General features: G+C 42.7%; 5 protein-coding genes across 5 annotated transcripts; all 5 read right to left on the bottom strand.

Moving 5' to 3' along the window:
- Window positions 1-9,339: 9,339 nt before the first annotated feature.
- Window positions 9,340-10,101, bottom strand: LOC119809456 (proline-rich protein 23A3-like). The gene has a single exon (XM_038322261.1). The coding sequence runs from the start codon at window positions 10,099-10,101 to the stop codon at window positions 9,340-9,342; it is 762 nt and encodes a 253-aa protein (XP_038178189.1).
- Window positions 10,102-15,284: 5,183 nt separating this feature from the next.
- LOC121677137 (proline-rich protein 23A3-like) lies at window positions 15,285-16,046 on the bottom strand. The gene has a single exon (XM_042054739.1). The coding sequence runs from the start codon at window positions 16,044-16,046 to the stop codon at window positions 15,285-15,287; it is 762 nt and encodes a 253-aa protein (XP_041910673.1).
- Window positions 16,047-21,223: 5,177 nt separating this feature from the next.
- LOC121677136 (proline-rich protein 23A3-like) lies at window positions 21,224-21,985 on the bottom strand. Its single transcript, XM_042054738.1, has one exon. The coding sequence runs from the start codon at window positions 21,983-21,985 to the stop codon at window positions 21,224-21,226; it is 762 nt and encodes a 253-aa protein (XP_041910672.1).
- A 5,161-nt stretch (window positions 21,986-27,146) lies between these two features.
- On the bottom strand, window positions 27,147-27,908 carry LOC119809455 (proline-rich protein 23A3-like). Its single transcript, XM_038322260.1, has one exon. It carries the CDS (start codon window positions 27,906-27,908, stop codon window positions 27,147-27,149), a length of 762 nt encoding a protein of 253 aa, XP_038178188.1.
- Window positions 27,909-33,457: 5,549 nt separating this feature from the next.
- Window positions 33,458-34,219, bottom strand: LOC119809454 (proline-rich protein 23A3-like). The gene has a single exon (XM_038322259.1). The coding sequence runs from the start codon at window positions 34,217-34,219 to the stop codon at window positions 33,458-33,460; it is 762 nt and encodes a 253-aa protein (XP_038178187.1).
- Between the last annotated feature and the right edge of the window lie 37,227 nt (window positions 34,220-71,446).

Raw genomic sequence — 71,446 nt, 5'->3', positions numbered from 1 at the left:
TTTTTGTCATATGGAACATAATATCTCATAGCAGATGTCCAGGTTCTCTGGCTTTTATTTTCTTTCTTTTTATTTATTTATTTTTTTTTGAGAGAGTGTTTCACCATATATCACTGGATGGCCTAGAACTTATTATGTGATTATGTCACAGAGATCTTGAATCTTGAGTGCTGGGATGAAAGGCATGGACCACCATGTTCACCTGGTTCTCAGTATCTTTCTGCTCCCTCTTCCATGATGTTCCCTGAGCTTTTGTTGTAGAAGTTGTATTGTAGATCAATACAACTAGTATCAATTGGAATTGAACACTATCTGTTGCAAAAGAAGCTTCTTTGATATGGAGTAAGAGCTACATTTATCCATGGATATGAGGGTAAATATTTAGAATGCAGCCAGAAGTTATACTGTTAGGAAAGTAACTGTCGTTAGGGTCCATTAGCCATGATTAGGTTTACAATACTGTGTACGAATGGCCTCATACTGAGCAGGCTTTAAGTGCAATTGCACAGTTGTTGGTAGCTGCCAAGTGGCAAATGTGATTATTGTACCCTTTGGGGATATCTCTCCATATTGGTCTCTGTTGTGGTTCCTAGGCTTACTTACATCTGATTAGAGCTATTGTTTGCTTTCTCCAGTGGGTAGCTTACAAGGCATTTCTGGATGCAATGAGCACTAGTCATTAAAGGGGAGGCTTCCAAGTCAGTTCCTGCTCAGTTCCTGTGTCTAGAGTCTAGATCATGTTTAGCAATTGCATTTACCTTTGAGTTCTGGGAGGCTTTGAGGACAGTGGCAATAACCTATGTTATTAGAATCTCTTGCATTCCCTCACCAAAAACTTGGAGAGAGGTTTCTTATTCTTATGCTTGGCACTGGGGGGGAGGGTTATTGTTAGGAAGTCTATGCCTATCTGTAAGTATTTTCCTGGGATAGTTTATTTAAATTTTGATATCTATAATTTAGGATATTGTGATCAATATGTGTATGAGATTGATCATTTTTACCCAAAGAAATGTAAGTCCTTAGCCAACTATGGTATTACACACCTATAATATGAATACTTGGAAGGCTGGGGACATCCTAATAGTTCTTAGAATGTCACCTTCAAGGTCAGCCTAGGGCCAAGAGAATTCAATGAGTATTAATTGGTCTTGTCTGTGGTTAGGGAAAAATTAGGTTTTCATTTAGTTTACATCAAAAGATTAAATTCCGCCAGGCGGTGGTGGTGCACGCCTTTAATCCCAGCACTCGGGAGGCAGAGGCAGGCGGATCTCTGTGAGTTCAAGACCAGCCTGGTCTACAAGAGCTAGCTCCAGGACAGGCTCTAAAGCTGCAGAGAAACCCTGTCTTGAAAAACCAAAAATAAAATAAAATAAAATAAAAGATTAAATTCCACAGTTTCCTTAATACCTAAACCTAATGGCCTCAGGGAATCTTCAGAGACAATTGGTGCATGAGCTGACATACATATATGTTTACACATACATATAATATATAATGTTTTAACTGTATGAGTGTTACTGTACCATATAAGTGACTGGTGCCCAAGGAGGCCAGAAGAAAACTTTGGATCCCCTGGAATTGCAGTTAGAGATAGTGAGATGTCATGTGGGTGCTGGGAATTGGACCTGAGTCCTCTGGAAGAGCAGCCAGTGCCCTGAAGCCCTAAACCATCTCTCCAGTCCCAGAGCAATTGAGTTTAAAGAACATTTAGTTAGATGTTTTTAAATGAACAAGGCACCAGTAAAGGGAATACTGTCTTATAAGAAAAACAAGCAGAATTTTGAAAAGGATGAGGCACCAGCTAACGGTAAGAGAAAAACACGTTACAATCAAGGCTATGGCAATATAGACAGAGACATGGGGAACACATCATGGAACAGGACACCATTTCCTTCCTGAAGAGACTGGAGAGAGGTTTGGAGGCCTAAAAGAGCAATTTCTATTCTTCTCTTTTGTATAGAGACTTGGGATTCATACTCCTGAGCTACATCCCTAGGCCAGTGAGGCATTTAATATATTGAGACTTGAAGCAGGAATTAACCCGAAGATGCAGTTCACTGAGTCCCAAATGACTAACCTCATCAATGTGAAAGTGATGGGAGGCTCAGCCAATCACCTTGTGTGTGGGGTGTGTGTCCCCCCTCCGCCCCGGGGCCACAAATAGTCTATAAAACATCTGTGTGCGTTTGTTTTTCCTGTGCTCCTCGCTGGAACCCAGGCTTTGTAAGTCCCCCTTTCTTTCCTTTATTAAAGCTGAATATTTTATATTAAAGCTAGTCTGGTTAATTCTATTGACCACTCGCCAACATGAAAGTGAGCAGATTAATTACAAAGCCACAGCAGTATGAACAGAGAGACTTTATTCAAGTTGATAAAATTCATATTTTATTTGTATAATTTTAAACTTTTTACTTATTTTACATACCACCCACAGTTTCCCTTCCTTCCTCTTGCCCCTGTGCCTACCCCACCCACTTCTCAGAAAGGGTAAGGCCTCCTATGGGGTAATCAAAAAGCCCTGCCATATCAGCTGGAGGCAGGACCAAGCTCTTCCCCACTGCTTCAAGACTGAGTAAGGCACCCACATTAGAGAATGGGTTCTAAAAAGTCAGCAAATGAACCAAGGACAGATTGCTTGGGACCACACAAAAAGAACCTATACAACTGTGACCCACATGTAGAAAACCTAGGTCAGTCCCATGCAGACACCCTAGTTCTTATTCTAGAGTCCATAAGCTCCCAAAGGCTAAGGACGTCAGTCTCTGGGGATTTGCCCATCATGATCTTGACTCTGCTTGCCTATATCATCATCTTCTTTTCTGTTCAACCCAAGCTGTGCTACAGATCTTTACATCTGCTTCCATCAGTTACTGGTGAAAGCTCTACGGTGGCAATTAGGGTAGTCACCAATCTGATTACAGAAGTGCAGGGACCATAGCCATTGTTGCTAGGAGTATTAACTGAAGATATCTTTGTGGGTTCCTGGAGGTTTCCCTGGCACCAGGTTTCTCACTAACTCCATAATGGCCCCTTCTATCAGGATATGTCTTTCATTGCTCTCCCTCTCCATAGTTCCCCTAACTGTACCATCCCTACCCCTAATGTTCCATTCCCCATTACTCCCATTTACACCCTTCCCTGTTTACCCAGGAGACTTCTTACATACATCAAAGAACAGCAAGAAAGAATAATAGTATCTTGAAGTAATGAGAGAAAATAGATGTGATTTTAGAATTCCAAACGCAGTGAAAATAGCACAAGTTAGTAAGTGTCAATGAAACATTTCCAGACATAAACAGACTTACCACATAGGCCATGGAAGAAAGATTTCCTGAGGATGTTTTGTAGGCTGCTCAGAGGTGGCCACCAGGACGCAGGGTCGGCGCCAGGGTTCAGCATGTTGATAGCTCCTTGAGATTATCAAGGAACGAGGTGCAGCGAGGACCTTGGCTCTGGTGCTGGAGGAGCGACTGCAGTCACCGGCCCTGGAGTCCTGAGCTTTATTCACGTCCCACCGGATACACCCTGGACGTCAATTAAATCCCCAGTGTTGGACCGGAAAGTGAAGTCGTGAAATGTCACGCTAGGCTCCGCCCCCAGACACTCCATTTCAGAGGCTCCGCCCAGGAGTGTGGGCTGGGCTTTCCAGTAGCCTAGGCTGCACTTGAGAAATGCTTTTGGCCAAATGCAGCCAGAATATACCTCGTATCTTTTATTTTTTATATTTTCGTGTTTCGAGACAGGTTTTCTCTGTGTAACAGCCTTAGCTGACCTGAAACTATCTCAGTATTCCAGGGTGGCCTCGCACTCCCAGAGATCTGCCTGCCTCTGCCTCCCGAGTGCTGAGATTAAAGGCATGTACCAACACCGCTTGGTTTTTATTTTTAATGTTTTTGGTGTTTCGAGACTGGGTTTGTCTGTAGCTTTGGAGCCCATTCTGGAGACCAGGCCTGCCTCGGACTCACAGAGAACTGCCTGCCTCTGCCTCTGGAGTGCTGGGGTTAAAGAGGTGTGCCAGCAGCGCCTGGCCGGCTTTTTTTTTTTTTTTTTTTTTTTTTTTGACAGATTCGGAATAGGACTCTAATATGGCTGATGTTTAAAATTCCTGTTTGCGAGTGGTTCTGAAATTTCAAAGACCACCTACAATTTGCCAGGCTGATCTACAAAGCTCTAGGAACTTGGAGACTATAAAGAGAGGTCCTGTCTCTTCCCTCTTAAAATAATGACCACTGAAAAGGATGCTTCCTCCACTTCCCCAAATATTCAGTTCTCTTAACCTCGGTGTTTATCAAATTATTTATTTGGTTTTCATATTTCGAAGAAAATGTCACTGTGTACATGAGTCCTGTGATTGATAGATTGTGATTTCAGCATTATGAGAGGGAGAATCTCAAGTTTGAGTCCAGTCTGGGTCACATATTGGGACACCATTTTCAAAACCAAAAAAGCAGCCGGGTGGTGGTGGCACACACCTTTAATCCCAGCACTTGGGAGTCAGAGACAGGTGGATCTCAGTGAGTCTGAGGCCTGCCTGTTGTCAGAAGGGAGTTCTAGGCCAACCAGGTCTGCTACACAGAGAAACCCTGTTTGGAGAAACCTGACTCAAAATCAATTCAAGCCAAAATAAATAAGTAAATAAGCCAAAAAGCAAAATAACAAAAGAAAACAAAAACAAAAACCACCAAGCATGGGTGGATAGATGGCTCAGTGGTTAAGAGCATGTGGTTTTCTTCCACAAAACCTGGGTTCAATTCCCAGCACCCACATAGCTGCTCACAGTCATATTTAACTCCAGTTCCAGGGGATCTGATACCTTCTCTTGTCTTACACTGGCAACATGCAAAGACACGTTGTACAGACAAACATGCAGGCAAAACATTTATATACACTAAAATAAAAATAAATACATTCTTTTTTAAAAAACAGAAATAACATATGTGGCGAAAAATTTACTGAATGCTTGAGTTTCACGAGGGTACCACCACACTCGAGTTACAGCCTGCTGTGGATCGAAGCCGGGACTCTGTGCAAGCATCCTAAGGATATCTGGGAACACCTCTCCTGCCCCGTGGTTTGTGAACTGCACAGGTGTTTCTCCATCTCTGTGCAAAGGGCCTTTAAAATACTAACGTGAAAGCCGGGCGGTGGTGGCGCACGCCTTTAATCCCAGCACTCGGGAGGCAGAGGCAGGCGGATCTCTGTGAGTTCGAGACCAGCCTGGTCTACAAGAGCTAGTTCCAGGACAGGCTCCAAAGCTGCAGAGAAACCCTGTCACGAAAAAGCCAAAAAAAAAAAAAAAAAAATACTAACGCGAAACATTCAGGTAGAGATTTCCTCAAGATTAAGGGCTGTCATAAAATTGTCAAAGATAGGCCCAGTGTGTTGGATGGTCACCTAGAACCTGCCCCCATGGAGGAAGAAGCAGTAATTCCACCCTAGAGGTCAGTCTCACTTGAATGAGCCTCTGTAAATCGAAAAAAGGAGAAAGAAAAGAAAAAGGAAAGACAAAGAGAGCTGGAGAGATAAATAAATTTAACCCATTCCCCCCCCCCCCCCACTTATAAAGTCTGGAAATGTTGGCATCTTCCCCTGTTTTCTCAGGAGACTTCTTACATACATCAAAGAACAGCAGGACAGAACAATATCTTGAAGGAATGAGAGAAAATAGATGTGATTTAGAATCCCAAACCCAGTGAAAATAGCACGTTAGTAAGTGTCAATGAAACATTTCCAGACATAAGCTAAGCCTTACCACATAGGCCATGGAAGAAAGATTTCCTGAGGATGTTTTGTAGGCTGCTCAGAGGTGGTCGCTCAGGCCAATCATCTTAGCCCTTGTGAAGCTGCAGCAGAAGAATTTCAAGTCTGAGGCAAGCCTGGGCTACACAAGGAAACCCTAGGTATATAAAACTGAACATTGTAGCCTAGAAAGAGGACAAACGAAGGGCCAGTGGGATGGATCAGTGGGTAAAGACCTGACAACCTGAGTTCCAGCGTTGGGACCCAGAGGATAGATGAAGAGAACAGAGTCCTGTTAGCCTCTGACGTCCACATGGTGCCAGGACGCTAGTGTGCACACAGAGGCAAAGAAAATACATAAATGTGTTTTTTGATTAAAAAGAAGAAGGATAGAAAAAAGGACTAAGGGGAAAGAATAGAAAAATGAGTAAAAAAAACTGGTAACGAGTTTAGAATATTTAAAATCTAATTATGGATGTTCCCCAAATAACTTTATGTTGATATGTTACCAATTTAGCTTTATGTTGATATGTCTTATCAGTATTGATTTATTTCATAATAAAATATGGATCAGTTTTGGAATGGGCCAGTGGTTAAGAACACTGGTTTCTATTATAGAGGATCCTAGTTTTATTCCCTGCACCAAGATGGTAACTCAAACTGTTTTTAACTCTGATTGCAGGAAATCGAATGCCCTCTTCTGGCTAAAGAGGCATTCAGGCTTTCATGTGATATGTGTGCGTTTATGTACACACACACACATACACACACACACACATTGCTTTGTATATACATGCATACAAAATACATATATTCGTACATGTATATTTTCTTTTTTTTCTCATGGTTTATTTTTTTCTATTTAAAAATTTCCATCTCCTTCCCTCCTCCACCCCCTTCCCTCCCCTCCTCCTCCTCCTTCCCTCCCCTCCTTCTCCCCCTTCCCTCCCCTCCCCTCCACCCATACCTCCCCTCCCTCCCTCTCAAGGCCAAGGAGCCATCAGGGTTCCCTACTCTATGCTAAGACCAAGGTCCTCCCAACTCCCCCCAGGTCCAGGAAGGTGATCGACCAAGCTGAGAAGGCTCCCACAGAGCCCGTCCATGCAGAAGAGTCAGAGCCCAGCGCCATTGTCCTTTGCTTCTCAGTCAGCCCCCGCTGTTGGCCACATTCAGAGAGATGGGTTTGGTCGCATGATCCATCAGTCCCATTCCAACTGGAGTTGGTGATCTCCCATTAGTTCTGTCCCACCGTCTCCATGAGTGAACGCACCCCTCACGTTCCTGACTTTCTTTCTCATGTTATCTCTCCTTCTGCTCCTCATCAGGACCTTGGGAGCTCAGTCCAGTGCTCCAATGTGGGGCTCAGTCATTTTCTTCATCTATCGCCAGATGGAGGTTCCCTCACGGTCCTGACTTTCTTTCTCATATATTTTCTTATGTACATTTTAATATTAGTTAAGAGTGGTTTGAATAAAAAACAAACAACAAGCTAGGTAGTAGTGGCACACACCTTTAATCCCAGTACTCGGGAGGCAGAGATGGGACAGGCTGTTAACAAAACGAGTTCCAAGGATAGCTAGCGTTAATCAATAAAACCCAGTCTCAAAAATTAAAAAAAAAAAACCCAGGGCATTTTCGGCTCAAACCTTTAATTCCAGCACTTGGATTTTCAGATAGTTGTGAGCTGCCATGTGGGTGCTGGGAATTGAACCCAGGTCCTCTGGAAGAGCAGTCAGTGCTCTTGACGGCTGAGCCATTTCTCCAGCCCCTAATCCCAGCACTTGGGTAGCAGGTGGATCTCTGTGAGTTTTAGGCCAGCCTAGTCTTCAGAGTGAGTTCCAGGACAGCCAGAGACACACACAAAAACCCTATCTCAAAAAAAATTACACCAAACACATTTACAAAAGTATACAATGAAGTCAGACTTGGTGCCGTATGCCTGCAATCCCAGCACGTGGGAAGCAGAGGCAGGTATATCCCTGTGGGTTTGAGGCTGGTCTGTTCTCCCTATAAGGTGAGTTTGAAGACACTCTGGACTATATAGGGAGATCATTTCTCAAAAAACCCAACCCAGGCTAGAGTTGGCTCAGCAGTTAAGAGCATTGCTTGCTCTTCCAAAGGTCCTGAGTTCAATTCACAGCTCACAACCATCTGTAATGAGGCCTGGTGCCCTCTTCAGGCATGCACATAGACAGAGTATCGTATGCATAATGAATGAATAATAAATAAATAAATAAATAAATAAATAAATAAATAAATAAATATTTTCAAAGGATGGCTGGAGATGTAACTTAGTAGCAGGGTCAGTCTGGCATGCACAGATCCTGGGTTGCATCCTTAACACCACCAAAAAAAAAAAAATCTCCAAATCAAAAACCCCAACCCTACCTATTAGCCATTCAAACACTCTCTAATCTCACAAAGCAAAAACTTCCCAGAGTATAATGACAGTCAGAAGAAAACCTATGGACTAGCAGGGATGCAAAGGGCCTTCTGTAGTCCTCGTATGTTCTGTCAGCATGGACTGAAAAGACACCATGGAACACCATGCTCAAAACAAAAACTTCTTACATGTTACCGCGTGACACCTTAAGGCAAGTGTTCAATCATTTCTGCTTCGAACCATCTCTGTTCATGTATCTGAAAGAGGACCTAAGTTTTACAAAGTCCTCAGCCCCAGTCCCCGTCTCATGTGTTCTCTAACCCTGTTGTGTGTTTGCCAAAGACTCTGGGCTCAACATAGCTCATACATGAAGGTACTCTAACACTCAAGTTTTTAAAATACAATTTTATTAAATTATTAAATGCAACATTTTGACAAAGTCTTAGTACTTAACCAAAACCAAAACAAAAGATTCTAACATTTTTATGATCAGAAACATTATAAAGTGCCATCTTCATCACGACAAAGACTATCTAACAACTATTTACAGAAAAGCTAATATTCTATTATAAAATTTAAGTAGTTGCATTTTATATGATAGGAATGTCCCTAACAAATACACTTCAATTGAATTGAACGATTTCATAGTAAGTGTTTAGGAAAAATATGTTTTAGATATGTCAAAGGCCCCTAAATTCTTAGTAGAGATATTGTTTTATTCAAACACCCAAAAGAAGGTACATAAGATTACTAATGAAATTAATAAATTTGGTTGGATATCAAATCAACATAAGACATATCTCTACTCTAGTTACACCAAAACCCATAAATTTGAAATCTTCTAATCATTCCAACAATATAGTCTTATAGCAAATTATTGTAACATAGAATTATGACCTGAAAAGGCAGAGGCAGGCAGATCGGGATTGCACTGATGGGACTGCCCGAGGTTGACTTCTGTATAGAAAAAGTCCAAGTAAGCAGTCAATTCAAAGACCAAATGCAGGTGAGTGTCAATCAGCACGTGATCTGGTGGCGATGATCTTCTCTCCAGACTTTCCTGTCAACCATCAATGCAATATTCTGCATTCTGCCCAATTCAAAACACAAGAGTGCCCTTCTAACCCTGTAGGCTGTGCAGAAGCACTCAGGATGGCTGGCGCTGGGAAGCCAGCCAGTCTCTCACTTGAGTGGCATCCCGATTTGTGCAGGGCAGTTCATTCACAGAACAGTCTCTTCCTGGCCTTGCATGGGGACCTTGGAGAGGATGGAGGGCGCTGCTCTTGGGGACTTCGAGGAGGAGATGGAGGCAGGGGCTGCAGGGATAAGCTGGGGAAGGGTCCCAGCAGGTAGCTGTCCTGGTCCCAGATAGACCTTGGAGAACATGGCTCTGCATTAGGGGTGGGCCCCGAAAGATACGGTCCTGGGATGTGGCCCTGAGGCCAAGGACTGGGCATCCTGTTGGTGGAGGAAAAGTGTTCACTTGCCTGACCTGCTGGAGAATCCATGCAGGGTGACAGGAGGTCAGAGTCCACATCCTCATCACAGGAGTCCTCTTGGTAGGAATTTTCTAGAATGTACTCACAGGAGGCTCCTGGCTGGAGGACTAGGAGGTCACCCTCTGGCATTCCCAGGACAGCGCCCCCCTGCGGGCTGGCGGACAAGAAGCCAGGCTGTCCAAGATGGTCGGAAACCTGGAGGCCCTCGGGCACCAGGATGATGGTGTGTTCAGGGAGCGACACTTGCAGGACCGAGGTGGGATCCGGCTCCAGCAGCAGCTCGACGCCATCCAGCTGCAGTTGCATGGCACAGCCGGCTGTCAGGAACACCACGGAGGTGGGCCCATTGCTGGTCGACCCTGCGGGCTCTTCCAGGTGAGATGGCGCCTGGGGCTCATGGAAGCGGCTTTGCTCGTCAGGGCTGGGTCCTTGTGGCTGAGGTGTCCACCAGGACGCAGGGTCGGCGCCAGGGTTCAGCATGTTGATAGCTCCTTGAGGTTATCAAGGAACGAGGTGCAGCGAGGACCTTGGCTCTGGTGCTGGAGGAGCGACTGCAGTCACCGGCCCTGGAGTCCTGAGCTTTATTCACGTCCCACCGGATACACCCTGGACGTCAATTAAATCCCCAGTGTTGGACCGGAAAAGTGAAGTCGTGAAATGTCACGCTAGGCTCCGCCCCCAGACACTCCATTTCAGAGGCTCCGCCCAGGAGTGTGGGCTGGGCTTTCCAGTAGCCTAGGCTGCACTTGAGAAATGCTTTTGGCCGAATGCAGCCAGAATATACCTCGTATCTTTTATTTTTTATATTTTCGTGTTTCGAGACAGGTTTTCTCTGTGTAACAGCCTTAGCTGACCTGAAACTATCTCAGTATTCCAGGGTGGCCTCGCACTCCCAGAGATCTGCCTGCCTCTGCCTCCCGAGTGCTGAGATTAAAGGCATGTACCAACACCGCTTGGTTTTTATTTTTAATGTTTTTGGTGTTTCGAGACTGGGTTTGTCTGTAGCTTTGGAGCCCATTCTGGAGCTAGGTCTTGTAGACCAGGAGTGCTTCGGACTCACAGAGAACTGCCTGCCTCTGCCTCTGGAGTGCTGGGGTTAAAGAGGTGTGCCAGCAGCGCCTGGCCGGCTTTTTTTTTTTTTTTTTGACAGATTCGGAATAGGACTTTAATATAGCTGATGTTTAGAATTCCTGTTTTCGAGTGGTTCTGAAATTTCAAAGACCACCTACAATTTGCCAGGCTGATCTACAAAGCTCTAGGAACTTGGAGACTATAAAGAGAGGTCCTGTCTCTTCCCTCTTAAAATAATGACCACTGAAAAGGATGCTTCCTCCACTTCCCCAAATATTCAGTTCTCTTAACCTCGGTGCTGATCAAATTATTTATTTTGTTTTCATATTTCGAAGAAAATGTCACTGTGTACATGAGTCCTGTGATTGATAAATTGTGATTCCAGCATTATGAGAGGGAGAATCTCAAGTTTGAGTCCAGTCTGGGTCACATATTGGGACACCATTTTCAAAACCAAAAAAGCAGCCGGGTGGTGGTGGCACACACCTTTAATCCCAGCACTTGGGAGTCAGAGACAGGTGGATCTCAGTGAGTCTGAAACCTGCCTGTTGTCAGAAGGGAGTTCTAGGCCAACCAGGTCTGCTACACAGAGAAACCCTGTTTGGAGAAACCTGACTCAAAATCAATTCAAGCCAAAATAAATAAGTAAATAAGCCAAAAAGCAAAATAACAAAAGAAAACAAAAACAAAAACCACCAAGCATGGGTGGATAGATGGCTCAGTGGTTAAGAGCATGTGGTTTCCTTCCACAAAACCTGGGTTCAATTCCCAGCACCCACATAGCTGCTCACAGTCATATTTAACTCCAGTTCCAGGGGATCTGATACCTTCTCTTGTCTTACACTGGCAACATGCAAAGACACGTTGTACAGACAAACATGCAGGCAAAACATTTATACACACTAAAATAAAAATAAACACATTCTTTTTAAAAAAACAGAAAGAACATATGCGGCGAAAAATTTACTGAATGCTTGAGTTTCACGAGGGTCCCACCACACTCGAGTTACAGCCTGCTGTGGATCGAAGCCGGGACTCTGTGCAAGCATCCTAAGGATATCTGGGAACACCTCTCCCGCCCCGTGGTTTGTGAACTGCACAGGTGTTTCTCCATCTCTGTGCAAAGGGTCTTTAAAATACTAACGTGAAACATTCAGGTAGAGATTTCCTCAAGATTAAGGGCTGTCATAAAATTGTCAAAGATAGGCCCAGTGTGTTGGATGGTCACCTAGAACCTGCCCCCATGGAGGAAGAAGCAGTAATTCCACCCTAGAGGTCAGTCTCACTTGAATGAGCCTCTGTAAATCGAAAAAAGGAGAAAGAAAAGAAAAAGGAAAGACAAAGAGAGCTGGAGAGATAAATAAATTTAACCCATCCCCGCCCCCCCTTATAAAGTCTGGAAATGTTGGCATCTTCCCCTGTTTTCTCAGGAGACTTCTTACATACATCAAAGAACAGCAGGACAGAACAATATCTTGAAGGTATGAGAGAAAATAGATGTGATTTAGAATCCCAAACCCAGTGAAAATAGCACGTTAGTAGGTGTCAATGAAACATTTCCAGACATAAGCTAAGCCTTACCACATAGGCCATGGAAGAAAGATTTCCTGAGGATGTTTTGTAGGCTGCTCAGAGGTGGTCGCTCAGGCCAATCATCTTAGCCCTTGTGAAGCTGCAGCAGAAGAATTTCAAGTCTGAGGCAAGCCTGGGCTACACAAGGAAACCCTAGGTATATAAAACTGAACATTGTAGCCTAGAAAGAGGACAAACGAAGGGCCAGTGGGATGGATCAGTGGGTAAAGACCTGACAACCTGAGTTCCAGCGTTGGGACCCAGAGGATAGATGAAGAGAACAGAGTCCTGTTAGCCTCTGACGTCCACATGGTGCCAGGACGCTAGTGTGCACACAGAGGCAAAGAAAATACATAAATGTGTTTTTTTAATTAAAAAGAAGAAGGATAGAAAAAAGGACTAAGGGGAAATTATAGAAAAATGAGTAAAAAAACTGGTAACGAGCTTAGAATATTTAAAATCTAATTATGGATGTTCCCAAAATAACTTTATGTTGATATGTTACCAATTTAGCTTCATGTTGATATGTCTTATCAGTATTGATTTATTTCATAATAAAATATGGATCAGTTTTGGAATGGGCCAGTGGTTAAGAACACTGGTTTCTATTATAGAGGATCCTAGTTTTATTCCCTGCACCAAGATGGTAACTCAAACTGTTTTTAACTCTGATTGCAGGAAATCGAATGCCCTCTTCTGGCTAAAGAGGCATTCAGGCTTTCATGTGATATGTGTGCGTTTATGTACACACACACACACACACACACACACACACACACAGACATTGCTTTGTATATACATGCATACAAAATACATATATTCGTACATGTATATTTTCTTATGTACATTTTAATATTAGTTAAGAGTGGTTTGAATAAAAAACAAACAGCAAGCTAGGTAGTAGTGGCACACACCTTTAATCCCAGTACTTCGCGAGGCAGAGATGGGACAGGCTGTTAACAAAACGAGTTCCAAGGATAGCTAGAGTTAATCAATAAAACCCAGTCTCAAAAATTAAAAAAAAAAACCCAGGGCATTGTTGGCTCAAACCACTTGGATTTTCAGAAAGTTGTGAGCTGCCATGTGGGTGCTGGGAATTGAACCCAGGTCCTCTGGAAGAGCAGTCAGTGCTCTTGACGGCTAAGCCATTTCTCCAGCCCCTAATCGCAGCACTTGGGTAGCAGGTGGATCTCTGTGAGTTTGAGGCCAGCCTAGTCTTCAGAGTGAGTTCCAGGACAGCCAGAGACACACACAAAAACCCTATCTCAAAAAAAATTACACCAAACACATTTACAAAAGTATACAATGAAATCAGACTTGGTGCCGTATGCCTGCAATCCCAGCACGTGGGAAGCAGAGGCAGGTATATCCCTGTGGGTTTGAGGCTGGTCTGTTCTCCCTATAAGGTGAGTTTGAAGACACTCTGGACTATATAGGGAGATCATTTCTCAAAAAACCCAACCCGGGCTAGAGTTGGCTCAGCAGTTAAGAGCATTGCTTGCTCTTCCAAAGGTCCTGAGTTCAATTCACAGCAACCACATGGTGGCTCACAACCATCTGTAATGAGGCCTGGTGCCCTCTTCAGGAATGCACATAGACAGAGTATTGTATACATAATGAAGAAATAAAGAAATAAATAAATAAATATTTAAATAAATATTTAAATAAATAAATAAATAAATATTTTCAAAGGATGGCTGGAGATTTAACTTAGTAGAAGGGTCAGTCTGGCATGCACAGATCCTGGGTTGCATCCTTAACACCACCAAAAAAAAAAAAATCTCCAAATCAAAAACCCCAACCCTACCTATTAGCCATTCAAACACTCTCTAATCTCACAAAGCAAAAACTTCCCAGAGTATAATGACAGTCAGAAGAAAACCTATGGACTAGCAGGGATGCAAAGGGCCTTCTGTAGTCCTCGTATGTTCTGTCAGCATGGACTGAAAAGACACCATGGAACACCATGCTCAAAACAAAAACTTCTTACATGTTACCGCGTGACACCTTAAGGCAAGTGTTCAATCATTTCTGCTTCGAACCATCTCTGTTCATGTATCTGAAAGAGGACCTAAGTTTTACAAAGTCCTCAGCCCCAGCCCCCCGTCTCATGTGTTCTCTAACCCTGTTGTGTGTTTGCCAAAGACTCTGGGCTCAACATAGCTCATACATGAAGGTACTCTAACACTCAAGTTTTTAAAATACAATTTTATTAAATTATTAAATGCAACATTTTGACAAAGTCTTAGTACTTAACCAAAACCAAAACAAAAGATTCTAACATTTTTATGATCAGAAACATTATAAAGTGCCATATTCATCACGACAAAGACTATCTAACAACTATTTACAGAAAAGCTAATATTCTATTATAAAATTTAAGTAGTTGCATTTTATATGATAGGAATGTCCCTAACAAATACACTTCAATTGAATTGAACGATTTCATAGTAAGTGTTTAGGAAAAATATGTTTTAGATATGTCAAAGGCCCCTAAATTCTTAGTAGAGATATTGTTTTATTCAAACACCCAAAAGAAGGTACATAAGATTACTAATGAAATTAATAAATTTGGTTGGATATCAAATCAACATAAGACATATCTCTACTCTAGTTACACCAAAACCCATAAATTTGAAATCTTCTAATCATTCCAACAATATAGTCTTATAGCAAATTATTGTAACATAGAATTATGACCTGAAAAGGCAGAGGCAGGCAGATCGGGATTGCACTGATGGGACTGCCCGAGGTTGACTTCTGTATAGAAAAAGTCCAAGTAAGCAGTCAATTCAAAGACCAAATGCAGGTGAGTGTCAATCAGCACGTGATCTGGTGGCGATGATCTTCTCTCCAGACTTTCCTGTCAACCATCAATGCAATATTCTGCATTCTGCCCAATTCAAAACACAAGAGTGCCCTTCTAACCCTGTAGGCTGTGCAGAAGCACTCAGGATGGCTGGCGCTGGGAAGCCAGCCAGTCTCTCACTTGAGTGGCATCCCGATTTGTGCAGGGCAGTTCATTCACAGAACAGTCTCTTCCTGGCCTTGCATGGGGACCTTGGAGAGGATGGAGGGCGCTGCTCTTGGGGACTTCGAGGAGGAGATGGAGGCAGGGGCTGCAGGGATAAGCTGGGGAAGGGTCCCAGCAGGTAGCTGTCCTGGTCCCAGATAGACCTTGGAGAACATGGCTCTGCATTAGGGGTGGGCCCCGAAAGATACGGTCCTGGGATGTGGCCCTGAGGCCAAGGACTGGGCATCCTGTTGGTGGAGGAAAAGTGTTCACTTGCCTGACCTGCTGGAGAATCCATGCAGGGTGACAGGAGGTCAGAGTCCACATCCTCATCACAGGAGTCCTCTTGGTAGGAATTTTCTAGAATGTACTCACAGGAGGCTCCTGGCTGGAGGACTAGGAGGTCACCCTCTGGCATTCCCAGGACAGCGCCCCCCTGCGGGCTGGCGGACAAGAAGCCAGGCTGTCCAAGATGGTCGGAAACCTGGAGGCCCTCGGGCACCAGGATGATGGTGTGTTCAGGGAGCGACACTTGCAGGACCGAGGTGGGATCCGGCTCCAGCAGCAGCTCGACGCCATCCAGCTGCAGTTGCATGGCACAGCCGGCTGTCAGGAACACCACGGAGGTGGGCCCATTGCTGGTCGACCCTGCGGGCTCTTCCAGGTGAGATGGCGCCTGGGGCTCATGGAAGCGGCTTTGCTCGTCAGGGCTGGGTCCTTGTGGCTGAGGTGTCCACCAGGACGCAGGGTCGGCGCCAGGGTTCAGCATGTTGATAGCTCCTTGAGGTTATCAAGGAAAGAGGTGCAGCGAGGACCTTGGCTCTGGTGCTGGAGGAGCGACTGCAGTCACCGGCCCTGGAGTCCTGAGCTTTATTCACGTCCCACCGGATACACCCTGGACGTCAATTAAATCCCCAGTGTTGGACCGGAAAGTGAAGTCGTGAAATGTCACGCTAGGCTCCGCCCCCAGACACTCCATTTCAGAGGCTCCGCCCAGGAGTGTGGGCTGGGCTTTCCAGTAGCCTAGGCTGCACTTGAGAAATGCTTTTGGCCGAATGCAGCCAGAATATACCTCGTATCTTTTATTTTTTATATTTTTTGTGTTTCGAGACAGGTTTTCTCTGTGTAACAGCCTTAGCTGACCTGAAACTATCTCAGTATTCCAGGGTGGCCTCGCACTCCCAGAGATCTGCCTGCCTCTGCCTCCCGAGTGCTGAGATTAAAGGCATGTACCAACACCGCTTGGTTTTTATTTTTAATGTTTTTGGTGTTTCGAGACTGGGTTTGTCTGTAGCTTTGGAGCCCATTCTGGAGCTAGGTCTTGTAGACCAGGAGTGCTTCGGACTCACAGAGAACTGCCTGCCTCTGCCTCTGGAGTGCTGGGGTTAAAGAGGTGTGCCAGCAGCGCCTGGCCGGCTTTTTTTTTTTTTTTTTGACAGATTCGGAATAGGACTTTAATATAGCTGATGTTTAGAATTCCTGTTTTCGAGTGGTTCTGAAATTTCAAAGACCACCTACAATTTGCCAGGCTGATCTACAAAGCTCTAGGAACTTGGAGACTATAAAGAGAGGTCCTGTCTCTTCCCTCTTAAAATAATGACCACTGAAAAGGATGCTTCCTCCACTTCCCCAAATATTCAGTTCTCTTAACCTCGGTGCTGATCAAATTATTTATTTTGTTTTCATATTTCGAAGAAAATGTCACTGTGTACATGAGTCCTGTGATTGATAAATTGTGATTCCAGCATTATGAGAGGGAGAATCTCAAGTTTGAGTCCAGTCTGGGTCACATATTGGGACACCATTTTCAAAACCAAAAAAGCAGCCGGGTGGTGGTGGCACACACCTTTAATCCCAGCACTTGGGAGTCAGAGACAGGTGGATCTCAGTGAGTCTGAAACCTGCCTGTTGTCAGAAGGGAGTTCTAGGCCAACCAGGTCTGCTACACAGAGAAACCCTGTTTGGAGAAACCTGACTCAAAATCAATTCAAGCCAAAATAAATAAGTAAATAAGCCAAAAAGCAAAATAACAAAAGAAAACAAAAACAAAAACCACCAAGCATGGGTGGATAGATGGCTCAGTGGTTAAGAGCATGTGGTTTCCTTCCACAAAACCTGGGTTCAATTCCCAGCACCCACATAGCTGCTCACAGTCATATTTAACTCCAGTTCCAGGGGATCTGATACCTTCTCTTGTCTTACACTGGCAACATGCAAAGACACGTTGTACAGACAAACATGCAGGCAAAACATTTATACACACTAAAATAAAAATAAACACATTCTTTTTAAAAAAACAGAAAGAACATATGCGGCGAAAAATTTACTGAATGCTTGAGTTTCACGAGGGTCCCACCACACTCGAGTTACAGCCTGCTGTGGATCGAAGCCGGGACTCTGTGCAAGCATCCTAAGGATATCTGGGAACACCTCTCCCGCCCCGTGGTTTGTGAACTGCACAGGTGTTTCTCCATCTCTGTGCAAAGGGTCTTTAAAATACTAACGTGAAACATTCAGGTAGAGATTTCCTCAAGATTAAGGGCTGTCATAAAATTGTCAAAGATAGGCCCAGTGTGTTGGATGGTCACCTAGAACCTGCCCCCATGGAGGAAGAAGCAGTAATTCCACCCTAGAGGTCAGTCTCACTTGAATGAGCCTCTGTAAATCGAAAAAAGGAGAAAGAAAAGAAAAAGGAAAGACAAAGAGAGCTGGAGAGATAAATAAATTTAACCCATCCCCGCCCCCCTTATAAAGTCTGGAAATGTTGGCATCTTCCCCTGTTTTCTCAGGAGACTTCTTACATACATCAAAGAACAGCAGGACAGAACAATATCTTGAAGGTATGAGAGAAAATAGATGTGATTTAGAATCCCAAACCCAGTGAAAATAGCACGTTAGTAGGTGTCAATGAAACATTTCCAGACATAAGCTAAGCCTTACCACATAGGCCATGGAAGAAAGATTTCCTGAGGATGTTTTGTAGGCTGCTCAGAGGTGGTCGCTCAGGCCAATCATCTTAGCCCTTGTGAAGCTGCAGCAGAAGAATTTCAAGTCTGAGGCAAGCCTGGGCTACACAAGGAAACCCTAGGTATATAAAACTGAACATTGTAGCCTAGAAAGAGGACAAACGAAGGGCCAGTGGGATGGATCAGTGGGTAAAGACCTGACAACCTGAGTTCCAGCGTTGGGACCCAGAGGATAGATGAAGAGAACAGAGTCCTGTTAGCCTCTGACGTCCACATGGTGCCAGGACGCTAGTGTGCACACAGAGGCAAAGAAAATACATAAATGTGTTTTTTTTAATTAAAAAGAAGAAGGATAGAAAAAAGGACTAAGGGGAAATTATAGAAAAATGAGTAAAAAAACTGGTAACGAGCTTAGAATATTTAAAATCTAATTATGGATGTTCCCAAAATAACTTTATGTTGATATGTTACCAATTTAGCTTTATGTTGATATGTCTTATCAGTATTGATTTATTTCATAATAAAATATGGATCAGTTTTGGAATGGGCCAGTGGTTAAGAACACTGGTTTCTATTATAGAGGATCCTAGTTTTATTCCCTGCACCAAGATGGTAACTCAAACTGTTTTTAACTCTGATTGCAGGAAATCAAATGCCCTCTTCTGGCTAAAGAGGCATTCAGGCTTTCATGTGATATGTGTGCATTTATGTACACACACACACACACACACACACACACACACACACACAGACATTGCTTTGTATATACATGCATACAAAATACAAATATTCGTACATGTATATTTTCTTATGTACATTTTAATATTAGTTAAGAGTGGTTTGAATAAAAAACAAACAGCAAGCTAGGTAGTAGTGGCATACACCTTTAATCCCAGTACTCGCGAGGCAGAGATGGGTCAGGCTGTTAACCAAACGAGTTCCAAGGATAGCTAGAGTTAATCAATAAAACCCAGTCTCAAAAATTAAAAAAACAAAACCCAGGGCATTGTTGGCTCAAACCACTTGGATTTTCAGAAAGTTGTGAGCTGCCATGTGGGTGCTGGGAATTGAACCCAGGTCCTCTGGAAGAGCAGTCAGTGCTCTTGACGGCTAAGCCATTTCTCCAGCCCCTAATCGCAGCACTTGGGTAGCAGGTGGATCTCTGTGAGTTTGAGGCCAGCCTAGTCTTCAGAGTGAGTTCCAGGACAGCCAGAGACACACACAAAAACCCTATCTCAAAAAAAAATTACACCAAACACATTTACAAAAGTATACAATGAAGTCAGACTTGGTGCCGTATGCCTGCAATCCCAGCACGTGGGAAGCAGAGGCAGGTATATCCCTGTGGGTTTGAGGCTGGTCTGTTCTCCCTATAAGGTGAGTTTGAAGACACTCTGGACTATATAGGGAGATCATTTCTCAAAAAACCCAACCCGGGCTAGAGTTGGCTCAGCAGTTAAGAGCATTGCTTGCTCTTCCAAAGGTCCTGAGTTCAATTCACAGCAACCACATGGTGGCTCACAACCATCTGTAATGAGGCCTGGTGCCCTCTTCAGGAATGCACATAGACAGAGTATTGTATACATAATGAAGAAATAAAGAAATAAATAAATAAATATTTAAATAAATAAATAAATAAATATTTTCAAAGAATGGCTGGAGATGCAACTTAGTAGCAGGGTCAGTCTGGCATGCACAGATCCTGGGTTGCATCCTTAACACCACCAAAAAAAAAAAAAAATCTCCAAATCAAAAACCCCAACCCTACCTATTAGCCATCCAAACACTCTCTAATCTCACAAAGCAAAAACTTCCCAGAGTATAATGACAGTCAGAAGAAAACCTATGGACTAGCAGGGATGCAAAGGGCCTTCTGTAGTCCTCATATGTTCTGTCAGCATGGACTGAAAAGACACCATGGAACACCATGCTCAAAACAAAAACTTCTTACATGTTACCGCGTGACACCTTAAGGCAAGTGTTCAATCATTTCTGCTTCGAACCATCTCTGTTCATGTATCTGAAAGAGGACCTAAGTTTTACAAAGTCCTCAGCCCCAGTCCCCATCTCATGTGTTCTCTAACCCTGTTGTGTGTTTGCCAAAGACTCTGGGCTCAACATAGCTCATACATGAAGGTACTCTAACACTCAAGTTTTTAAAATACAATTTTATTAAATTATTAAATGCAACATTTTGACAAAGTCTTAGTACTTAACCAAAACCAAAACAAAAGATTCTAACATTTTTATGATCAGAAACATTATAAAGTGCCATCTTCATCACGACAAAGACTATCTAACAACTATTTACAGAAAAGCTAATATTCTATTATAAAATTTAAGTAGTTGCATTTTATATGATAGGAATGTCCCTAACAAATACACTTCAATTGAATTGAACGATTTCATAGTAAGTGTTTAAGAAAAATATGTTTTAGATATGTCAAAGGCCCCTAAATTCTTAGTAGAGATATTGTTTTATTCAAACACCCAAAAGAAGGTACATAAGATTACTAATGAAATTAATAAATTTGGTTGGATATCAAATCAACATAAGACATATCTCTACTCTAGTTACACCAAAACCCATAAATTTGAAATCTTCTAATCATTCCAACAATATAGTCTTATAGCAAATTATTGTAACATAGAATTATGACCTGAAAAGGCAGAGGCAGGCAGATCGGGATTGCACTGATGGGACTGCCCGAGGTTGACTTCTGTATAGAAAAAGTCCAAGTAAGCAGTCAATTCAAAGACCAAATGCAGGTGAGTGTCAATCAGCACGTGATCTGGTGGCGATGATCTTCTCTCCAGACTTTCCTGCCAACCATCAATGCAATATTCTGCATTCTGCCCAATTCAAAACACAAGAGTGCCCTTCTAACCCTGTAGGCTGTGCAGAAGCACTCAGGATGGCTGGCGCTGGGAAGCCAGCCAGTCTCTCACTTGAGTGGCATCCCGATTTGTGCAGGGCAGTTCATTCACAGAACAGTCTCTTCCTGGCCTTGCATGGGGACCTTGGAGAGGATGGAGGGCGCTGCTCTTGGGGACTTCGAGGAGGAGATGGAGGCAGGGGCTGCAGGGATAAGCTGGGGAAGGGTCCCAGCAGGTAGCTGTCCTGGTCCCAGATAGACCTTGGAGAACATGGCTCTGCATTAGGGGTGGGCCCCGAAAGATACGGTCCTGGGATGTGGCCCTGAGGCCAAGGACTGGGCATCCTGTTGGTGGAGGAAAAGTGTTCACTTGCCTGACCTGCTGGAGAATCCATGCAGGGTGACAGGAGGTCAGAGTCCACATCCTCATCACAGGAGTCCTCTTGGTAGGAATTTTCTAGAATGTACTCACAGGAGGCTCCTGGCTGGAGGACTAGGAGGTCACCCTCTGGCATTCCCAGGACAGCGCCCCCCTGCGGGCTGGCGGACAAGAAGCCAGGCTGTCCAAGATGGTCGGAAACCTGGAGGCCCTCGGGCACCAGGATGATGGTGTGTTCAGGGAGCGACACTTGCAGGACCGAGGTGGGATCCGGCTCCAGCAGCAGCTCGACGCCATCCAGCTGCAGTTGCATGGCACAGCCGGCTGTCAGGAACACCACGGAGGTGGGCCCATTGCTGGTCGACCCTGCGGGCTCTTCCAGGTGAGATGGCGCCTGGGGCTCATGGAAGCGGCTTTGCTCGTCAGGGCTGGGTCCTTGTGGCTGAGGTGTCCACCAGGACGCAGGGTCGGCGCCAGAGTTCAGCATGTTGATAGCTCCTTGAGGTTATCAAGGAACGAGGTGCAGCGAGGACCTTGGCTCTGGTGCTGGAGGAGCGACTGCAGTCACCTGGCCCTGGAGTCCTGAGCTTTATTCACGTCCCACCGGATACACCCTGGACGTCAATTAAATCCCCAGTGTTGGACCGGAAAGTGAAGTCGTGAAATGTCACGCTAGGCTCCGCCCCCAGACACTCCATTTCAGAGGCTCCGCCCAGGAGTGTGGGCTGGGCTTTCCAGTAGCCTAGGCTGCACTTGAGAAATGCTTTTGGCCGAATGCAGCCAGAATATACCTCGTATCTTTTATTTTTTATATTTTCGTGTTTCGAGACAGGTTTTCTCTGTGTAACAGCCTTAGCTGACCTGAAACTATCTCAGTATTCCAGGGTGGCCTCGCACTCCCAGAGATCTGCCTGCCTCTGCCTCCCGAGTGCTGAGATTAAAGGCATGTACCAACACCGCTTGGTTTTTATTTTTAATGTTTTTGGTGTTTCGAGACTGGGTTTGTCTGTAGCTTTGGAGCCCATTCTGGAGCTAGGTCTTGTAGACCAGGAGTGCCTCGGACTCACAGAGAACTGCCTGCCTCTGCCTCTGGAGTGCTGGGGTTAAAGAGGTGTGCCAGCAGCGCCTGGCCGGCTTTTTTTTTTTTTTTTTGACAGATTCGGAATAGGACTTTAATATAGCTGATGTTTAGAATTCCTGTTTTCGAGTGGTTCTGAAATTTCAAAGACCACCTACAATTTGCCAGGCTGATCTACAAAGCTCTAGGAACTTGGAGACTATAAAGAGAGGTCCTGTCTCTTCCCTCTTAAAATAATGACCACTGAAAAGGATGCTTCCTCCACTTCCCCAAATATTCAGTTCTCTTAACCTCGGTGCTGATCAAATTATTTATTTTGTTTTCATATTTCGAAGAAAATGTCACTGTGTACATGAGTCCTGTGATTGATAAATTGTGATTCCAGCATTATGAGAGGGAGAATCTCAAGTTTGAGTCCAGTCTGGGTCACATATTGGGACACCATTTTCAAAACCAAAAAAGCAGCCGGGTGGTGGTGGCACACACCTTTAATCCCAGCACTTGGGAGTCAGAGACAGGTGGATCTCAGTGAGTCTGAAACCTGCCTGTTGTCAGAAGGGAGTTCTAGGCCAACCAGGTCTGCTACACAGAGAAACCCTGTTTGGAGAAACCTGACTCAAAATCAATTCAAGCCAAAATAAATAAGTAAATAAGCCAAAAAGCAAAATAACAAAAGAAAACAAAAACAAAAACCACCAAGCATGGGTGGATAGATGGCTCAGTGGTTAAGAGCATGTGGTTTCCTTCCACAAAACCTGGGTTCAATTCCCAGCACCCACATAGCTGCTCACAGTCATATTTAACTCCAGTTCCAGGGGATCTGATACCTTCTCTTGTCTTACACTGGCAACATGCAAAGACACGTTGTACAGACAAACATGCAGGCAAAACATTTATACACACTAAAATAAAAATAAACACATTCTTTTTAAAAAAACAGAAAGAACATATGCGGCGAAAAATTTACTGAATGCTTGAGTTTCACGAGGGTCCCACCACACTCGAGTTACAGCCTGCTGTGGATCGAAGCCGGGACTCTGTGCAAGCATCCTAAGGATATCTGGGAACACCTTTCCCGCCCCGTGGTTTGTGAACTGCACAGGTGTTTCTCCATCTCTGTGCAAAGGGTCTTTAAAATACTAACGTGAAACATTCAGGTAGAGATTTCCTCAAGATTAAGGGCTGTCATAAAATTGTCAAAGATAGGCCCAGTGTGTTGGATGGTCACCTAGAACCTGCCCCCATGGAGGAAGAAGCAGTAATTCCACCCTAGAGGTCAGTCTCACTTGAATGAGCCTCTGTAAATCGAAAAAAGGAGAAAGAAAAGAAAAAGGAAAGACAAAGAGAGCTGGAGAGATAAATAAATTTAACCCATCCCCGCCCCCCTTATAAAGTCTGGAAATGTTGGCATCTTCCCCTGTTTTCTCAGGAGACTTCTTACATACATCAAAGAACAGCAGGACAGAACAATATCTTGAAGGTATGAGAGAAAATAGATGTGATTTAGAATCCCAAACCCAGTGAAAATAGCACGTTAGTAGGTGTCAATGAAACATTTCCAGACATAAGCTAAGCCTTACCACATAGGCCATGGAAGAAAGATTTCCTGAGGATGTTTTGTAGGCTGCTCAGAGGTGGTCGCTCAGGCCAATCATCTTAGCCCTTGTGAAGCTGCAGCAGAAGAATTTCAAGTCTGAGGCAAGCCTGGGCTACACAAGGAAACCCTAGGTATATAAAACTGAACATTGTAGCCTAGAAAGAGGACAAACGAAGGGCCAGTGGGATGGATCAGTGGGTAAAGACCTGACAACCTGAGTTCCAGCGTTGGGACCCAGAGGATAGATGAAGAGAACAGAGTCCTGTTAGCCTCTGACGTCCACATGGTGCCAGGACGCTAGTGTGCACACAGAGGCAAAGAAAATACATAAATGTGTTTTTTTAATTAAAAAGAAGAAGGATAGAAAAAAGGACTAAGGGGAAATTATAGAAAAATGAGTAAAAAAACTGGTAACGAGCTTAGAATATTTAAAATCTAATTATGGATGTTCCCAAAATAACTTTATGTTGATATGTTACCAATTTAGCTTTATGTTGATATGTCTTATCAGTATTGATTTATTTCATAATAAAATATGGATCAGTTTTGGAATGGGCCAGTGGTTAAGAACACTGGTTTCTATTATAGAGGATCCTAGTTTTATTCCCTGCACCAAGATGGTAACTCAAACTGTTTTTAACTCTGATTGCAGGAAATCAAATGCCCTCTTCTGGCTAAAGAGGCATTCAGGCTTTCATGTGATATGTGTGCGTTTATGTACACACACACACACACACACACACAGACATTGCTTTGTATATACATGCATACAAAATACAAATATTCGTACATGTATATTTTCTTATGTACATTTTAATATTAGTTAAGAGTGGTTTGAATAAAAAACAAACAGCAAGCTAGGTAGTAGTGGCACACACCTTTAATCCCAGTACTCGGGAGGCAGAGATGGGTCAGGCTGTTAACCAAACGAGTTCCAAGGATAGCTAGAGTTAATCAATAAAACCCAGTCTCAAAAATTAAAAAAACAAAACCCAGGGCATTGTTGGCTCAAACCACTTGGATTTTCAGAAAGTTGTGAGCTGCCATGTGGGTGCTGGGAATTGAACCCAGGTCCTCTGGAAGAGCAGTCAGTGCTCTTGACGGCTAAGCCATTTCTCCAGCCCCTAATCGCAGCACTTGGGTAGCAGGTGGATCTCTGTGAGTTTGAGGCCAGCCTAGTCTTCAGAGTGAGTTCCAGGACAGCCAGAGACACACACAAAAACCCTATCTCAAAAAAAAATTACACCAAACACATTTACAAAAGTATACAATGAAGTCAGACTTGGTGCCGTATGCCTGCAATCCCAGCACGTGGGAAGCAGAGGCAGGTATATCCCTGTGGGTTTGAGGCTGGTCTGTTCTCCCTATAAGGTGAGTTTGAAGACACTCTGGACTATATAGGGAGATCATTTCTCAAAAAACCCAACCCGGGCTAGAGTTGGCTCAGCAGTTAAGAGCATTGCTTGCTCTTCCAAAGGTCCTGAGTTCAATTCACAGCAACCACATGGTGGCTCACAACCATCTGTAATGAGGCCTGGTGCCCTCTTCAGGAATGCACATAGACAGAGTATTGTATACATAATGAAGAAATAAATAAATAAATAAATAAATAAATATTTAAATAAATAAATAAATAAATATTTTCAAAGGATGGCTGGAGATTTAACTTAGTAGAAGGGTCAGTCTGGCATGCACAGATCCTGGGTTGCATCCTTAACACCACCAAAAAAAAAAAATCTCCAAATCAAAAACCCCAACCCTACCTATTAGCCATTCAAACACTCTCTAATCTCACAAAGCAAAAACTTCCCAGAGTATAATGACAGTCAGAAGAAAACCTATGGACTAGCAGGGATGCAAAGGGCCTTCTGTAGTCCTCGTATGTTCTGTCAGCATGGACTGAAAAGACACCATGGAACACCATGCTCAAAACAAAAACTTCTTACGTTACCGCGTGACACCTTAAGGCAAGTGTTCAATCATTTCTGCTTCGAACCATCTCTGTTCATGTATCTGAAAGAGGACCTAAGTTTTACAAAGTCCTCAGCCCCAGCCCCCGTCTCATGTGTTCTCTAACCCTGTTGTGTGTTTGCCAAAGACTCTGGGCTCAACATAGCTCATACATGAAGGTACTCTAACACTCAAGTTTTTAAAATACAATTTTATTAAATTATTAAATGCAACATTTTGACAAAGTCTTAGTACTTAACCAAAACCAAAACAAAAGATTCTAACATTTTTATGATCAGAAACATTATAAAGTGCCATCTTCATCACGACAAAGACTATCTAACAACTATTTACAGAAAAGCTAATATTCTATTATAAAATTTAAGTAGTTGCATTTTATATGATAGGAATGTCCCTAACAAATACACTTCAATTGAATTGAACGATTTCATAGTAAGTGTTTAAGAAAAATATGTTTTAGATATGTCAAAGGCCCCTAAATTCTTAGTAGAGATATTGTTTTATTCAAACACCCAAAAGAAGGTACATAAGATTACTAATGAAATTAATAAATTTGGTTGGATATCAAATCAACATAAGACATATCTCTACTCTAGTTACACCAAAACCCATAAATTTGAAATCTTCTAATCATTCCAACAATATAGTCTTATAGCAAATTATTGTAACATAGAATTATGACCTGAAAAGGCAGAGGCAGGCAGATCGGGATTGCACTGATGGGACTGCCCGAGGTTGACTTCTGTATAGAAAAAGTCCAAGTAAGCAGTCAATTCAAAGACCAAATGCAGGTGAGTGTCAATCAGCACGTGATCTGGTGGCGATGATCTTCTCTCCAGACTTTCCTGCCAACCATCAATGCAATATTCTGCATTCTGCCCAATTCAAAACACAAGAGTGCCCTTCTAACCCTGTAGGCTGTGCAGAAGCACTCAGGATGGCTGGCGCTGGGAAGCCAGCCAGTCTCTCACTTGAGTGGCATCCCGATTTGTGCAGGGCAGTTCATTCACAGAACAGTCTCTTCCTGGCCTTGCATGGGGACCTTGGAGAGGATGGAGGGCGCTGCTCTTGGGGACTTCGAGGAGGAGATGGAGGCAGGGGCTGCAGGGATAAGCTGGGGAAGGGTCCCAGCAGGTAGCTGTCCTGGTCCCAGATAGACCTTGGAGAACATGGCTCTGCATTAGGGGTGGGCCCCGAAAGATACGGTCCTGGGATGTGGCCCTGAGGCCAAGGACTGGGCATCCTGTTGGTGGAGGAAAAGTGTTCACTTGCCTGACCTGCTGGAGAATCCATGCAGGGTGACAGGAGGTCAGAGTCCACATCCTCATCACAGGAGTCCTCTTGGTAGGAATTTTCTAGAATGTACTCACAGGAGGCTCCTGGCTGGAGGACTAGGAGGTCACCCTCTGGCATTCCCAGGACAGCGCCCCCCTGCGGGCTGGCGGACAAGAAGCCAGGCTGTCCAAGATGGTCGGAAACCTGGAGGCCCTCGGGCACCAGGATGATGGTGTGTTCAGGGAGCGACACTTGCAGGACCGAGGTGGGATCCGGCTCCAGCAGCAGCTCGACGCCATCCAGCTGCAGTTGCATGGCACAGCCGGCTGTCAGGAACACCACGGAGGTGGGCCCATTGCTGGTCGACCCTGCGGGCTCTTCCAGGTGAGATGGCGCCTGGGGCTCATGGAAGCGGCTTTGCTCGTCAGGGCTGGGTCCTTGTGGCTGAGGTGTCCACCAGGACGCAGGGTCGGCGCCAGAGTTCAGCATGTTGATAGCTCCTTGAGGTTATCAAGGAACGAGGTGCAGCGAGGACCTTGGCTCTGGTGCTGGAGGAGCGACTGCAGTCACCGGCCCTGGAGTCCTGAGCTTTATTCACGTCCCACCGGATACACCCTGGACGTCAATTAAATCCCCAGTGTTGGACCGGAAAGTGAAGTCGTGAAATGTCACGCTAGGCTCCGCCCCCAGACACTCCATTTCAGAGGCTCCGCCCAGGAGTGTGGGCTGGGCTTTCCAGTAGCCTAGGCTGCACTTGAGAAATGCTTTTGGCCGAATGCAGCCAGAATATACCTCGTATCTTTTATTTTTTATATTTTCGTGTTTCGAGACAGGTTTTCTCTGTGTAACAGCCTTAGCTGACCTGAAACTATCTCAGTATTCCAGGGTGGCCTCGCACTCCCAGAGATCTGCCTGCCTCTGCCTCCCGAGTGCTGAGATTAAAGGCATGTACCAATACCGCTTGGTTTTTATTTTTAATGTTTTTGGTGTTTCGAGACTGGGTTTGTCTGTAGCTTTGGAGCCCATTCTGGAGCTAGGTCTTGTAGACCAGGAGTGCCTCGGACTCACAGAGAACTGCCTGCCTCTGCCTCTGGAGTGCTGGGGTTAAAGAGGTGTGCCAGCAGCGCCTGGCCGGCTTTTTTTTTTTTTTTTTTTTTTGACAGATTCGGAATAGGACTTTAATATAGCTGATGTTTAGAATTCCTGTTTTCGAGTGGTTCTGAAATTTCAAAGACCACCTACAATTTGCCAGGCTGATCTACAAAGCTCTAGGAACTTGGAGACTATAAAGAGAGGTCCTGTCTCTTCCCTCTTAAAATAATGACCACTGAAAAGGATGCTTCCTCCACTTCCCCAAATATTCAGTTCTCTTAACCTCGGTGCTGATCAAATTATTTATTTTGTTTTCATATTTCGAAGAAAATGTCACTGTGTACATGAGTCCTGTGATTGATAAATTGTGATTCCAGCATTATGAGAGGGAGAATCTCAAGTTTGAGTCCAGTCTGGGTCACATATTGGGACACCATTTTCAAAACCAAAAAAGCAGCCGGATGGTGGTGGCACACACCTTTAATCCCAGCACTTGGGAGTCAGAGACAGGTGGATCTCAGTGAGTCTGAGGCCTGCCTGTTGTCAGAAGGGAGTTCTAGGCCAACCAGGTCTGCTACACAGAGAAACCCTGTTTGGAGAAACCTGACTCAAAATCAATTCAAGCCAAAATAAATAAGTAAATAAGCCAAAAAGCAAAATAACAAAAGAAAACAAAAACAAACCACCAAGCATGGGTGGATAGATGGCTCAGTGGTTAAGAGCATGTGGTTTCCTTCCACAAAACCTGGGTTCAATTCCCAGCACCCACATAGCTGCTCACAGTCATGTTTAACTCCAGTTCCAGGGGATCTGATACCTTCTCTTGTCTTACACTGGCAACATGCAAAGACACGTTGTACAGACAAACATGCAGGCAAAACATTTATACACACTAAAATAAAAATAAACACATTCTTTTTAAAAAAAACAGAAAGAACATATGCGGCGAAAAATTTACTGAATGCTTGAGTTTCACGAGGGTCCCACCACACTCGAGTTACAGCCTGCTGTGGATCGAAGCCGGGACTCTGTGCAAGCATCCTAAGGATATCTGGGAACACCTCTCCCGCCCCGTGGTTTGTGAACTGCACAGGTGTTTCTCCATCTCTGTGCAAAGGGTCTTTAAAATACTAACGTGAAACATTCAGGTAGAGATTTCCTCAAGATTAAGGGCTGTCATAAAATTGTCAAAGATAGGCCCAGTGTGTTGGATGGTCACCTAGAACCTGCCCCCAGGGTGGTAGAAGCACGAATTCGAGAGTAGAGGTAGGTCTCAGTTGAATGAGTCCCTGTAAAAAGGAAAAAAAGTGTAAGAGGAAGAAAAGGAAAGATAAAGAGGGATGAAGAGTTAAATAAATTTACCCCCCCCCCCATAAAAAGTCTGGAAGTGGTGGCACCTAATGCTTTTAATCCCAGTTCTAAAGAGGCAGAGGCAGGCAGATCTCTGTGAGTTTGAGGTTTGCCTTGGACTACATAGTTTCAGGATAGCCAGGGCCACACAGAGAATCATGTCACAACAAATAAACAAACAATAATGATATACATATATACACAAATATGGAGGGAGGGAGCTTTCTGTAGTGCTACACAAAATTAATTTTATTGGAGACAAGTATATATCTGTGAGTTTGAGATAGGGTTTTCCGACATAGTGAGTTTCAGAACTCCACAGAAAGACTGTTCTTAAAACAACAATAGGAAGAAAGGAAGCAGAAGGCATCATTGAGAACATTAAATATTGAAACAACATTAAGCTGTCCATGATGGTGCATGCCTGTAATCCTAGCACCTGAGAGACAAAGGCAGGTAGATCTGTGAGTTCAAGGCCAGACTGGTTTACAATAGCTAGCTCTAAGTCAGGCTCCAAAACTTCAGAAAAAATGGAAGCATTTAAAAAATTTAGTATTCTAAGTATTTGTTCTACATTCTATTCTTAATTAATTATTCTTTTTGAAACATAATTTAACCATGATCCAACGTGGTATGTGGAGGAGGATGACCTTGAACTTCTGATCCTCTTGCCTCTACCACCACACTGACAGGAGCACAGGGATGCCCTGCCCTGTCTGGTTTCCGTTGTGCTGGGTTTTGGACACAGTGCTTGTTGCAACCTAGGTGAGTGTTCTGCAGGTAATGTATATCTCCATCTCCAACTGTAGCAGTATTAAAAACTACACATTTCAACCCCCCAAAAACCTAGTGTTTAATTTCTAGTTTAGCTACTGTGGGAATATGATGTAGACATGTATTTCAATTTAAACCAAAGACACATCATTTCTTTTGCTTACCCCTGTGAGATGCTCTCTGGTACGTTGCCTGCCTTCTGCATTAACATGCAATGCCTCCCACCTTCTCCTTCCTTCTTTCCCCTCCCTCTCTTCTTCCTTTTCTTCCCCATTTCCTAATTTAATTCAGTATTAGAGATCAAACTCCCAGCCTTTTGCATTCTAGGCAGCTGGTTGAGCACCTAGCCCCACCTCCAAGCCCTTTGCCCCCACTTTTAATGTATCTCCCAGTTTCCATCTTTGCCAGCTCTGTTTGTCTCCATTTCCCTGCTTGAAATTGCTCAACACAACAGGTTGACCATGCACCCTTGATTCTTTGGCCTCAGCCTTTCTCCTAGCTGGTCAGAGGTACTCACAGGACTTAGCCATAAGGCTTGGCTCCTAAATCTATTCTATGCTTCCTCCTACTTCATTAGCTGTTAACTCTGTTATTATCCCCACTTGGAATTCTTCCTTAATCACAATTTCAGACAGCTTATTCTCAGAGCACTCTCTTCTAAATGCCCAACTCAGTGTCTTGAATATAAAACTTCAATGATAGGTGGGCCTTGGTGGCACACACCTTAGTCCCACCACTCAGGAGACAGACAGGCAGATCTCTGAGAGTTTGAGGACAGTCTGTTCTCTAGAGTGAGCTCCAGGCAGGCTCGAAAACTACAGAGAAATCCTGTCTTGAAAATAAAAACAAACAATCAAATAACAGGCTTCATGAAGGCTGTTTTTTTTTTTGGCGGGGGGATACATTTTCATTAACAATATCATTGGGTCCTCTCCCCTTCTTCCTTGAGAGTTCAAGTCCATGAATAGGCACTGCAATCACATGCATCCACGTGGCCACTTGGTTTCTTGTAGAAAGAATCTCAGTGAATTTGAGTGAGGACTTCATTCAGAAAAAAGCATTTTGATTGCAGAAAATGATTTGCCCTCATGGTCTGCACAATGCAGCTACTTTCTATTATCTTTAGCGAGGAATCTAGACTATTTGAGAGTGGCTTTCATGCTACAGAGCAGGAAGTATATTCTGTGGCAATGTAGGCCATACTCAAAGAAGCCCAAAAAATATAAACAAAACAAAAATACTGCAAACCCCTGCACCAAAATATACAAACAAGTCAGACATGGTGTTATATGCCTGTTATCCCCGCACATGGGAGGCAGTAGCAGCGAGATCCCTGTGGGTCTGAGCCTGGGCTGATCTCCCTACATGGTGAGTTTCAGGACAGTTATGACTGTATAGGGAGACCCTGTCTCAAAAAACACAACCCTACCAATCAGCCATTCAAACACTCTCTAACCTCCCAAAGCAAAACCATCCCAGATTATAATGTCAACCAGAGGAAATCCTATGGACTAGCAGGGGTGCAGAGGGCCTTCCTTAGTTGTCGTATGTTCTGTCTGCATGGACTGATGGAAAAGACACCATGGAACACCATGCTCAAAACAAAAGCTTCTTACATGTTACCATGTGACACCTTAAGGCAACTCTTCAATCATTTCTGCTAACCATCTCTGTTCATGTATCTGAAAGAGGACCTAAATTTTACAAAGTCCTTAGCCCCAACCCCAGTCTCATGTGTTCTCTAACCATGTTTTTGTGTGTTTGCCAAAGACTCAGGGCTCAACATAGCTCATACATGAAGGTACTCTAACACTCAAGTTTTTAAAATACAATTTTATTAAATTATTAAATCCAACACTTTGACAAAGTCTTGGTACTTAACCAAAACCAAAACAAAAGATTCTAACATTTTTATGATCAGAAACATTATAAAGTGCCATCTTCATCACGACAAAGACTATCTAACAACTATTTACAGAAAAGCTAATATTCTATTATAAAATTTAAGTAGTTGCATTTTATATGATAGAAATGTCCCTAACAAATACACTTCAATTGAATTGAACGATTTCATAGTAAGTATTTAGGAAAAACATGTTTTAGATATGTCAAAGGCCCCTAATTTCTTAGTAGAGATATTGTTTTATTCAAACACCCAAAAGAAGGTACATAAGATTACTAATGAAATTAATAAATTTGGTTGGATATCAAATCAACATAAGACATGTCTCTACTCTAGTTACACCCAAATCCATAAATTTGAGATCTTCTAATTATTCCATCAATATAGTCTTATAACAAATTATTGTAGCATTAGAATTATGACACCCAGAAAAGGAGAATTGTAATAAAAATTCACAAAATGAGATCAAAAGACTTATTTCTTTTTGAAAGAAAAGGTAAAACCAACTCCTTCTAAATCAAAGTCAAACCCCCAAACACAGAAAAGCCCCATTGAATTAAGAAAAATCATTAGCTGAGTATTGGTGTCACACACACCTTTAATCCCAACACAAAAAGGCAGAGGCAGGCAGATCAGGATTGCACTGATGGGACTGCCCGAGGTTGACTTCTGTATAGAATAAGTCCAAGTAAGCAGTCAATTCAAAGACCAAATGCAGGTGAGTGTCAATCAGCACGTGATCTGGTGGTGATGATCTTCTTTCCAGACTTTCCTGCCAACCATCAATGCAATATTCTGCATTCTGCCCAATTCAAAACACAAGAGTGCCCTTCTAACCTTGTAGGCTGTGCAGAAGCACTCAGGATGGCGCTGGGAAGCCAGTCTCTCACTTGAGGGGATCAGGATTTGTGCAGGCAGTTCATTCACAGAACAGTCTCTTCCTGGCCTTGCATGGGGACCTTGGAGAGGATGGAGGGCGCTGCTCTTGGGGACTTTGAGGAGGAGATGGAGGGAGAGGCCGTAGCGGAGAGCTGGGGAAGGGTCCCAGCAGGTAGCTGTCCTGGTCCCAGATAGACCTTGGAGAACATGGCTCTGCATTAGGGGTGGGCCCCGAAAGATACGGTCCTGGGATGTGGCCCTGAGGCCAAGGACTGGGCATCCTGTTGGTGGAGGAAAAGTGCTCACTTGCCTGACCTGCTGGAGAATCCATGCAGGGTGACAAGAATTCAGAATCCACATCCTCATCAAAGGAGTCCTCTTGGTAGGAATTTTCTAGAATGTACTCACAGGAGGCTCCTGGCTGGAGGACTAGGAGTTCACCCTCTGGCATTCCTAGGACATCGCCCCCTTGCGGGCTGGCGGACAAGAAGCCAGGCTGTCCAAGATAGTCGGAAACCTGGAGGCCCTCGGGCACCAGGATGATGGTGTGTTCAGGGAGCGACACTTGCAGGACCGAGGTGGGATCTGGCTCCAGCAGCAGCTCGACGCCATCCAGCTGCAGTTGCATGGCACAGCCGGCTGTCAGGAACACCACGGAGGTGGGCCCATTGCTGGTCGACCCTGCGGGCTCTTCCAGGTGAGATGGCGCCTGGGGCTCATGGAAGCGGCTTTGCTCGTCAGGGCTGGGTCCTTGTGGCTGAGGTGTCCACCAGGACGCAGGGTCGGCGCCAGGGTTCAGCATGTTGATAGCTCCTTGAGGTTATCAAGGAACGAGGTGCAGCGAGGACCTTGGCTCTGGTGCTGGAGGAGCGACTGCAGTCACCGGCCCTGGAGTCCTGAGCTTTATTCACGTCCCACCGGATACACCCTGGACGTCAATTAAATCCCCAGTGTTGGACCGGAAAGTGAAGTCGTGAAATGTCACGCTAGGCTCCGCCCCTAAAACACTCCATTTCAGAGGCTCCGCCCAGGAGTGTGGGCTGGGCTTTCCAGTAGCCTAGGCTGTACTTGAGAAATGCTTTTGGCCGAATGCAGCCAGAATATCTTTTGCATCTTTTATTTTTTATTTTTTGGTTTTTTGAGACAGGTTTTTTCTGTGTAATAGCCTTAGCTGACCTGAAACTATCTAAGTAGACCAGGCTGGCCCCGAACTCACCAAGATCTGCCTCCCTCTGCCTCCTGAGTGCTGAGATTAAAGGCATGTACCAACACCGCTTGGTTTTTATTTTTAATGTTTTTGGTGTTTCGAGACTGGGTTTTTCTGTAGCTTTGGAGCCCATTCTGGAGACCAGGCCTGCCTCGGACTCACAGAGAACTGCCTGCCTCTGCCTCTGGAGTGCTGGGATTAAAGAGGTGTGTCATCAGTGCCTGGGCAGCTTTTTTTATTCACAGATTCGGAATAGGACATTAATATATGTGATCGTTAGAATTCCTGTTTTCGAGTGGTTCTGAAATTTAAAAGACCACCTAGAATTTGCCAGGCTGATCTACAAAGCTCTAGGAACTTTGAGACTATAAAGAGAGGTCTTGTCTCTTCCCTCTTAAAAAAATAAAAATGAGCCGGGCGGTGGTGGCGCACGCCTTTAATCCCAGCACTCGGGAGGCAGAGGCAGGTGGATCTCTGAGTTCGAGGCCAGCCCGGTCTACAAGAGTTAGTTCCAGGACAGGCTCTAGAAACTACAGGGAAACCCTGTCTCGGAAAACCAAAAAATGAATGAATGAATAAACAAACAAACAAACAAATAAATAAATGAAATGAAAATAATATTAAAAAAGAAAACACCAAAAAGGAAGCTTCCTCCACTCGCCAAATATTCAGTTCTCTGATCTTCAGTGCTTATCAAATTATTATTTATTTTTTTCATGTTTCAGAGTAAATATCACTGTGCACATTTGTCCTGTGGTTTATAGAATTTGATTTCAGCATTATTTGAAGGAGAATCTCATGTTAAATCCTGCCGAAGTCACATATTGGGACACCATTCACAAAGCAAAACTAGCAGCCGGGTGGTGATGGCACACACCTTTAATCCCAGTACTTGGGTGGCAGAGACAGGTGGATCTCAGTGAGTTTGAGGCCAGCCTGGTCTCAAAAGCACGTTCAATGCCAACCGGTATTGTAACACAGAGAAACCCAGTCTGAAGGAACCAATCCAAGGTCCAAAAAAAAAAAAAAAAAGTAAAAGAAAGAAAGAAAACAATACAATAATGAAAGGGAAAGAGAGAGAGAGAGAGACAGAGAGAGACAGACAGAGAGAGACAGACAGGCAGAGAGAGAGAGAAAGAGAGACAGAGAGACAGACAGAGAGAGAGAGAGAGAGAGAGAGAGAGAGAGAGAGAGAGAGAGAGAGAGAGAGAATATGAAGGCTGGCTTTAATGGTACAGCCCATCAATCATATCAGAGGTAGAGGCAAGAACATTTCTGTGGATTTGATGTATGCCTGGCGTACATAGTGAGTTTCAGGACATTTAGGACTGTGTAGAAAAACCTTTTTAAAAACAACAAGAAGAAAGAAAGAAGAACGTATCATTGAGATTTTAAAATTGAAATAACAGTAAGTCTTTAATCCTAGCACCCTTGAGGCAGAGGCAGGTAGTTCTCTGGGAGTTCAAGGCAAGCCTGTTGTTTACAGTGATCTCCAGGATGGGCTCCAAAACCACAGAGAAATCCTTCTTCAAAAATAAAAACAGACCAACAAGCAAATAACAGGCTTCATGAAAGGCTGTGTTTTATGTGATATCTTTGCATTTTTTATGTGATATCCTTTCACTGACAATGATATCATTGGGTCCTTTCTCCCCTTGTTACTTGAGAGTTCAAGTCCATGAGTAGTCACGGCAATCACATGCATCCACGTGGCCACTTGGTATTTCAGAAATAATCTCAGTTAACTGAGTGAGGACTTAATTCAGAAAAAGGCATTTTGAAGGCAAAAGTGAATTGTACTCATTGTCAGCCCTATCCAATTACTTTCTATTATCTTTAGCAAGGAGTCTAGAGTATTTGGGGTTAGCGTTTACGCCACAGAGCAGGAAGTATTTTCTGTGCCAACGTAGACCATACTCTAAACAATAGCTACCTTTTAAGCCACTTGCACATCCATGTTTACGGCAGATGTATTCCTAATAGCCAGGAAATAGAACCAGCTGAGTTGTCTTTACTTTCCTTTAGCTGTGTTGAAATACCCTGATGGAATGAATGTCAGGGAGAAAGAGCTGATTTCGGTTCAGAGTTCAAGGCCTTGTTATATCCCGGTGGGATTGGTTAGGCCACTGGTGCTGGAAGCTGCTGCTCACGCTGCATCCAGTCAGAGAGAAGAGAGCAGGGACGCTGGTGCTCAGAGCACTTTCTCGTCCCCGGGGAGTGGGATTCCAGCCTAGGAAAGGAAATGGTGCCACCTACAGTGGGCACATCTTTCCATTTCAGTGAATGTGATCAAGGTGGTCTCCCGTGGACATGCTCAGAAGTGTGCTCCTCAGGTGACTCTTAGGACTCATCAACTTGACAGTGGGGACACCATTGCATTGCCCACTAAGTGGTGGTTTCTGCACACGGTGGGATTTTTATTCAGCCATAAAGAAACTGAAGTTACAAAATGTGAAGAAAATTCAGAAAACTGACAAAATATACATATTAAGTGAGATCACCTAGGCTTATAAGCAGGAGCCCCATGTTCTTTCTCATCTGGGCATCTTAGCTTCTAATTTTACATGTATATTTAAGTGGATGTAAGGTGTATAGAGGGCAGAGAACAAGAACGGACCCATTTATAATAGATGAGAAATAATAGACTTTAGAAGACAGGTGGGAGGTTCACAGAACACATGAACCATGAAAATGCAAGGGGGTCGCTGAGGGTGCTTGGGGGCATTTAAACCAAGATGGGGAACAGAGAGATGAGTGAGAGGAGGCCATGGGAGAGGGTCAACCCCAACTGTGCTGAAAATATCACAAGGAAACCTGCTACTTTGTAAAGAATTAAAATATCAGCAACGCAACTGTGATTTGATAGATGAAGAGAACAGAGTCCTGTTAGTCTCTGACGTCCACATGGTGCCAGGACGCTAGTGTGCACACAGAGGCAAAGAAAATACATAAATGTGTTTTTTATATAAAAAATAAAAAGAATTAAGGGGGATATAAAGAAGGAGTGAGGTGCAAGAATAGAAAAATAAATAAAGAAGCTGGCAACAAACTTGAATATCCAATATCTATTGATGTTCCCAAAGTAGCTTTATCTTGATATCTGCTTTGTCAGTATTGATTTATTTCATTATAAAACATGGATCAGTGTGTTAAAATGGCTCAGTGGTTAAGAACACTGTTGGCTGTTATAGAGGACCCTAGTTTTATTCCCAGTACCCAGATGGCAGCTCAAACTGTTTGTAACTCTGATATGCCTGCCCTCTTTTAGCCTATACAAGCATTCATGTTATGCACACAAATACACACATACACACACACGTGTATATGTTATATATATGTATGTATATATATACCCACACACATACACAATAACTCTACACAATATATTGCCTCGTATACACATACATACAAAATTAATATATATGTGTATATATGTCATTTTCTATATGGACATTTTAATATTAGCTAAGAGTGGTTTCAATAAAAACAAACAGCAAGCCAGGTAGTGGTGGCATATGCATTTAATCCCAGTACTCGGGAGGCAGAGGTGGGCCAGGCTGTTCTACAAAATGAGTTCCAGGATAGCCAGAGCTAATCAATGAAATCCTGTCTCAAAAATAAAAGAAAATCGGGCATTGGTGGCTCAAACCTTTAATCTCAGCACTCGGGAGGCAGTTGGATCTCTGAGTTTGAGGCCAGCCTGGTCTTCAGAGTGAGTTCCAGGGCAGCCAGAGATACACAGAGAAACTCTGTATAAAAAAAGAAAGAAACTAAACAACAACAACAAAAACAAAACAAAAAAATACAGCAAACACATGCACAAAAATATACAAACAAGTCAGACTTGGTAGTATATGCCTGTTATCCCAGCACTTGGGAGGTAGAGGCAGGTAGATCCCTGTGGGTTTGAGCCTGGGCTGATCTCCCTACATGGTGAGTTTCAGGACAGTTAATGACTATATAGGGAGACCCTGTCTCAAAAAACACAACCCACCAAAAGCCAATCAAACATTCTCTAACCTCCCAAAGAAAACCATCCCAGAGTATAATGTCAACCAGAGGAAATCCTATGGACTAGCAGGGGTGCAAAGGGCCTTCCTTAGTCCTCGTATGTTCTGTCCGCATGGACTGATGGAAAAGACACCATGGAACACCATGCTCAAAACAAAAACTTCTTACATGTTACCATGTGACACCTTAAGGCAACTCTTCAATCATTTCTGCTTCGAACCATCTCTGCTCATGTATCTGAAAGAGGACCTAAGTTTTACAAAGTCCTCAGCCCCAGCCCCCGTCTCATGTGTTCTCTAACCCTGTTGTGTGTTTGCCAAAGACTCAGGGCTCAACATAGCTCATATATGAAGGTACTCTAATACTCAAGTTTTTAAAATACAATTTTATTAAATTATTAAATCCAACATTTTGACAAAGTCTTAGTACTTAACCAAAACCAAAACAAATATCCTATTTTGAATTATCAAAAACATTATAAAGTAACATCTTCATCAGGACAAAGACTATCTAACAACTATTTACAGAAAAGCTAATATTCTATTATAAAATTTAAATAATTGCATTCTATATGATAGGTATTCCCAACAAATACACTTCAAGTGAACTTAAATATCCTATAGAACGTGTTAAGGAAAAATAAAATGTATTAGATATGTCAAAGGCCCCCATTTTCTCAGTAGAGATATTGTTTTTATCAAACATCCAAAAGAAGGTACATAATATTACTTTATAAAAATAAATTTGTTGGAAATCAAATCAACATAAGACATATCTACATACTAGTAACAATGAATAACATAAATTTGGGATCTTCTAATTATTCTAAGAATACAGTCTTATAATTAATTATTGTAACATTAGAATTATGACCTCCAGAACAGAACTATATTGAAAATACAGAAAATGATATCCAAGTACATATTTCTTATTGAAAGAAAAAGTAAGGCCAAATCAAAAAGAAAAAACCCAAAATAAACCCACAATGCAAACAATAACCCCACCAAATTAACTACTTATTAAAACAAATAACATGAGCTGCGTGGTGGTGGCACACGCCTTTAATCCTAGCACTGAGGAGGCAGAGGCAGGTGGATCTCTGAGTTGAGGCCAGCCTGGTCTACAGAGCTAGTTCCAGGACAGGCTCCTAAGCCACAGAGAAACCCTGTCTCGAAAAACCAAAACAAAGACAAAACAAAAAAAAGAGCATGATCATTACTTCCCTTGCTAAGTTCATTTCATACAGAACAGCATCTGTGAGGTGCAACCATTTGCTAGATTTTCCCAAATAAGAAAAGAACCTCGGTAAGGAAAGGGACCATGGCAAAATAGCTGGCACAGTAGGAGGAGTAGTGGTAAAGTCATAAACGATTTTCACTATCAATGACTGGTTAATTCAAGAAATTAAGTTGGGGAAAGGCGAATGGCAGGGTGGAGCTTTGAGGGAAAGTAGTGCAAGTTGGGGGAAAAACCAGGACTGCAGTGACGGGGCTGCCCGAGGGTGACTTCTGTATAGAAAAGTCTAAGTAAGCAGTCAATTCACAAACCAAACGCAGGTGAGTGTCAACCAGCACGTGATCTGGAGGCAATGATCTTCCAGAATTTCTAGACAACCATCAAAGCAATATTCTGCTTTCTGCCCAATTAAAAATCAGGATTGTCCTTCTAACCTTGTAGGCTGTGCAGAGGCACTCACGTTTGGGAAGCCAGTCTCTCACTTGAGGGGCATCCCGATTTGTGCAGGGCAGTTCATTCACAGAACAATCTCTTCCTGGCCTTGCATGGGGACCTTGGAGAGGATGGAGGGCGCTGCTCTTGGGGACTTCGAGGAGGAGATGGAGGCAGGGGCTGCAGGGGTGAGCTGGGGAAGGGTCCCAGCAGGTAGCTATCCTGGTCCCAGATAGACCTTGGAGAACATGGCTCTGCATTAGGGGAAGGCCCCGAAGGACATGGTTCTGGGATGTGGCCCTGAGGCCAAGGACTGGGCATCCTGTTGGTGGAGGAAAAGTGCTCTCTTGCCTGATCAGCTGGAGAATCCATGCAGGGTGACAGGAGGTCAGAGTCCACATCCTCATCACAGGAGTCCTCTTGGTAGGAATTTTCTAGAATGTACTCACAGGAGGCTCCTGGCTGGAGGATTAGGAGGTCACCCTCTGGCATTCCCAGGACAGCGCCCCCCTGCGGGCTGGCGGACAAGAAGCCAGGCTGTCCAAGATGGTCGGAAACCTGGAGGCCCTCGGGCACCAGGATGATGGTGTGTTCAGGGAGCGACACTTGCAGGACCGAGGTGGGATCCGGCTCCAGCAGCAGCTCGATGCCATCCAGCTGCAGTTGCATAGCACAGCCGGCGGCCAGGAATACCATGGATGTCGACGTGTCGCTGGCGGACCAGGCGGGCTCTTCCAGGCTGGGTGGCTCCTGGGGTTCCTGAAGGCGGCGTCGCTTGGCAGGGCTGGGTCTTTGTGGCTCCGGTGCCCTGCAGGGTTCGGGGTCGGCGCTGGGGCTGCGGGGTCTTACTCCCAGCATGTTGGCGATGATGTAGGGCTTGTGGAGGCGTGGATTGCAGCGGAAAGCGGTGCAACCTGGCCGGCTGCTCTTCTGGCTGTGGAGCGCTGGGCTTTCCTCAGGTCCTGCCGGATATACCCCAGGCGTCAATTCTATTTCAAGGGAAGCGCGGGAAAAGAGGTCGAATAGGGAAATGTCATGATAGGCTCCGCCCCTTCCTGGCTCCGCCCAGCACTGTCGATCTGACCAATGGCTATGGCTTTAGTTTGTAGGTCCGTGTGTGGTATTCCGTTCTTAGCACTCCATCAGCAGCCATTTGGTTTGTAGGCCTTCGCCCCCGCTTTGGATTGTGGGCTTTGTATGCTATAGTCAGATTATAGCAGTAAGCCATCACTGCTGAAGTCTCGCGAGTGGAATGTTATGTAAGGACGCCGCGGTGTAAGCCTGGATTTCAGCTTTCAAAATAGAAGTACCCTATTCTACTCTTGACCTAACGTGTCGGGAGTTTTGTGTGCATCCTTCAGCCTCTGTCCAGTTTTTAAATGACCATCTATCATCCTCCACGGATGGTGAAAGTGAACATAAATTAACATGTTTTGTGATTAAAATTGCTATCTTTATTATGCGAGCCAGTCTTGTAAGCATTATACTGTCAGTTGAAATACAAACTTACTTAATTGGATCTAAATCCCAAGTCTGATGAATAATGTATATCTGTTTTTTGTCCAGTATATAACTGTTGTAAAGCAATGCCAATGTGTTAAAAAATTTTTTTTCTAGGATTCGGGATCGAGCTCAACTAGGTCTGGAATTTCAAGCCTTTCGGAAGTTGATAGAGTTCCAGCGCATTGATCTAAACTGCCCCGTCAAGTCAAGGCCTATTTGGTTTGTCGATTTGGCAGAATGATACCGGTAAAATAGACATCATTGATTTTAAGAATGAGTAGTGTATGTATTTAAATGCCAATTGGCGACAAGAAAAATAGTTCTACTTATGCCTATCTTTAAGCTATGTGATTCCTCAGCCCTGAGGTAATTATTATAATAGAACATCTTGTTCATTTATTAAGGGCCTTATAAAATTTTATCCTGTTTGAATTTTCTCTCTTTCTCTCTCTCTTATTTTTTTTTTGGTTGGACTTAAGTTTAATGATTTGAACTGAAATTCCTCCTGCTTCCTCCTCAGAGACGGAATGATAAGCCGTTTGCCACCTAAGTCAGGCCCTTTCTGAGGAACATTTAAACCTGTGGAGTGTCAGTGATGCCACTGGAATCCTCTTGCGCGTCTCTTTGATATTAGTGCTATGAGGGGATTTTAAAAGTCTGGCCTGGGTGCTGAGCCATTCAGGGCATGCTGGCCTTCAGTCTGGATATTCCCTTCCTGCTGGATTTCCGGTTTATCTGCCCGTGAGGCTGAAATTTTTCCCAAGGAAATGTGGCCTGGGACAAGACAATCCTGGGAGGCCAGTTTGGGCTCCTGGAGGATTTGAAAGGCTCTGGTAGGAACTCGCAGATCCAGAGGTGCCTTCCCTGGAGTGAGATGGAATTTTCTGGAAGCTGAAGTCTGGCTCATAGGTGACCTAGGCTGAGCGCCAGGCCAAGGGCGGGGATGGAGTGAAGCGTGGTTTTGGGTCCTGGAGAGGTCTGTCTGTGACCTTTGAGGGGTCAAAAATTCCAAGCGGCATCGTTCCTGAATAGGGTGCTACTGAAGACAGGGCAGTAAGTGTCATGGTGTAAGGGGAGATGGATTAGCAGAGTTAGGCAGCACACGGGCAGAGACTCAGGGCTGAGAAGGTGGTACCTATGTCTGTTGTTTGCTTGGTCTCACGACTTTGGTGAAAAATCTGGGATGCGATCTTCTGACTGGGACAGTTCCTAACTGGGTGATACCGGGCACATCATTTCACCCCTTCTGGGACTCTATTTCCTCTCATGTTAAAGTGGACAACACCATCTTGCTGTGCAGAGTGGTTGTAGGGTGGTTTGCAAAGTTTCTGGAATGTGGCGAATGCTTATTAGGGATTTGGTATTTATTGAAAGATTTTAAACTGACCTTTCTCTTGCCAGCCTTGTTCCCCTATATCATAGAGTAAATGCTTAGAGAACAGTAGTAAGAAGGTCATTGCATCCTAAAGGGATGTTTGAGCCATTCGGAAGCAGGCTTCTAGGTGTTTTCATAGTGCAGTATCTACATGGTTGTGCTTGGTTTTCAATCAGATGTTCTTCATCCTACCTGCTTTTGTCCTCCTTTTTAAAGTGCCTAAAGACGCTGGCTATAGAGCCAAGGCCCTTCATCCCCTCACTTGGGAGGCAGAGGCAGGGGGATCTCTGAGTTCAAGGCCAACCAGGAATACATAGAGTCCAGGTTCAAAAAGAAATGCCCAAGGTTGTAGGGTGAATTGATTAGACATGTTCATTCAGCAAATTAGTACATCATGCTTAAAGTTCTGGGTGGACTAAATTGGCAAAAATGACAGGTAATTAGGTATACATAGATGGGTCCAGGTGAGGGAATGAAGCCCAGGGGACTTGGATCCAGGAAACTGGCTACAAGGAGGACATGAATAAAGGGGACTCAAGAGTTTCCTGAGCCTTAGATGTTGTAACTAAAGCCAGCAAGGACTTGGGACTTCGCTGGTGTTCTTGAAATTGATCATTTCTTTATTCCTAATTTTAGTTTTGTTTTTGAGATAATCTTATGTAGCCAGGCTGTCCTTGAACTCTTGTGTAGCAGAATCTGTTCCCAACTCCTGTTTTTGCCTCCACCTCCCAAGTGCTTGGATTATAGACACATGCCACCACACCCAGCAGCTTTGACCATATATTCACCAACTTTCATACAGAATTAAATGGCTTGAAAATTACTATTTATTTTTGTTCACATGAGCAATAATAGCATTTCAAAAACAAGCCAAATTGTAAAGTGGTAGCCCCTGGTTAGCTCCCACTAACTCATGCCTTAGAGTTGCGGCAGTGAGCTCCTTTCCTGGGTGTTTATGGCGGTTTCCTCTCTGGAATGGTGAAGTTTCATGAGCATTTTTCTGGCCTGTCAGAGTTCACCATTATTTTGTATTGATACCCTCAAAGTACAGGCTCTCTCCCATTTTATTTCGGAGGCCTTTTCAGCATGCTAGATTTCAATTGTTTTTTATATAAAAAAAAAAAAGGCACCTTCAGTTGAACAGTGGTGGCGTATGCTTTAAATTCCAGCTTTCTGGAGGCAGAGACAGACCGATCTCTGTGAGTCTGAGGCCACCCTGGTCTGCAGAGTGGGTTCTAGGACTGGTTCCATAGCTACTGGGAAACCCTGTCTACAAACAAACAGACAAAGACAAAAAACAAAAAATAAATAAAAAGAAAAAGCAACTTCACAAATCACTTATTTATTAACTTCTTTTCCTCTAACAGAAGGCTGAAGGTAGCTCAGCTCTCTGCTGGCCTAGCAGTAATCCTGGTAACTGTGATATATTATAGTAGGCCATCTTTATTTCCCAACAACACCTCTCAAGGGTGAGTGTGTAGTGAGAGCTGCGGGCAGGCTCGTCACTACAGTGAGTGCTCTTGTATTGCTGGTGCTGTTTAAGGATTAGCTATGATGATGGCCTAGGTGATCAAGAGATCATCAATCCTATTCTATTTTAAGGATGCCAAACTGGCATTTAAATAGTGATTTGGCCTTAAAGCCTAAGGATGAAAAGAAATAGCAGATTTACCAAGTCCTTAGGGTGAAGTCAAGCTTTAGAGTTTTGCTGTTACCATCAAACCCTGATGGTTTCTGCATGTGTCATCAACGGTTTTACAAAGACTCTTAGGTGTCTAGTTGTTTTCTGGGTTGCAATTGTGTGCTTTGCAATGGTGATAGTTTCCCTCCTGGGCAAGCTCTGTACCTGCACTTGCTTGCCCTTGTTTAATTCTGTCGACAGGTACCTTCAGTGCAACAAAAATAATAATGGGAAACAGTGTCTTTTATTTTTATTTTTATTCTAGTCTTTGGTGAGAGTGCTGCCCATCTTTGCCAGTTAAGCATGCTAGTCCCATTGCTCAGAAATAAACAGTAAGAGAGACGTGTTTTTCTGCCTTTTTTAGTGAAGTATTTTTATATTTATAGAAACTTTGCAGAAATGAGCCACCATGTATCTTTTTTTTTTTTTTTTTTTTTGGTTTTTCGAGACAGGGTTTCTCTGCAGCTTTAGAGCCTGTCCTGGAACTAGCTCTTGTAGACCAGGCTGGTCTCGAACTCACAGAGATCTGCCTGCCTCTGCCTCCCGAGTGCTGGGATTAAAGGCGTGCGCCACCACCGCCCGGCTCACCATGTATCTTTTATCATCATCATCATCATCATTGTTTTTTCAAGTTTTGGTATTGATACTATATTTGCTATGCAAGAATCATCTGGAGATGTTTAAATCTACACACTGGGACAGTTTCAACAGTGTTGAATAAAACTGTAGATCTGGCACTGCCAGCCTGGCATGCTTGCTCTTTCTTTTTTGCTAATTGTAGTTTTTAGATTTTGTCTCTCTGTTTCTAGTCTTTTGGACGAATTGCATTTTTAAAGAATTATTTCCATGTATCTTTAAAAATGTTTAAGTAAAGGTGTTCTTATGGTTACTGTATCTGTAATTATTGATTCTCTACTGTTTCATAATGTCTGTTATCTGCTTGTCCCATGATTTCTTGATTAATTACATATTAGCCTGGATGCAAACTTGCTGTGGGACAATGTTCTTGTACACTGTAAAGATTTGCCACTCATACTGATTTAATAAAATGCCGATTGACCAGTAGCCAGGCAGGAAGTAGAGGCAGGGCAACCAGACTAAGATAATTCTGGGAAGAGAAAAGGTAGAGTGAATCACAGTTAGATGCAGAGGAAGCAAGATGAGAATGCCTTACTGAAAACAGGTACCAAGCCACGTGACTAAACATAGATAAGTAGATAAGAGTTATGGGTTAATTGAAGTTATTTAAGTTAATAAGCCTGAGCTAATAGTCCAAACAGTTTATAATTAATATAAGCTTCTGTGTGTTTCTTTGGGATAGAAACGGTTTTTTGTTTTTGTTTTTGTTTTTTTGAGTCAGGATTTCTCTGTAGCTTTGGAACCTGTCCTGGAACTAGCTCTTGTAGACCAGGCTGGCCTCGAACTCACAGAGATCTGCCTGCCTCTGCCTCCAAAGTACTGGGATTAAAGGCACGTGTCACCACTTCCCATCACAGAAACTTCTGTCTACAAGTGGTACCAAACATTTGGCGAGAATTTTCATATAAAGCCTGAGAAAACTTTTTTAAAAAAAGGATTCTAGGTGGACAAGAACAGAGTGAAGCACAGCTTGTTAGTAACCATCTCTACTCTGGTAGGCTCTCTTTGTTGGCAGCAAGTAGAGGCACAGCTTCTTTAAGAAAGGCTTCCTAGCCAGGCAGTGGTGAGTCATGCCTTTAATTCCAGCACTCAGGAGGCAGAGGCAGGTGGATCTCTGTGAGTTCAAGGCCAGCCTGGTCTACAATAGTTAGTTCCAGGTCAGGCTCCAAAGCTACAGAGAAACCCTGTCTTGAAAAATAAAAACAAAACAAAACAAAAAATGCTTCCTGATTCAGTGTTAGCAGCAAAAACCTTGCAACTCTTCAACTCTGTCTTGAAAAATAAAAACAAAACAAAAAATGCTTCCTGACTCAGTGTTAGCAGCAAAAACCTTGCAACTCTTTCAAGAAGCCCTGCTGCCAAACGCTTAAATGGTGTTTATGATCTGCCATCAGCATGCTTCTTGGTGTGGTATGGACCTAGTAACTCCACAGAGTGTGGCAATAAATGTGGCTCCTGCCAGTACCTCTGCCATGAAGCTAGACTCCCAAAAAGCTAAGGAATAGGGTGGAGCCAACCACCAAAGCCTCAGCTTTTATTTTAGCCTTATTGCTTAGCAGATTAAAGACTCATGTGGTCAGAAAAAGATAGAAATATACAGTAAAGATAGATTCAGATGAAAAAAACCTTTAAATGGTTTTCAGTATCTAAAAATATATCTAGGCTTGGGAGAGAAAAGAAAAAGGATAGAGAAATTCCTTTAAAGACAAAGAAATAGAGTAGTTGGGTGTAGTGGCACACTCTTTTAATCCCAGTACTTAGGAGGCAGAGGCAGGCAGATATCTGTGAGTTTGAGGCCAGCCTGGTCTACAGAGTCAGTTCCAGGATAGCCAAAGATATACAGAGAAACCCTGTCTCAAAAAAATTAAAAAATAAAAATAAACAGAGTAAAAAAAGCCATGTAAAGATGGAAGATATACAGAGAATTTGGATACTGTATGCTATTGTGTTGTCTTTGATTTCTTTTGACTGCTGAGGAAGGAACAACAGCTGTTAAAAGGCATTTGATTATAAATGCTGCTGAATTAAACCAACCAATATATTTAAAAAATATCTTAAAAATATGTTACTTTGGGAAAGAGGTTTTGCTTTTGTTTCCACAGGAAAGGAGAGGCTGTGGATTCATTCTGGGTTATGGAAACTAAAGTTTGATCAAAGATGACCCCTTGAAAAAAAATCTCTGATAGGAGTGGATGGCCCAAACGATCCAACATTTCAGAGGACCCCTGTTGCAGTTTCCTCTGAGTTCTACATCCAGAACAGCTTCAAGACTGCTGACTGAAATGCTCCAGCCTCACAGAATACTTCAGTCAGGAATTGAGCATAATACTAAATTTTCTTTTGGTCTCCATAGGATTATCAGTGCTCCCAGTTAGCAGGAAACAGCCTAGAAAACTACACTCACTCTCCATAAAAATGGATTATGAGTGTTTGTTTTTGTTTAGAGTTTTGTTTACAAGTTGTTATTGATAATGGTCAGGAAAAAAGGCTAAACAAAGGAGATTAGATTAAAAGTTCTTGTTCTGAAAAAAAGGGGGGAAATGCTGTAGGATTGTGCTTTTGTACACTGAAAAGATCTGTCACTTGTATTAGTTTAATAAAATGCTGATTGACCAGTAGTCAGGCAGGAAGTATAGGCAGCGTGGCCAGACTAAGAGAATTCTGGGAAGAGAAAAGGCAGCATGAGTCACCAGCCAGACACAGAGGAAGCAAGATGAAAATGCCTCACCGAGAAAAGTACCAAGTCACGTGGCTGAACATAGATAAAAATTACAGGTTAATTTAAGTTGTAAGAGATAATTAATAATAAGCCTTTGGAGGTTTTGCTTTTGTTTCCACAGGAAATGAGATGCTGTGGATTCATTCTGGGTTAAGAAAAATAAGGTTTGATCAAGGAAGATCCCCTAAAAAAATTCTATGATAAGAGCAGATGGCCCAGATGATCCAGTATTTCAGAGGATCTCTGCTACAAAACACAGGTAAAAGTTATGGGTTAACTAAAGTTGTTTAAGTTAATAAACCTGAGCTAATAAGCCAGTTTATAATTAATATAAATCTCTGTGTTTCTTTGGTACTCAATGGCTGCAGACCGGGCAGGACAGAAACTTCTGTCTACACAAATTGCTTGGGTTTAAATCTGTCACTTACTGGTTATATTTCTGGTCTATGTCTAACCATCCCTTACCCCTCCTCTGTTGTCACCAGAGAAGGGCAAACCACAGTTGAGGAATTGCCTCCATCAGATTGTTCTGTGGTAACGTCTGTGGGATATTTTCTTGATTAATATTAGTGTGTGAGGGCCTCAGTCCTTTGTGCCTGGAGATTCTCCTGGGAAGTTGGTCCTGGTTTGTATAAGAGAGGTAGCTAAATGAGCCATAGAAAACAAGTCTATAAACAGAATTCCTCCATGGTCTCTGCTTCAGATTCTGCCTCCAGGTTCCTGCTAGAATTACTCCCCTGGCTTCCCATGATGGACCGTAAAGTGTAAGATAAAATAAACCATTTCTCCTCCCAGCTTCTTTTGGCCAGTCAGTATTTTATCTCAGCAACAAAGAGAGAAAACTAATGCAGAAATATGTACCTGGTGTTGCGTGTTGTTGTGTTGAGCCTGGCCATTCTACTTTTGGGGAGGACTGCAGCATCATTTGGAACTTTGGGCTGGAAAAGTCATTGAATTCTTGGGGCTTAATGAGTCCTTATGGTACTTGGAAGGTAATTCTGAGAGCTTGCCTTCCTAGTGGACTGTCACGTGTAAGGTGAAATAGGCCCTTTCTTCCCCAAGCTGGTTTTGGTCAGTGTTTTATCTCAGCTACAGAAAGCTAAGACACTGTGTTTAATGACTCAGTGTCTTGGCCCTGCTCACTGCTCTGTTGATCTGTCTGTTGTTTCACTGATGCATCAATGCAGCTGTATCAGATGCGTCAAACCATCAATTTTGATCTTCTTTCCTATTGCGTTGGTTATTCTAGGCCTTTCACATCCATACAACAACTTGCTGAGATTCTAATTTGGATTTTATTGAATCTATAGGTCAAAGTGGAGAGAATTCACATCTTGACAACATTGAATCTTCTTAATGAACTATATCAATTTTTGAAAAAAAATTTCTTTTCTTTGATTAGAGTTTTATTGCTGGGCATGGCAGCACCTTCTGATAATGCCAGTTTCACAAATTAGAGGCAGGAGGATTGAGGGTTTGAAGAACAGCTGGGCTTTTATAGTGAGACTGTTTCAAAACAAAACAATTGGAGTTTTATAGTCTTGTCATCTTAGATCTTATACATATTTTGACAGTTTCCTTCCTTCCCCCTTCCTCCTTTTCTCTTCCCTTTCTTTTCCCCTCCCTTTTCCTCTCCTCCTTCCCTCCCTTTCTTTCTTCCTTAACAAATGGTACTGCATTTTCAGTTTCAAATTGCAGTTGTTTCCAGGTTCAGTTCCCAAACATTAATTTTACTCTATTTTTAATATTTTTATTTATTTTTATCAATTTTTATTGTATGTTTAAAATTCTTTGTTGCCTTTTCAGTTGACAGCAGTGAAACCTTTGAACATTTTTGAGACGTACCTCTTTGTTCCCGTGAAAGTTTTGCAGCGCTGCCTATGTCTTAGCTCTGGTTGTGGGCTAGCTTGCTTGTTTCCACCTTGTAAATGACTTGGTCTTTTTGCCTCGTAGCCCAGGGAACTCTTTTTTTTTTTTAAATCTTGAAGCCCAGATTTTTGCTAGGAAATAACTCAGTTTCGATTGTGTTTTGTCTCAGTTTTCCCTAGCTCATGGTCAGTCTGCAAAGCCAAAATTTCTTTTACATAAAGGACGTGGTCTAAATGTCGGTGTTGAAAGGTCATGCAAATTTTAAAAGCATTTTGCAGCTGTTTTGGTCCATTCACGGCAAGCTGTAGGCACTGTTTCTCTGCTTTGTCTTCTGGTCTATAGAGTGTTGGTTAGTTAAACATTTTCGCTTTGCTTCCTTTCTTGACATTCCCATGCATATCTTCTAGGCCCTTTGCCAAGTTTTCAAAAACCGTCTGCTTAGCCTTTTCTCTGTCCAATTTGGCCATAATAAACTGTCCATTTCACATTTCTCTTCTGGCGTCTCTCACCGTCTCTCTCCACATCTTGCTTCATTACATCATTGAGATGTCCACATTAATTGTGAAGTCATAGTCTTCATCCTTGTCTTCCGTTTCTCTAGTGTATTTGGATTCTGCCATGTTCTTGTTTCTTGTTTCTTGTTTCATTTTTTAATCTTTCCTGAGCTGTTTTTTTTATTCCCCTATTGGGGAATATTATTTTCAGGTGTGTTACTTTTGTTTACACTGCATTTGTTTAACTATGTGAAGGTGTGATTCTTTGCCTGTCTAAAACACCTGACGGTCCTAATAAAGAGCTGAATGGCCAATAGTGAGGCAGGAGAAAAAAATAGGCAGGGTAGGGCAAGGCAGGCCGGCCAGCCGGCAGAGAGGATAAGCAGAAGGAGAAACGATGAAGAGGAGCAAGAGAACAAGGAGAGGAGGACATCAGGGGCTACCCAGCTACAAGCCACAGAGAAAAAAGTAAAGAAAGGTATACAGAAGTAGAGATAGATAAAAGCCCAAAGGTAGTTGGGATAATTTACTATAAGAAAAGCTGACAAGAAACAAGCCCAGCTGAGGCTGGGATAAGCCTCTGTGTGTTTTACTTGGGAGCTGGGTGGTGGGCCCCCCCAAAAGTCAAAGAAAATAAATAAATAAAACTTCACACAACAGTTCCCCTCTCTGAAAATCAGGTTTTGTTTCTTGTAGACTAGTAATTTTCTGGAAAGCTGAGAGGACAAATGGGCGGGGCCTGGCTCTAGGCTAGCTAGGATTTTCCATAGAACTTAAAGCTGTGTCTACTAGTTATCTCTTTCACTCCGACCCAGGAGATAAAGCCCCGGAGAACTTCTTGTTGTGCAAACTACGTCTTCCTCGCACCACCTGCATGAATACAGCAGTTCTTGTTCAGCCCTAGACACTGCCTTCTTGACACTAATGTCAGATCCCAGCGACCCCAATTTCAGCAGAGGACACCATTCTAGCTTTCACGCAGAAAAGCCTCAGTTTCCACTCCAGCCTTAGTCCTTTCTGACCTTTCCTGATATTTACCAGCCTTCCTTCCCTCGGTACTCGTTTTGTGCTGTGGGGTTTTAGATGTTCTTTATTTGCCCCCAATATGGAATTTGGAGGTTTTAACTGCTTGTTCCATTCTATGCTTATATCTTGGGATAATTTTCGTTAAAAGTAGGAGGCGACATTCAAACTATCAGTGTTCGCATTAAAATTTTTATAAGCCAGGTATGGAGGTGCACATCCGTAACCTCAGCACTCAGCCAACCGAGGCAGGAAGATCACAAGTTCAAAGTCAGCCTGGAATGGTGGGACCTACCCCAAACAGACATGACCAGCGGCACCTGGTTGTCAGCAGCACCAGAAGACTTCCCATCTCCTTTTCCACCTGTAGAGTGTGACCATTTTGCTTTTCTAGAACTTTCACTACAGTCCATTAGCAACCCTAAAACCTTTTCTCAACACATGGAGGAAAACATGACACTTTTTGTTTGCCTGTTTTTGTTTTGTTTTGTTTTTGAGACAAGCTTACTCTGTGTAACTCTGCCTGTCCTGGAACTCACTCTGTAGACCAGGCTGGTCTTGAACTCAGAGCTCGGCTTGCCTCTGCCTCCCAAGTGCTCCCTTTTTCAAGCCAGGATCTTGCAATGTAGCCCAGGCTGGCCTTGAGTTGACTGTGACTCCTGTCTGCTCCTTAGTGCTGGGATTACAGGTATACGATACTATTATAGGCTTTCTGATGTTTTAGTTAGCATTTTTACAGTTAATAGTGAGACTGGGCATGTTAATATTTTACTAGGCATTTCTTTATTCAGAATCAGTGTAGAGAAAACTGACTAGCCATTTAGAAATGTACAGTTATATTTATACATAATACTCTTTTTATTAGTGGAGAGCTGGACTAAGTTAAGAAAGATTTCCTCTACCAAGAAAGTTGGCATAGGAAAATTTGATCAAGGTGGCATCATTTTGGCACAACAAAAGATACCAAATCTAAAGTGATTATGGGTGTACACTGCCATTTTAAACTCCTTGCTGCTTTTATTAGAATTTTCACAAATTTTATTGGAAGCCACGCATGTTGGTAGTGGTGTGCCCCTTTAATCCCAAGATTTGGGAGGCAGAGGCAGGTGGATGTCTATGAGTTCGAGGTCAGCCTGGTCTACAGAGCGAGTTCCAGGATGACCAGAACTGCATAATAGAGAGGCTCTGTTTCAACTCCCCCCCACCCTGATTTTATTTATTGGGCATGCTTTTTTTATTTTTAAAATTGAAAACATGTTTTTCATATAATATACTCTGATTGTGGTTTCCCTCATCCAAGTCTTTCCATATCCTCCCAACTTCCCTATCCACCCAAATCCACATTTTTCATTTCTCTCTCTCAATAGAAAACTCACAGGCATCTGAAAACAACAATAATATAAAATAAAAACAAACAAATTAGAATAAGTAAAAACAAAGAGATAAAAGAGCCAAATAAAAGACAAAAGAAATACATACAGATACCGAGATTTACATTCACATATACAGAAAACACACACAAACAATAGAAAACCATAATATATAACCAAAGACCTGAAAAAAAATCAACATCACCAACAAAAGCCTGAACAAAATATGAGTCAATAAATCTTCCAAAAAATACTACTGAGTTCATTTTGTGTTGGCCAAATATTGCTGGGCGCGGGGCCTGTGCCTATGTATGGTTTGTATACTCAGTGAAACTCCTTTGGAAAAAATTTGAGTTTTCAGTTTTGAGCAGTTATCAGTTGGAGATAGCTTCTGAGTTAGGGGTGGGGTCTTGTGCCTACTTCACTGGGTATGATTTGCTCCTTCCCGCCTATGTGTTGTCTCCTATTGTGCAGAGTGTGTTGGTAAGGTACAGACTTTCTTGTTTATTGTGGGCTGTACTCCTTCATAATCTTTTCTCAAATATGTTGCTTCCTTCCACCTTAAACTATTATATTTTGCTGTGCAAAAATGGTATCGCTTTCTTTGATAGAATATTTTAGTGCAAATTAAAGGTATTTATTTCCTTCTAATAATTTAGTCAAGCTCTCCATTAGTGCAAGTGTACTATGAATCAGGGTTGTCTTTAGAATTCTCTTTTTGTTTGTTTGTTTTGAGAGGGGGCCTTACTTTGTAGCCTTGGCTGTCCTTGAACTCACTATGTAGACCAGGCTGGGCTCAAAGTTGTGGAGATCTGTCTGTCTCTGCCTCCTGAGTGGTGGGATTAAAGGTGTGTGCCACCATGTCTGGGTTGGTACTGTTTTTTTAAATTAATTGTTCTAAAAGTTTTGTAACTGTTTCACCTGCATGTATGTTGGTGCACCACATGCATGCCTGCTGCTTGCAGAGGCCAAAAGAGGGCATCTACTCCTCTGGAACTGGAGTTACAGATGGTTGTCAGCCACCATGTGGGTGCTGGGAATTGACCCTGAGTTCTCTAAAAGAACAGCCAGTGCTCTTAACTACTGAGCCATCACTCCAGGCCCAGTACTTGGTATCTTCATAATTTTGAACCTTTTTAATTCAAGAACGTTACAATTGACTTTTTAGGTTTTTGGTTTTTTGAGACAGGGTTTCTCTGTAGCTTTGGAGCCTGTCCCGGAACTATCTCTTATAGACCAGGCTGGCCTCAAACTCACAGAGATCCGCCTGCTTCTGCCTTCCAAGTGCTGGGATTAAAGGTATGCGCCACCACCACCCAGCTAGTTTGTTTTTTTTTTTTTAAAAATGTAGATATTACATTTTTCTACACATAGGTCTTGGGAATTTCTTAGATTCATTCTTGTATTTACTTGATCCTTCCCTTGCTCTTCTGTCTCCTGCTCTTCCTGTTCCACGCGTCTGATGTTCTTAGTGAGCTCGTGGCTCGCATTCTTGATTATTCTCGTGAATTCATTTGCTTGAGCATCATTTTCACCTGGGAGTGAGGGCATGTCTGTTCAGTGCACCTGGCACCCCAAGTGCTTTTATTACTGGGGCCACCTCTAGCCACGTGGGTTCCAGAGAGTACCCTGGATGAGTTTTTTTCTAGAATAGCCTCCAAAGTTTCTCCCCGTTTGAGTTTTGCAGCAGCCTTTTGTTGATTATCAGCTTGAAGCTATTTTCTCTTCAGTTGGTAGTTTTTCAAGAGATTAAAAACGGTTAAGAGAGGATATTGAAATGAGCCACAGGCTTTTAGCATATATTTTTTAGGCTCTCTATATTTTGATTTGTACACATGTTTGACATGTGTGTTCTCAGCTCTGTCACAATTTTGTGAGGTGAGTTACAGCAATTTGATATTTCTCTAGGCTTAGAAACAGTTCTTTACAACCTAGAACTTATTGTCTTTGAATGTTTGGGAGCGTTTGTTCATTAAGTTCCTTAAAAATTAAGTCTCCCACCCCCATATTTTTGGTGGTTATTGGTCTCCAAAAACCACCTTAATTCCAACCCCTTTAACACCTTCCTGAACAAAGCATTTGAGGATGCAAATATTTTGAGCTCCTTGCTGGTTGAATCCTACAACTATGGAATTGTAACCTCATCTTAGTTGATGATTTCTTCTTGGATTTCCCCTCTTATTTAAGAAATCGATAAAAACTAGAGTTTCCTTATATATACACGTGTGTGTATACACATACTCATATATGTACCATTTTGTTTTATCCTATATATTGGGCTAGTGAATATAGACTATAAGATTTTTTTTTTTGCGTATGCCCCAATAGTCAATTCTTTGTAATGTTTCATGTGTGTTTGATGCACTTGTGTTTTCTTGTTTCTTGGGTGTCATTTTCTGTGTCTTACAGTTAGATTCAATTTATTAGCTGTGGTATTTACATCCTATCAGTAGTATCCAACAGGACTTCTAGATGATGAAAATGTGCTTTATCTGCCCAGTCTGCTGAAGTAGTAACTAGTCATATATATGAGTTATTAAGTTATTAAAACGGTGTCTGTTGTAACTTAGGAATAAAGCTTAAATTTTACTTAATTATAATTATTTTAAATTTAGTTCTAAATAGCCATGTTTTAAACATACTATCCCATGGAATATCGCCTTAGTTTAATTGGCTATTTCCGGTCTATCTTATTACTTACTTGGAGACATTGTCAAGTCCCTCTCTTTGGCTGTCTATTTGTTGATTTCATTCTTGCAATGGTCATATGGATTGCAGACTTGACAGGATCTAGAATCATCCAGAAGACAAACCTCTGGACATTTCTGCAAGGCAGTTTCTAGATTGGGCTTCCAGATGTAGGACTACATAGCCTAATGTGGGCAGCACCATTATGAGCTTATTCCATGGTCATGGACTGATAGAAAGGAGAAAACAAACCAAGCACCAACCTTCATTGATGTTGGCTTCCTAATTGAATGCATTGGGACCAGCTGCCTTGCACGCCTGCCACTGAAACCTTCCGCATTGTGATGAGCGCCATCTTCAGGCTGTGCATTGAATAAACCCTTCTGTGTCTAAGCTGCTGTGATAAAGAGCTGGCTCAGGTAGGTGCTTTGTATGTCGTGAATTGTTAAAGTTGAAGGACCCTGTGCCTAGAAGCCTCTCATGTATGACAGACTGTGAATCCGGCATGTGTCCCAGAGAGTGATGTTGCTTTTGTTGTATTGGATAGCAGCTAATTTTGCCTTTTGCTCCTGGAGAGACCCTCTTTCTGGCTCATACCACTGTTCCCTATTCAAATATCCTCAAAGAAGCAAGAGTTGTCAGTGCCTTGAAGAAACGAGGGATCCTGGAGGTCACTACCTCTGAGTTCTGAGGAGCCTTGGGATCTGGCCTACTTGTCTGTACCAGGTCTTTCCCTTCAAGTTTGGCTGTGATTTTTCTTTTTCAAACCAAATCTCCTTTAATAGCTTAGGAATTTCTGAATTTTCTTTGCATTACAAAATTTTAATGTAGAACTTCCAGTGTTTTATGTAAGGAACTTCAAGGCCAGCCTGGTCTACAGAGCTAGTTCCAGAGGCTAGCCTGGTCTACCAGAGCTAGTTCCAGGACAGGCTCCGAAGCTACGGAGAAACCCTGTCTCAGAGGCAGGTGGATCTCTGTGAGTTCAAGGCCAGCCTGGGCTACAAGAGCGAGTTCCAGGACAGGCTCCAAAGCTACGGAGAAACCCTGTCTCGAAAAACAAAGAAAAACAGTGTCTGCAAGCGTTGTTGTGGGGTTCCCAGAGGAGTGACCTCAGATATCATTCTTACTCCCCATTGGTCTGCTGGCCATGCTGATCTGTGGGAGAGCCTCTGCCGAGTCTAACCTGCTTCTCTCTGGTTCTAGACACTTACTAAGACTCCTCATTTCACTAGGATGTCGGTCCTCTGATGGCAGGGCTAATCTTGCTTTTGCTGACTTTTCACCTCCAGAGCGATGCTTAGATAGACAATTTACTGAGTGAATGCTTTTTGTTTTTTGATAATAACTTAGTTGGGATATACTTTATAAAGTTCACTCCTTTATTTTTCATATTTTTTGCTGTTCTAGGGATTGAACCAAAGAACTTAAGCATGCTGGGCAAGTGCCCTGCCACTGAACTATATCTCCAGGCCACCCCTCTTTTCATATTTTAGTTTGAGAGCAGGGTCTCACTTAGTTTTCCCCGGGTTGACTTTGACCTCCCTCTGTAGCCCAGGCAGGTTTTGAATGTGCAGTTCTCCTGCTTTAGCCTTCTGAGTAGGTGAGATCACAGGCCTCTACCATTAGGCCCAATTAAGCATTTCCCTGTTAGGAAATGATGTTGGACATCTTCATACGCCTTTCATCATTTATATTTTCCTTAGAAATATGTCTCTTCAAAATCCTTTTCTTAAACTGGACATGGTGGTACACACCTTTAATCCCAGGATTTGGGAGGTAGATCTGTGAATTCCAGGCAAGCCTGGTCTAAATAGTGAGCTCCTGGAGAGTCAGAGCTACATAGTGAGACCCTGTTTCAAAAAAAAAAAAAAAAAAAAAAAAAAAAAAAAAAAAAAAAAAAAACCAAAAAGTAAAACCCAAACAAAACCTTTTTGGGAGTGTGTTTGTTGAGATAGGATTTCTATTTTTCTTTGGAGCTCCCTTTCTTGACCAGACTGACCCCAAACTCAGGGATCCACCTGTCTCTGCCTCAGAGTGCTGGGATTAAAGATGCGTGCCACCAGTGCTTGGTTAACCTTTGCTTAATTTTAACTGTGTTGCCTTTTTATTGTTTAGCTGAAAGAGCTCTTTTTATAGCCTTGATGCAATCTCCCAGCAAATAGAGGCTTTGTGTTTCCTTGCTTTCTACAGTTTGTGTTCTCACTTTTTCAGTATTCACACCTGAAGCACAAGGATTTCAGTTCTGCTGGATTCCAGTCACCCATTCTTTCTTTGATCACTTTTGTGTTGGTTTTATGTTTAAATTGGATGAACCGTTCTTAAGATACTTCTCACCCCTTATCTTTTCATTCCAGCTGAAGTTAGTAAATTGACAGGAGAATTTTATTAGTCAGTTCCAACGCTCATTTCTCAGTGGCTGTTTCCTGGCCACAGCTTCAGTGACAGAGACTTGGCCATGAGCTAGTGACCTGCTCCAGCCCTGGTTGGAGCAATGCCTCTTGCTCATGTTCTCTTTTTCTTCCCCTTTCTCATCAGCGGTATTGACTCTGGGTATGTGAGACTACATTGTGAGGAGATGAAATTACATAGGATCCTGACAGCATGAAAAAAAAATCCTTAGAAATGGGTTCTGTGTAATCGAAATAATATTCAATCCTGAGAATCCCAAGTGTGTGCTAATAAGGAATGAGTTTATTTCAAAGGCTCAAGCTGCCTTAGATGGTGATCTGAACAACTTCTTATCAACTCGAATGCCTTTTCCCGTGCAGTGTGCAGTTACTCTTGGGGCGAACACTTCTGAACTCCCTGGGAGAGCTGAAGGCTTCTCCGATTTCAGAGTAATTCAATTTAAGCGGTGCTGTCATAGCATCTGCAGCCTGAAGCTGTTTCCCACCCAGACATCACCGTTCAGGGTAGACATGGAGGAGGCATAACCATATCCCTGGTTACTCTCCTTGGGAGGTGAGGGAATTTAAGAAAGGAATTAAGAGCACCTCCTGTGTGCAGGGGGAGGTGCATTTAATTGTCATGGCATTCTACTGGGGTAGATATTCCATCCAGAGTGCCTTTGGCTACAAGACTAGCCATAATAATAAGATGTGTTCTTATTAATCACCAACTTCCCCACCAGAGAGCAGGCAACATTAGCTATGTTCCACCTTGCCTCTGTACTTCCTGGGTACAAGGTATTGCCATTAACATTGGCTTACAGATGGGGGACATTTGGGAAAAGCCATGGTCAAGAACAAATAAATAGATATAGCATCATTATAGACTTTCGTAAGAACTATGGATGAAATTGTTGGGGGACTATACTTTAAACTGAGTGATTGGGGTCAATCTTCCAGCTAACAAGAGGAAGATACATAGGATTACATCAGGCTTCCTCACATAGGAGTGGTACCAAGGGATTGCTGTGTAGGGGAGCTGAGAGGTGACTTGTGTAGGACCTGGTAAAGCAGATGCAAGATGAGCATCTACAGTGATGGGCGGGAGCCAGATTATGTCCAGTCTGTTACAAAGGAGTTTAGATTCTTTTCAGGGTATAGCCAGAGCTCTGGAAGGGCTGCAGGTAGAGAAGTGTGTGTGGTCAGAGCTGCATTCTTGTCTCTCAGCTCCTCTCCTTTGTGGAATATAAACTATGTGGAGGCTTCACTTATGGGTACCTTTATAATTTAGTGGAGTGTGAGTTTAATTACAATGATGTATTCCACTAAAAATTGTATATTATCTAGGGCTGTGGATTGATGTAGGTGTGTCTTCTATCGATCTGATGATTTCATTGGATAATTAATAAAGAAACTGCCTGGCCCATCTGATAGACAGGCCCTTAGGTGGGTGGAGTAGACAGAACAGGAAGAAGGAAGTGAGGTAGATGGCTCAGTCAGATGCCACGCCTCTCTTAAATTAGGCAGACTGCCATGCCTCTCCTGAGAGAGACAGATGTGATGGAGCCAGCCACCAGTTCAGACATGCTGAATCTTTCCCTGTAAGACACCATTCGTGGTGTTACACAGATAATTAGATATGGGTTAGTCAAGATGTGAGTAAGAGGCTGAAAATAATGGGCCAGGCAGTATTTAAAAGAATACAATTTGTGTGATGTTATTTCGGGGCATAAGCTAGCCGGTGGCTGGGAGCCGGACGGCGGGAAGCCGGCCCACAGCTCCTCACTACAGTGGATCAGTGGTAAGGGGCGTTCTTAGCATGAGTGAAGCGTTGGGTCTAATTCTCAACACCAAAAAACAAAGAAAAACTTAAAAATATATACACAGATGGGTCCATTGTAGGAAATTCAATAAAAGCCAACTTTTCTCATTCACAAATTTTGTTTTTTGGATTTGTAAAATATGCAGAATGGCTTTCAGAAGGAAGAGCTGTTCTGAAAAGATTGGTTTGGTCCTGTCCCCAGGCAGCACTGGAAGACGCTGGTGGTGTTCACAGGAGAAAGTACAGTGGCTGGGACTTGGTAAAGGACAGAGGTGGAGGAGCTGAAAGATCTTCAAGAGGTAGACTGTTCCCAATGCGCCCTGGATTGCATAAAGGATGCCGGGGAGGAAAGATGAGGAGCAGACCATCAGGTAGGAGGAGGTACAGCCCCCTCAGCTTCCTGACTTCTGTCACTTTCGTGTGGTATTATGCAAGCTCTTAGTGGCATGCAGTCTTCTCCTTCCCACTCTTTGTGAGCTTCAGTCGTTAGAACGCCAGCTTTGAGGATCCTAGGTTCCCCAGCCAGCACTTAGCCTTGTAGCATTTTCTTTTGTTTCATTTAGGTTGGCTGAGGTAATGTTTATGTTATAGCATGAAAATAATGATAAGGGCTGGAGAGATGGCTCAGAGGTTAAGAGCACTTGCGGCTCTTCCAGAGGACCTGAGTTCAATTCCCAGCAACCACATGGTGGCTCACAACCATCTGTAACAAGATCGGCGCCCTCTTCTGGCCTGCAGGCATACATGCAGGCAGAACACTGTATATATAATCAATCAATAAATTCCCAGCACTTGGGAGGCAGAGGCAGGTGGGTCTCTGTGAGTTCAAGACCAGCCTGGTGTACAAGAGTTAGTTCTAGGACAGGCTACAAAGCTACAGAGAAACCCTGTCTCGAAAAAAACCCTTAAAAAAGAAAATAATGATAAATAATCTCATTGCCATTAAAAACGAAATTTCAAAACATTGCAATAGGAGTTTTAAGAATGTGTTTTGTTTTTCCTCTGCTTAATTGCTCTGATTAGGATCTACTGACTCCATGATTCTGGCTGTTACTTGGTTCATGAGCAAATCTCAAAGGTTCTTGCCCTTGGGAGTCCATACTTGGTGGAGAGGCCTCCCTGAGCAGTCTGAGACTCTCCTCTTGTGAGTTAGGGTGACAGTTCACTCTGCATTCCCACTAGAACCCTCAGGCAGAGGTGTGTAGCTTGGGCCATAGAGCCCTGGAATAAGTATAGAGAGGCCCAAGAGATTGTGTTCCTGAGAGGCGAGGCAGGTCACCATGTTGGGGGATATAGGGGACTCATTCACCTAGGACTAGTGGAAAGTGGGGATAGAAACTCTTTCTGGAAAGGTAGGAAAGCCATCCTCCATTATGGTAACTACAGAGGCCATCTGTCCCGTTTGGCAGGAAGCCGCCTGTCCCCGCCAGATGGTGCGGATGGAGGTCCCACCAAAGTTCTTGTGTCAGAGACTTAGTCGTAATACCATAGCATGGAGAAGTGGGAACTTTAAGACTTGATTAGGTCATGATAATCAGCTCTCATGAAATGACTGATGTCATAGCACAGGGTCAGGCTTGGAAACAAGAGAAGAGTCTGCTTACCGAAAAGCAAGTTCAGCCATCTTGCTTTCTCTTGTGTCACATGATGCTTTCTTCCTGGCGAAGATCAGACAGCCCTAACCAGACATAAACCCTTAGCTATGATCAGACAGCCCTTACCAGACGTAAACCCTTAGCTATGATCAGACAGCCCTAACCAGACGTAAACCCTTAGCTATGATCAGACAGCTCTTACCAGACGTAAACCCTTAGCTATAATCAGACAGCCCTAAGCAGACATATACCCTTAGCTATGATCAGACAGCCCTTACTAGATGTAAACCCTTGGCCTGGATCATCCCAGCCTCCAGTACTGTGAGTCAATCAACTCATCTTGTGGCCTCCCAGCCTGTGGTCTTCTGCTGCATTTGCAGGGAAACAAACTTGAATCCTAGATCTGCTCTTAAGCCTGCAACCTTCCCTAAGTCCCTCCTTCCCTTGGGCCCCAGGCTTTACTTCCAAATGATAAAGGCACGGGTGTCAAATTGATCACTGAGTATTTCCTTTCATTGAGTTCCTCTCAGAGCCTACCTTCTCTCCCTCTCTCACCCTTTGCCTGTTTCAGTCTCTTCTGCACTCATATTATTACCCACTCCAGTGGATTTTAAAGTCCAGGTTCTTCCAGGGGCTAAGATGCGGTTGAGAACCATTGTTTTCTGTTGGTGGCAGCTTGGTTGACTGGTCATCTTAGACAGCCTTTCAGTATAAGCCTACCATCCTGCTGATGCGGGTTACTTCTTATTACTTAGTTGTGCCATGTATGTGGAGAGACTGTCCTTCCAGAGGCGAACAGTTTTTCCATCTTCTTTCATGAGGGACCAGGGGGCTCGCTCAGAGTGCCTAGTTTCCCTATGAATTTCTCTACGTTCCTTTCCTTTTTGACAGCATCTGCTGTGTTATGTCTGCATTATATTCTGAGTCCAACTCTGTTTCTTCTGGTTTATTTTAAAGATCTTTTTTTATATATTTTATTTATTCCTTGAGAATTTCCGACATATATACAATATATATTTTTTTATCATAGCCACCCCTTACTTCCCCCAAGTGTCCCACCTCACCCCAATATGTCCCCTCGACAAATTGATGTCTTCTTGTTTTTTTTTTTTGGTTTTTTTTGTTTTTTTTAAATACATAACTCACTGAGTAAAATTATGCCACTCATATGCACATGGTTGTGGGGTCATCCATGGAGATAGGCAACCTATCAGTGATTGTAGCTTCAAAAAAAAAGTTTCTCTCTTTTCCGGTCGCCATCCAATGCTAATGGCTCCTCAGCCAGGCATAGAGCCAAGAGCATCCATGCTGGAATATTGCCTGGCTCGATCTCGTGTAAGTCTTGTGCAGGTAACCATAGCCACTATGATTATATGAGTGCAGTGGGCTGCTATATTAAGAAGACAGCATTTCACAGACCCCCTATCCATCCTCTTGCTTTTATATGATTTCTTCCCCCATGATGTTCTCTGAACCTTGGGGAGGGGGTGTTAGTATAGATGTTCTATTTAGAGCTGAGCACTCACAGTCACGTATTTTCAGTGCTTTGCTGGTGATGTCTGTATTAACCTCTGCCCACTTTAATAAGAAGCTTCTCTGACCACGAATCTATGGTCATACGCATAAATATTTACACAAATTGACGAGTTGACCGAACATCAAGGGTAGGCTCCCCAATGGTCATGCCACTGTTGCACCATTAAGCACATCTTGCCTGATGGGTCAATATAGAGTCCAGTGCTGGGTAATGCCATTGGTGTCTTCTCTTTCAGCAGCCTGTGTAGCGTCTTCTGACACTATGAATGCTAGCCTCCAAGGAATACGTTTCCTGGTCAATTCTAGGTTGATTTCTCTATGTCCTGAAACCAAAGTGAACCATGTCTTAGCAATATTGTCTCACCATCCAGTTGTGGTGGGCAGCCAGGAGTAATGGCAAAAACGAGTAGAGGCTCTGGGGACCTCTGAAGGCTCGCTCATCAATGGCATGCGGGGAAATGTTTTACACAGCACTGAGGTCTCCACTAATAACACATATCTTCTGGGAACAGTGTTGTCAACCATGTTTGAAATCCTTTTAAAATTTGTATTTCAAGATTATCTTACAAATAGTGGATTTCTGTAAAACTTTTCCAGGCACCCTATGTTTGGGTTTCTTCTTTCATAACATGTACCACGTTTTTTATTTTGTTCAGCCATTTGTTTGACTCTTTGAACACACTTATAACCACTATTGTGAGTTCTTTCTCTGGGATTTCATCTAAGTACTCTTGCTAGATGCATTACTCTGAGGTTGGGAGTTGCTAATTACTGTGGAGTTAATCATTTTCAGAGGAGTTATGTTTCTGCTCTCTTTTTTGCACTTCTTATGCTATGTATTGTGCTGGGACTTACACATTTGGTATTATTTTATTTCTCTGTTTATTGTTTTGTCAGCTATATTCTGTCAGTTGAAATATTTGCAATGTTCAAGTGGGATTTTGGTGTGTAGGGTTGAGTGTATGGTTCAGAAAATAATTCCTTAGTCCAGGACCTCAGGGTGCCTGATATTAGCTCTATATCACTCCTTGTATAGGCTGCTACCTGGGAGAGAGCCATAGCTGCTTGATATTACAGCTACACAAATAACACAGTAGCCAATTAATAACAGTGACCTTTTTGACTACAGTAACTGTTAAAGGATAAATAACCAAGGATGAAATGGAGTTCTAGTTAGTAAGATCAGAAGTGGGAATGAGATAGCATGGGTAAGGATAAGGATTAAATATCAGATCAACTTTGAAAAGTAAGAAATTGAGATGGATAAAGTAGCTGAGAAGGGGAAGTTGAGTTTTTACTGTTAGGGTTCATAGATTTTAGAGATTGTTAATCTCTGGACAGTTACAGTCAAAAAGCAAAGCAGGGAGAGATGGCTCAGTGGTTAATAGTTTATTATAATAATAAATTTATTTATTCATTTATTTATAGACAAAGTCTCTTCTAGTCTAGGCAGGCCTTGAACTTACTATATAGCTGCAGGAAAATGACCTGGAATTTTTGATCTTCCTGCCTTTACCTTCCAAGTGCGGAGATAACAAGCAAGTGCTACCGTGCCTAGCATAGCTAATCTTCACCTGTTTCATTGTGAGTGTCGACTGTATTTATGGATTTGTTAAGAAGGTACACTTTTTTACTACCATCTGCTAACTGTACATGGAATTTTATTGTGACATTTGCATAATAGACATTATTTTGAGTATATATTCCCACTTTTATTGCCTTTCTTATCCCCTCTCTTCAGATTTCTCAACCCCTTTCACGGCACTAACAACATCCCTTTTTCATGTCCTTCTTATTGGCTCTAAATTTTCCATATGAGAAAAAATATATGATACTTGTTTTACTGAGTCTGGCTTATTCCACTTAATATAACAATCTTCAGTCCCACCCATTTCCCTGCAAGGACATAACTTTGTTCTGCTTACTGCTGAGTTAACATCCCGTTGTGCATCTAAACACCAGATTTCTTCATCTCTTCGTCTGTTGATGGGCACCTAGGCTCATGCCGTGTTGGTTATTGAATGGTTCTACAATAAACATGAATATACAGGTATCTATACAGGAAGCTGATTTTTTTTCCCTTGGGGTGTAGTCTCAGGAGAGGTAAAACGGGTTTACTACTTATTATGATGATGTATTTATGGGGTGGGGAGTGTTCCTGCCGATGTGTTACCATACTTGTGGAGGCCAGAAGTTTCTCTTGGTTGTCACTCTGCAGGTACTGTTCATCTTGTATTTGAAGATAGGGTTTTTCACTGGCCTGAACCTTGTCCTAGCTGGGTGAGCAATGAGCCCCAGGTATCCACCTATCCCTGCTTCTTAGCATGGGCTACCAAGTCCAGGCTTTTGTTTCGTTTTGTTAATGTGGCTTCTGAGGATGGAACTCAGGTCCTTGTGTTTATATGACAAGCACTTTACTAACAGAGGTTGTCTGCCCCAGCCTAGTCCTATGGCTTGTTTTTTTTTAACCTCCAACATGATTCCATGGTGACTGGACCAGCAGTATATAAGGGCCCTTTGATAGTCTTTCAGACTGAAACGAGATAGAATCTCTCTGTAATTTTGATTTGTATTTAATCATTTTCCCCATGTATTTTTTCATTAAAAAGTGTCTACTCATTTACCCACTTACTGCTTAGATTATTTGCTCTGAATTCTTCCTGTACCCGATACTAATCCTCTGCCAGGGAAATAAGTGGCAAAGATTTTGCATGCTTTCTCTGTACTCTGTTGGCCATCCTTTTGCAGGGCAGAGGCTTGTTAATTTGATGAAATATTACTGTCAAATCTTGTATATCCTTGGTTATCTGAGTCCTATGCCTCTGTCTTGAAGGTTTCATTTTTGTTTTTTTTTTTTTAGAGGTTTGTAAGTTTTAGGTCTTACGTTAAGGTCTTTGATTAATTTTTAGTTTCTTTTTTTTGAGGGGGCACAAGATGAGAGAGAGGGATCTGGTTTTAGTCTTCAACATTAGAGTGTCTTTAGGGTCCTGAAGTATTTACCAGCACCATTGTTAGGGACTCTATTTTACAGTGCACATTGGGAATCTTTGTGAGAAATTAGATGGTGGTAGTTGTGTGAGCTCTTGTCTCTGTATATCTATTCTGTTCCATTGATTCACATGTCTGTCATGTGCAGAACCATGGAACTTTTATTGCCATGACTCAGAGGTATAGAACTCTAGCATTGTTCATTTTGCTCAGGATTGTTTTGGATGTTCAGTCTATTGCATTAGATTGGTTACCCTGTCATTTTTGTGAAGAATGTCATTCTGATGGGGATTTCTTTGAATCTGTGGTTCACCTTTGGTAATAATGGTTATGTTTTTCAATTTAAATGTTGATCACTGGGGAGCCTAGGAGGTCTTTCCATCCCCAACTGTCTTCAATTTCTTTCTCCAGTACTTTATAATTCTCATTATAGAGGACTTTAATATATTTGTTTAGGTCTATGCCTAGATATTCTTATTACTTTTAGGACTTTGTAAATGAAATTATATTCCTGATTTCTTATTTCAGTAACTTCATCATAGCTTTATAGATAAGCTAGCATTTTGTGTATTGATTTTTGTATCCTGATACTATACTGAAAGTATTCCTCACATATTAGTTTTCTTATGATGTCTTTAGGATATTTAAAGTGTAGGGTCGTGTCATCAGCCAATAGGAATGATTTGACCTCTTCCTTTTCTGTTAGTATCTCTTTATTTCTTTCTCTTGTGTTATTGCTCTAGCAAAGATTCCAGACACTGTATTAAATAAAAATAATGATAATAGAACCTTTGTCTCATCTCTGATTTTAGAGGAAATATTTCCACCCTCCTCGCTATAGCGTTTGCTGTTGATCTGTTATACAGTCTTCACAATAGTGGTTTCTGGTCTTTTTATCCCACAATTTTCAGATGTTTTATTGTGAATGGATGTTGAGCTTTGTTAAAGGTCTTTCTTGTATCTTTCGAGATGACCATGGAGTTTTGTCCTTCATTCTATTTGTGTTGTGTGATATATTTACTGTTGTGCATGTGTTGATTCCTTTTCCCTTTCCTGTAATGAAGCCAAATAGGATCATTTTATATGATCTTTATTGACTGAGATGTTCACACAGGAATATAGTGTGTTTTGATCATGTCCACTGCCAATTCCCACTCTTCCAATTCTACCCCAGTCCTCCTTCCAACCCCAATTCTGTGCGAGTGGCATATACCATCTCCTTTGCTTAGGTCCACAAAGTCCACTTATGGTCCAGTATGTGCATGAGTCTAGAACCAACTACTAGAGCTTGGGTAGACTCTAGTGACCACATCCCCATGGAAAACTCACTCTCTTCCCAACAGCCATTGACTGCCGCGAGCTCCTCAGTTAGAGTTATGAATTCTTGATCAAATCCACCCTGTGTTTTTGGATTCTGTCTGGCTTGATCTTGTGCTGGTCTGTGCATGCAGTCATAGATACTGTTAGTTCCTATGTTCAACTGCCTGTTGTGTATAGAAAGCACTGTTTCACTGTGGATGTCATCTGTCATCCACTACACATGGCTTATTCATCTTTCTGTTCCTTGGACTACAAGTTTTTTTTTGTTTTTGTTTTTGATTCATTATATATGCAATGTTCTGCCTGCCTATATGCCTGCAGCCAGAAGAGGGCACCAAATCTCATTATAGATGGTTGTGAGCCACCATGCCATTGCTGGGAATTGAACTCAGGATCTCTAGAAGAGCAACCAGTGTTCTTAACCCCCGAGCCACCTCTCCAGCCCTTGGACTACAAATGTTTTACGGAGCACCTTGCTTCTATACTTTGTTTTTATTTTTTTATTTTTTGAGACAAGTTTTCTTAGAACTGCTCTGGCCATCATGAAACTCACTTGTAGACCAGGCTGGCCTAGAACTCAGAGATTCACTTGTTTGTGCCTTTTGAGTGCTGGGATTAAAGGCGTGTGCCACCACCACCTGGCTTCCATCTAAATTCTTTAGGGATGTTGAACTGTAGTTTTCCTGTATTTTTTTGTGTCCTTACCTGGCTTTGCTGTAAGGGTTGTGAGTGAGTTTGGAAGTGTTTCTTCCCTTTGTGTTTTATGGAATAGTTTCAGGAGCATTGTTATCAGTTCTTTAACAATCTTATAGAATTCAAAGCAAAGGTATCCTTTCCTTCTATTTGCTTTGCGACTGCTTCCATCTAATTACTCCTCGATATCTTTTCTGACTTTTTATATCAACTTTACTAAATTTTTGGTAGATCTCATACTTATAAATTTATTCATTTTATCCAGATTTTCCAATATATTATAATATACATTCCCAAAATATTCTTCAGTGACATTCTGGATTCTGGTCCTATCTATTTCAATGACTCTTTTGTTGTGTGTAATTTTAATTCAGTCTTTGTTTTCTTTTCTTTCTTTGTTTTTTTATTTTTTGGTTTTTTGAGACAGGGTTTCTCTGTAGCTTTGGTGCCTGTCTTGGAACTATCTCGTGTAGACCAGGCTGGCCTCGAACTCACAGAGATCCACCTGCCTCTGCCTCCAAAGTGCTGGGATTAAAGGCGTGCGCCACCACCGCCTGGTGGGTCTTTGTTTTCTTTTGATAGTTTGGTTAATGCCTTTTGGTTTTGCTTCTCTTTTGAAGGAACCAACTCTTTGTTTCTTTGATATTTTGTATTATTCTTTTGGCTTCTATTTTATTAGTTTCTGCCTTGGTTTTTTTTATTTTGTTTTAACTTTTCTTTGTATATATGTGCATTTATTTGTGCATACAAGTGTGTATGCATGTGTGTGTATGTGTGTGGAGGGAAAGGGTCAATGTTGGTGTCTTCCTAATTTGCCTTCCACCATAATTTTTTAGACAAGGTCTCTCTCTGAACCTGGAGCTTAGGGATTTGGCTAGACTGCCTGGCCAATGTATACAGGAATATTTTCCAGTGCTCAGGTTGTAAATATATGCCACCGTGCTTGCTTTTCCATGGATTCTGGGGATCTAAACTTAAGTCTTTGTGCTTGTGTGACTAATACTTTAAGGACTGAGCCATCTTCTAAGCCTCAGTTTTTATTATTTATTTTTTATAATAATTTTTAGTTCATTTTCTTTTAGTTTTTCTAATACGTTAAGGTACATCATTAGGTTATTTATTTGAAATCTCTCTGACTGTTTAAATTTACAACCTATAAACTTACTTCTTAGGCTGCCATTGCTGCCTCCCAAAGATTCTGGTAAGTTGTACTTTTTTTTTTAATTTGTGTTTTGAGAGCAATGTATTTTCTTGTGTATGGAAGTGGTGTTTTCTGTAGAGTGAAGTTTCTGTCCTACTGGGTCCTGCAGCCATTCAATCCCAAAGAAACACACAGGGGCTTATATTAATTATAGACTGTTGCCTTTTAGCTCAGGCTTATTATTAACTCTTATAACTTAGATTAACCCATAATTCTTGTCTATGTTTAGCCATGTGGCTTGATATCTTTTCTCAGTGCAGCATTCTCATCTTGCTTGATCTGTGTCTGAATGGTAACTGCAGACTGAACCTTTCTTCTTCCCAGAATTCTCCTAGTCTGGTCACCCCGGCTATACTTCCTGCCTGACCACTGGCCAGTCAGCATTTTATTACACAAATACAAGTGACAAATCTTTATAGGATACAAGAGCATTATCCCATAGTGGGGGTTCTCTTAGACTCTCAATCCTCATTCCCACTCAGAGTAAGCAGACTGCAGTAAGAATGCTAATGAACAAATGAACCAGATATTTAAATATAGTAGTAAGTACTGGAAAAAGCATCTATTCCACACCCTCATGAGTACTGGGAAAAGGAGTTAAATGACATATGCTAAACTTGGAAATTAAAACAGGAGGTCCCTGTGGGAAGCAGGATGGCCTGTTTCTGTGGTTTTGATATGAAGTATCTTTTGAAAAGTTTCATATGTTGAAGATTTGGTCTTCTGGTGGTGGCACTATTGAGAGGTTACCATGATGCTATTGGGAGGCAGAGCCTTGGGAGAAGTGGGTCACCAGAGGTTGAGGGCTTGCCCTGGAAAGCTGAACCTTGTTTCCAGCACCTTCTCTCTCTTTTCTGTCTGCCGTGAGGTGAGCTGCTTTAGCAATGGAGTCAGCTGGTAATGGACTGAAATCTCTGACATGCAGCCAAGATGGGGCTGCCCTTCTTCCTGTAGCTTATGTCAAGACTCGGTCACAGTGCTGACAAGTCTGATTAGAACTCCTGCATACCTGCTGTGAGCTTTCATAGCCTCCCAGGATCCTTTGTTCATAGCAGTGGAGCCTTGCTGTGGGACAATGGTCTTGTATTGTTTTAATAAAATGCTGATTGGTCAATAGTCAGGCAGGAAGTACAGGCGGGATGACCAGGCAGGAAGTAGAGGTGGGGCAACGAGACCAGGAGAATTCTGAAAAGAGTCAGTTTACCGTCTTCATCCAGACACAGAGGAAGCAAGATGAGAATGCCTCTCAGATAAAAGGTACCAAGCCACATGGCTAACACAGACAAAAATTATGGGGTAATATAAATTATAAGAGTTATTAAGAAGCCTGAGCTAATAGGCCAACCAGTTTATAATTAATGCAGATCTCTGTGTGTTTCTTTGGGACTGAAAGGCTGTGGGACTGGACAGGACAGAAAACTCTGTCAACAAATGGCACCAACGTGAGCTACTAAATCCACTTAAAACCTGAAAGAGTTTAGGAAGGAATTCTAGGGACAAGCATGATAAAAGGAACAGAGACAATCATGGCTTCTTGGTAGCAACATTTTCTCTGGTGGGCTCTGTTTGCTAGAGATAGCATGTCTCATTTAAGAGAGGCTTTCTGATTCAGCCTTAGCTGCAAAAATCTTGCAGCTCTTTTAAGAGACCCCACCACCAAACACTTAGATGGTGTTGATGAATAGCTGATAGCATGCTTCTTGTGGTGGCAGGGATCTTGAAACTCAATAGAGTTGTGGCAATAAACATGGCTCTGGCCAGTAACTCTGCCATGAGGCTAGACTCTCAAAAAGCCAAGGAATGGGGTTGATCCTGCCAATAAAGCCATGGCTTTAATTCTAGTCATATTGCTTAGCAAATTAAAGACTCATGTGATCAGAAAAAGAGAGATATGCAGTAAAGATAGATTCAGATGGAAAGCCTCTAAATGGTTTACAGTGTGTTTAAAAATATATGTAGGCGAGCTGGGCAGTGGTGGCACATACCTTTAATCCCAGCACTCGGGAGGCAGAGGCAGGCAGATCTCTGTGAGTTTGAGGCCAGCCTGGTTTACAAGAGCTAGTTCCAGGACAGGCACCAAAGCTACAGAGAAATATTGTCTCAAAAAATAAAAATAAAAAAAGAAGAAAATAAATCTTAAAAGAAAGAAAGAAAGACAGAAAGAAAGAAAGAAAGAAAGAAAGAAAGAAAGAAAGAAAGAAAGAAAGAAAATGCCAGGCGATGGTGGTGCATGCCTTTAA

The sequence above is a fragment of the Arvicola amphibius genome, chromosome 3, assembly GCF_903992535.2.
Source record: "Arvicola amphibius chromosome 3, mArvAmp1.2, whole genome shotgun sequence".
In the NCBI taxonomy this organism is placed as follows: Eukaryota; Metazoa; Chordata; class Mammalia; order Rodentia; family Cricetidae; genus Arvicola; species Arvicola amphibius.
Note: the sequence above shows the minus strand (reverse complement) of the source record. Positions and strands in the feature narration are given on the sequence as shown.

What these genes read in the sequence shown, in the direction of transcription:
- LOC119809456 (XM_038322261.1), bottom strand. Translation starts at nt 10,101, where the DNA reads ATGCTGAACCCTGGCGCCGACCCTGCGTCCTGGTGGACACCTCAGCCA.
- LOC121677137 (XM_042054739.1), bottom strand. Translation starts at nt 16,046, where the DNA reads ATGCTGAACCCTGGCGCCGACCCTGCGTCCTGGTGGACACCTCAGCCA.
- LOC121677136 (XM_042054738.1), bottom strand. Translation starts at nt 21,985, where the DNA reads ATGCTGAACTCTGGCGCCGACCCTGCGTCCTGGTGGACACCTCAGCCA.
- LOC119809455 (XM_038322260.1), bottom strand. Translation starts at nt 27,908, where the DNA reads ATGCTGAACTCTGGCGCCGACCCTGCGTCCTGGTGGACACCTCAGCCA.
- LOC119809454 (XM_038322259.1), bottom strand. Translation starts at nt 34,219, where the DNA reads ATGCTGAACCCTGGCGCCGACCCTGCGTCCTGGTGGACACCTCAGCCA.